The 72,089-nt window shown below is 32.0% G+C and overlaps 3 protein-coding genes across 4 annotated transcripts; all 3 read left to right on the top strand.

The window, feature by feature from the left end:
* Positions 1-33,159: 33,159 nt before the first annotated feature.
* LOC102669719 (uncharacterized) lies at positions 33,160-35,451 on the top strand. The gene is made up of 2 exons (XM_006603488.1): positions 33,160-33,630; positions 34,954-35,451. Exons 1-2 carry the CDS (start codon positions 33,160-33,162, stop codon positions 35,449-35,451), a joined length of 969 nt encoding a protein of 322 aa, XP_006603551.1.
* Positions 35,452-53,505: 18,054 nt separating this feature from the next.
* Positions 53,506-53,859, top strand: LOC102669445 (probable carotenoid cleavage dioxygenase 4, chloroplastic). Its single transcript, XM_006603487.1, has one exon. The coding sequence runs from the start codon at positions 53,506-53,508 to the stop codon at positions 53,857-53,859; it is 354 nt and encodes a 117-aa protein (XP_006603550.1).
* Positions 53,860-55,902: 2,043 nt separating this feature from the next.
* On the top strand, positions 55,903-58,628 carry LOC100790725 (macrophage migration inhibitory factor homolog). 2 transcript variants are annotated; one of them, XM_006602624.4, is made up of 3 exons: positions 56,025-56,252; positions 56,731-56,760; positions 58,236-58,628. In XM_006602624.4, the coding sequence occupies exons 1-3, from the start codon at positions 56,142-56,144 to the stop codon at positions 58,461-58,463; spliced, it is 369 nt and encodes a 122-aa protein (XP_006602687.1). In that variant the 5' UTR covers positions 56,025-56,141; the 3' UTR covers positions 58,464-58,628. The 2 variants fall into 2 exon arrangements, with proteins under 2 accessions (XP_003552282.1, XP_006602687.1); XM_003552234.4 differs by lacking the exon at positions 56,731-56,760 and having other exon boundaries at positions 55,903-56,252.
* The last annotated feature ends 13,461 nt before the right edge of the window (positions 58,629-72,089 follow it).

The raw sequence follows: 72,089 nt of genomic DNA, 5'->3' as shown, positions 1-72,089 counted from the left end.
CCAAAGTTCATAAGGGGTTTTATTAACTACTTTACTTGGCACCCTATTAAGGATGTAAGCTGTGGTCTTTAAGGCTTCTCCCCAAAGTGACTCTGGCAAAGAAGAATGACTAAACATACTTCTCACCATATCCTTAAGAGTTCGATTTCGTTGCTCTGCAACACCATTCATGCTAGGTTTGCCTGGCATAGTATATTGCAGAACAATTCCACACTCTTTGAGAAAAAGCGCAAAAGGTCTTGGACGTTATTCTCTTGATCCATCATATCTACCATAGTACTCACCACCACAGTCAGATTTGACAGCCTTAATTTTCTTTCCAAGTTGAAGTTCAACTTCAACCTTGGAACTCTTAAAAATGTCTAGGGATTGAGACTTCTCGTGTATCTAATAAAGGTAATCATATCTAGAGTAGTCATCTATGAACGAGATAAAGTACTATTGTCCATTCCAAGAAGGTGTCGGAAAAGGACCACAAATGTCCATATGTATCAGTTCTAAGATGTCTTTAGCTCTTTCGGCACCTAATTTCCTTATGTTTGTTCATTTTCCCTTTATGCATTCAACACAAACTTCAAAGTCTGATAAATCTAAAGGTTCAAGAATTTCATCTGACACAAGTCTCTGAATTCTCTGTTTAGAGATATGACCTAAGCGTTTGTGCCAAAAAGTGGTTGAATTCTCTTTTAATTTCCTTTTTGTGCCACGTGAATTTGTTTGCAGTATTTCATTATAGAAACAATTAACATCCAACATATATAGATTATCAATTAAGGAACCAGAACCAATCAAATTCGAATTCTGGTAGAGACTAACTTTATTATTTCCAAATGAACAAGAAAAACCAAATTTGTCCAAACTAGAAATAGAAATTAAATTCTGTCTAAAAGATGGCACAACAAAAGTCTCAAACAAATGCAAATAAGATCGAGTCTTTAATTGCAATCTAAAAGTTCCTATAACCTCCATCGCAACCTTTTTGCCATCGCCAACAAATATGAATCTTTCATTATCACTTGGCAGTCGACTCCACAGGCAATCCTGCATGGTTACACTCAAGGTTATCAATATCGAGAGTCTACGCAGACTCGTGAGAGCTTCTACGAGTCAACTCGTAGAGCCGACTCGTAAGAGTCTACTTCGTAAAAAAAAAATGGATAATAAGTAAATATATTCAAAATGCACCAATTTGCAAACAGATGACAATAAGTTCATAGTTCATAATTCATATTAGTCTATTACAAAACACAACAACTGACCCTACAATGTTGGAGTTGGATCAATCTTGTTACTGAAATTCAATAGAATTATACTTTTCATATGTGAGGAGATGGAAAATGAAAAAGAGAAGATAAAATGAAACTTCAATAACACCAAGAAAAGGTATAATTTCTGAACTTTCTCAGAATTAAAATTTGCTTATGTATTATTTTAAGTTTTAACTATTTCTAATATAGCATATTTAATATCTATTTTAAGCTTTTGATCTAGATAATTTAATTTTTGTGGAACTTAATGATGATGCACAATCTGAGGAAGACCTTGATGATGATGATGGAGATGGAGATGATGATGAAAGTGATGATATTCATGGAGATGATCCTATTAGAGGATTGGACATGCTTCTTTGAAGATATTTACGCTTTTTTTAATTATTTAAATGCTTTAATTTTGAACACTTATGCATGGTTGTCAAACTCTAGAGTCAACTCGTAGACTCTTACGAGTTTACATGAGTCCACTCCGAGTTCACGAGTCTGCTCCGAGTTTGCTCAAAAACGAGTTTGCTTCCGAGTTAACTCGCGAGACTGAAGTAAACTCTTAAACTCGTAAGAGTCTACGAGTTGACTCTAGAGTTTGACAACCATGGTTACACTTATGTGAGTAGTAACACTAGAATCTACCCACCACGTATCTTCAGGTACACTAAATTAACTTTAGAACAAACAAGAGCAAGAGATTTACCTGTCTTTACATGCCATGTGGCGTACTTGGGATATTCTTTCTTCATGTGTCCAGACTTCTTGCAGAAGTAGAAGGTAAATTCCTCATCCTTCTTTGGTTTCTTTTGCTGAGAAGACCCTTCAGCAACACCCTTAGTTTTCTTTCTTTTCTTAATCTGAGAGGTGGAGCTTAAATGAGCACTTTCAGATTTGTCTCTCTGCAGCCTCTCTTTCTCTTGCACATAGTGAAATATAAGCTCATTAAGGGACCATTTGTCTTTCTAAGTGTTATAACTCACTTTGAATTGCCCAAAGTGTGCAGGAAGTGAGATCAAAACTAAATACACGAGCAAGTCTTCACCAAACTCTAACTTAAGTGCTTTCAGTTTAGATGTCAAGTTAGACATTTTCATTATGTACTCCCTTATATTACTTTTGCCCTTATACTTCGTGGAAATGAGTTTAGCCAAAAGGTTACTCATCTCCGCCTTCTCATTTTTGGCAAAGTATTGTTCAATTTTATCAATAAATTTCTTTGCATTTTCACCCTAAAAAATAGAGCCCCGAAACGCTTCTAGAATAGAACGCTTCATGATCATAATGTACATTCGATTGGAACGATCCCATTTCTCAATTTTGACCTCATTGGAGGCTTCCGGAGTGGAAGTGTGTCGTTCCATTCTCAATGCCAAATCCAAATCCATACCGTCAAGAACAATTTTTACGGCTTTCTTCCATACCTTAATTCAACATAATGTTATTGTTCACTTAAGCAAATACATTTGTAGCACTAGCAACAGAAACTGAATAATAATAAAAATAAACATAATTACATGCTCACAAATAAGCCAATAAGTTATATTATATATATATATATATATATATATATATATATATATATATATATATATAAGACATGTGTAAAATAGTTCACATAACAAACTCATCACAAGATACCCAGTACAACATTAATTCATAGTCTGTGGACAAAGAAATTAATTTGTAATTGGTACTTTCAACACAATGATCAAATATTGACAATAAATTCTGTTAAATAATAGTCTTTCTTTGGACACATTATAATTCACATGAAAATACCTTATAATTGTCACACATTTATCATCACAGGTACAAAATTATTTGGCCAAATTGTGTCTTTGGGCTGAGCACAATTCACATAAATAATTTTATACTAATATCTATGCAATTTTAATTAAATTAATTTACGCAATAGAGATTGCTTTGACAGTATATTGTTTCAATCAACTCAATCAAAATTACTAGACATAGAAAAAGGAATAATTTTGAGGTTTTGTAATTTCTGAATTTACACCAAAACATAATGGGAATCACCAATTAATACACATAATTCACAAATAAAAACAAAAAAAAAAATGCAAAAACCAAATTGCATTTAACGATACGCAATAGGGGTTTTCTTATGATGATATAATAAAAGCCAAAGATTATGTATCACATGTATATCATGTCATGGCATGGATTCATGACATGCATAAGGAAACAAAACCAACAACCATAAAAAAAACAAACACGTGAACGAGAAGCAAAAATGGATGACTAGTTTGGAGTGAGAAAAAAAAATAGCTTTTCTCATGGAATCCGAACGCAAAACATGAACGCACATACGATGATTATTATATCGTGATCGAAAAGAAAAAAAATTCCAAACTTACAATCATAATTATAATTGCAAAGATAAAATCCCAAAATAAAATTAGAGTTCATGTAGCAAAATAACACAGGTATAACGCAAACCAAATAACTTTAATTCTCAATAAGCTAACAATAATGGTGGTTCTGATACCACTTGTTTGGTACTCTCAGGGATCTTAATAAAATATCAATAATCACCATAAACACATTATGTATCAATAATCACCATAAACACATTATGTTAGATTATCAAGAGGGATTGTGAAAAATACGTGAATCCACGATAAGTAGCAAAATTAATGAGTCTGAGGAACAATTGGTTTTGTGTTCTTCCTCAACCAAATTACCATTTTCCTTTTGGGACCTTAAATTTCTCGCCAAATAGGAATAAGAGAATACAATTTCTTATTTGGTGTTTGGTGTATTGAGGACCACAACCTTGCTTTAAGTTTTAACCTGTTAGAGTTCATATTATTCTTTAACGGGCCAAACTGGTTTCCGATTATCAAGTCCATATTAATTTCTGATGATAGTCCAATGAACTCACTAAATTAGATCACTTTTATTGAGCCCATAAATGTAAATAATTAATATAAATGATAAATATAATATGTAGCTCACGCTAATTAATTAATTAGGAATTATAAAATTCATAATTCATAACAGTTTTATCTTGCGACTGTGAAGAAAAAAGACTCAAACAATCCTTCAAAACTCTAAAACAGGGATGAAATATTCATAATCTCCAGTGGAGTGGAAATCATGTAAGTGAACTCCATCAAGACCACAAGGCAGCAAGATATTGTGTGAATGTCTCATTCCTAAGATCAAGTGAAACAATCACCTATTCATCAAATGTAATATCATGGTTGTGCTATTTAGATATACTTCACAACCTGGTATTGAAGTGGCCATCAGAGGGGAAACTTTGAATGTTTCTCCAATCCAACAATTATTGTCACTTATGTTGCAAACTTTCACCTCACAGCAACCATCATTATTAAGAGTGCAAACTATTGACACCACCTTGTAATTAAGTACCACTCAAGAACTAATAAGATCATGATGAAATAATAGAATTTATGTGTAATTATTATTCCATATTATTAGTCTGTGATAATGTAAATCAATTTATTTAACCTAGACCTAATCTTATGATTTTTATTTGAAAAATTAATCTATATAACTCAATCTTAACGGATTTTGTTATAACTCTCTTATATTCTTAGCAAAGCATGAAAAACATCATAGCCAAACCCAAACGTGCGAACAGCATCATCTATTCCAGGAAGGGCTAAAATACATTGCAGGTCTTCAAATATTCTTCTAGTAATAGGGTTCCAAACGAGAAACATGGCCACCTCGTAGTTGTTACGTTCACCAAACAAACAGACCAACCCATTGCAGGTTTCGACAACCTCGTGCATGTCATTGATCAGCTCGAATCCGAGGCTATGAATATGATCATCGACAACGAGAGATAGTGATAGTGGGTTGTCTAATATTAAAGAAACGACCGACATGAAAGAATAAAGAGACGACTTTTGAGTGATCTTTGAAGGTGTAGTTTCACGAAATTTGGATCGTAGATCCATGATTGAACCAGCTTACTCACGCACATGGATAGCAGAAGAGATTTAACTGGAAACCATGAAAAAATTTCCATCATCAGTTCCTCTTACAGAATTTCCATGACATGAAACTTTGGCACGTCTACGTTCTTTCCCCATTAACTTGAGAGGCAACAGCATGTGTGTGCCAATCACCGTTTTTCAATCTGAAAGACAAAATACTGTGGAAATAATATCATATAATTATAATTTATAAAATGGAGATATGTTGAAGATTAAAATAGATATAATGGGAACGAATCTTGGAGATTAACATGTCACACCGACCTTTAAGGAGTTTTTCTTAAATATGAATAGATTCAGTTTTAGTAAATTTTTCAAAATTTTTGTTTCGGTTTTATTTATCCTATTTTGTAAATTTTTAGGATAAAATTAAATTTAAATATATTGATAAGTACTCATACTAATAGCATACAAATTTAATTTTCACACACCATTAGCCTAAAATAGTAGTATCTGATTTGTTAAACACTGGATCAAGCTTCAATTATTTAAATGTGTTAAATTCAAATTTTACAAATTAGACATTAATGGCTAGCTAATAAATACCTCATTTATAACACATTTGTATATCGTAGAAATACTAATTTAAATAGACTCCAAAATACCACAGCACATGTGTTTAGCACATATTTCTATTTGTAGAGTATTATCTAGTATTAAAATATTTTTTAAATACTAAATTAATAAATTTAAAAAATAACTTAAAAAAAGTTCACAAATTTAAAAATTAATTAGGTTATAAATCAGCTAAAACAAGTCAATCTCAAGCTTTAGATTTTTTAAACAAGTCAAGTTCAGTCTTTTAACTATGCTCGTTTAAATAATTGAATCAAACATATAAGTCATTGTATTTTTTTTTACAAGTTAAATATTTAAAAAAGAAATTATTATACATAATGATGTTATTTGATTCAAACCTGATTCAAACATGATTATCTTTAATAAAAATAAAAATTAGTAGACATCGGATATGAAACAAAATCCATACCCAAATATTTGCATGTAAAAACCCACTACACAGAAAATTTAGAACATAACGAGAGTACTCGTGAATAAAATAAATCAATTTTTTTTCCTTGGCTACTTAATAATAGGGTGCGGCCAGGTAGTAATGTACCTGTGTTTGCAAAATACGTATGACATTAATTCAATATCTCTAATCTTTATATAAAGTAAGATTCTACACATTTTTAGGTAAATATATATTTTAAAATTATATATATATATATATATATATATATATATATATATATTAATTGTAGGGATGTTAATGTAATTAAGCATTTAATATTAAAAAAGAAACCAACTTATCTCTTCCATGAAATTTTGTAAAAATATTTTGATACTCAAGTTAGAATCGTAAAGATAAATAATAAATATATAAGTGTATGAGTTAGAATAAAAACTTGAACTTTGATCATCTTTTTTATAGAGGAGAAATTAAATATATGGATCTTAATTTTCCTTAATGATAAAGATAAAGATATGATCTTTTATTTTTCATGAATGATATTTAAAAATCATCTGTTACATCTTAACTCAGATATAATTTTCCCCTTTTCTTATTTATAACCTGTTAGATTTTTATTTATTTTTAAGTTATGGACTGATGCCGGATATGATATCCCTCCAAGTCTGAGTTAAGACTTAACGAGTCCGAGTAAGACATGTCAATAATGAAAAACACCATTGCACCAATAATTATGAATAATACAAATGTTTTCTAAAAAAGGAATAACACAAATGTACGTAAAAGCTACCTTAACAATACAGATAAGAAATGCACAAGTGCTGAATGGAAGAAATAAATATTCTGTAAACAAAGTTATGGGGTTTCATCATCATCTTCCCTCCAAAAAAAACGTGACCTCTTGGCAATAACCAGCGATAGGCTTTCCGCGTTGAAGGACAAATTGTGGGTGGAAGTATCATTGCCATCACCGTCGGAGGAAGTGGCGAAGGAGTGTGATCGCGCCTTCACCGTGGATTTGCAGAGAGAGCATTGATTTAGAGAGGAGAGAGGAATGATAAGAGTGGAGAGAAAAATCAGTTTTTTTTTTTATTCTTCTAAATATTAAATACTTAATTACATTAACGCTCGTATAATTAATTTACTATAACAGAAAGGTAAATACATTTTCTGTCCAATTTTTTGGATGTACAATACTAACCTACTCTAAAATAAGACTATGTTAACAATTATATATATATATATATATATATATTTAAATCTATTGATAATATGAATTACATAAATATATATTTTGTGATTCAAATTTAGAACATATTTAGTTTGTGAATTAACTGCACAGGATTGTTTCAATTAATTAATAAGTAATAATATCAAATTTGAAACAATATCAAGTATGCAGTTACATTAACTATTTAAAATGAGAATTTTATCGGTCGTGATAATACTATTTATTACTTCTCCCTCAGAATAATCTCTATTGATAGTACAAATTTGACAACTTTTAATTTCACATTCCCTATATCAAATATGTAATTTGTAATTATACAAAATATCATTTAAGCCCATAAATACCCACATGCTCATATTCATAAGCATATGATTGTTACGCATTTTCATCTTATGATTATTGTGTCCGAATTTTCGCCCTGTTGTGTTTGTGGTATTTTCCTTAATTACTGGGTTGTTCAAGTAGACGGTGAGAGGGGCATACACACTTAAAGACTATAGAGTTTTGTGGATGACGATGGCAATCCTCCATTATATTTGGCGACATATTTAAGTAAATTTTTAATTTTTTATTAACTAAAAAAATTTATTTGATTGTTCGGTAAATAATTTTTTTTTAATAATTTTTAATGTTTTTTGAAACACTACCTTTTAACTTTTAATTTTTTATATTTTTTTTTCATTTTTATCCTCAATATATTTATTCAAATTTTTTATTACCTTTTAAAATAAATCATGATTTTATTATTTTTTTGTCATTTTATATTTTTCTAGTTACCTCGACATCTAGTTTTATCGAGCACTTATAATTTAGTATGCTAGTTATTCAACGACTAATTTTTCTAGTTAACTCGATATCTAATTTTATTGAACACTTATAATTTAGTATTTAGTATTTAGTATGCTAGTTATTCAACTTCCAGTTTTGTTGAACATAATTTATAGTGTTTTTAGGTTATCTTTAGTAAATCTTTTGTTTGGTAAGCCTTTTGAAGAATTTGTAAGCTCCTTTGACTAGCTTATAAGTTTCTTTAACTAGAATAAATTTATTTGATATACAAACTTATTTGAATAGCTTATTTTGATATCAAGTAGCTTATCAAAATAAACTACTCAAATAAGCTCACAAGTGTATCAAATAATTTTATTTTGGTAAAAAAAACTTATAAAGTAGCTTATGAAAAATAAACTTGTTTATAAGCTACTAAACTTTTTGCTTCCCCTTTTTATTCTTATTACTTTATTTGAAATTTCATTTTATCCTTTAATTTAAATTAAAAACCCTCTTATCATTTTTGTTAGTTGTCAAGAAAAATTCATGTATCTAATTTTATGTTTTTATACGCATACGACACACACGATAATCAATTCGTCAATTGTCATTACTACATCATTTCTTAATATTGAAAATTCTTTGAATCATATTAATTTTGAATTATTTAAATAATTTAAGATGATAAATTTAATTTTATTATTTTTTATAATACAAAATTTGAAAAATTATGATCCTACTTATTTAAAAAAATTTGTGTGTTGTTGCATTTAATTTTGTTGAGCCTATTTGAAGTGCCCCTAAAACCCTGTTTGGATCAACTTATGTACTTAACTCTTATAAAAGTTCTCTCATCTAACTTCTCCAAAAGTTGAGGTGCATGAATTGATTTTAACTCATGAGAAAAGTTTAATTCATTTTACTTTCTTATTTTCTTCTCTTACAAGTGCTTAGGAAGAAGGTAGTCTCAACCGGGTGTAAATCACCATTTTTGGCTGATTTTTCCGCTTGATGATGGATAGACATCGCAGAAAGCTTTCTTACAAACTTGCTGATATTGGATGCTTTAGAAGATATTGTTGTTGGTCTGATTTTTATCCGATTCCTTTAGAATCAATTGGGTTTTGATGGTTTTTAATTGTAGGTTTCTTGGTGCTGTTTGGATGAGAAGAAGGCTAAGAAACCAAATACTGATATGAGGATTTTTGTTTGTTGAATCTATAGGTTTTCCTGTTTGCAAACTCAAAATGTAAGAGGTATTTCCACAATCGCCTGAAGCCTTCAAAGCTCACCTGGACTGCAGTGTACAGAAAGCAACACAAAAAGGTGATTATTTTATTGTATTATTTTAAAGATGAAACAATAAACCAATGAGTGAAAATATTGTTGCCTTGTGCTTGGTTATTCTACATATAAACAGGTTATGATGCTAAGTAATTTTGCATTGGTTGCATGATTTTAATTTTGATTGTTTGTGTGCATGTGATATCTAGGACATTGCTCAATAAGTTGTGAAGAAGATGAGATGTACTGCCAAAAAGCCTTACTCTAGGTCCATTGTTGGTGCTTGGAAGTAATCCAAAAAAAAAAGAGAGCTGAGAAGCCAAAAGTTCGAGATGCAGCTAGGGAAGCTGTTCTTCAGTGTGTTTTCATTTTATTTGTTTCTGCCTACTTTTGTATTTGCATTTCTGGATTTATTATAGATGTGTACATAATCACATTCTTAGTCATTTATTTTGTTATCAACTGTTATAGTTGAATTTTATTCTCCAAGTTTATATTTCTCACTTTACAAGAACTAAATTCTGTTTTTTTTTTAAAAAAACTTCTATCATTTCTATCATGTTCGTATATATTTTACCTTGTGTCAAATTTTATTTGTTTCAGCGCTTTATTTTCAACAGCTCTACTTATTATATATTTATCGGAATCTATGATGTGGTGCAGGGAAATTAAGAAGAGGATTAAGAAAACAAAGGATGAGAAGAAGACTAAGAAACCAAATACTGATATGAGGATTTTTGTTTGTTGAATCTACATGTTTTCCTATTTGCAAACTCAAAATGTAAGAGGTATCTCAGCCATTTATTTTCTTATCAACGGTTATAGTTGAATTTTATTCTCCAAGTTTATATTTCTCACTTTAGAAGAGCTAAATTCTATTTTTTTTAAACTACTATCATTTCTATCATGTTCGTATATATTTTACCTTGTGTCAAATTTTATTTGTTTCAGTGCTTTATTTTTAACAGCTCTACTTATTACATATTTATCGGAATCTATGATGTGGTGCGTTGAAATTAAGGAGAGGATCAAGAAAACAAAGGACGAGAAGAAGGCTAAGAAACCAAATACTGATGTGAGGATTTTTGTTTGTTGAGTCTACATGTTTTCCTGTTTGCAAACTCAAAATGTAAGAGGTATCTCAGCCATTTATTTTCTTATCAACTATTATAGTTGAATTTTATTCTCCAAGCTTATATTTCTCACTTTAGAAGAGGTAAATTCTGTTTTTTTTTTAAACTTCTATCATTTCTATCATGTTCATATATATTTGACCTTGTGTCAAATTTTATTTGTTTTAGTGCTTTATTTTTAACAGCTCTACTTATTACATATTTATCGGAATCTATAATGTGGTGCAATAAAATTAAGGAGAGGATAAAGAAAACAAAGAATGAGAAGAAGGCTAAGAAAGCAGAAGTTGCTTCCAAGTCGTAAAAAATAGGACAAACTTGGCGGTGGAGGCGGGAAACGCAGAGCTTTTAGTTTTGTTCCTAATTTTGGCAACAATTTAAATAGTTGTTTTGACAGTGCTGTACGGATATTTCATTTGCAAGATTAATCTCTTATTTTACTGTTTTGCTAAACCTGTGTTTGAATTCATGTTTTTGGTACATTTTAATTTTATAGGAGAAATTAAGAAGCAAAATCTTCTTAATTTAGAACCCATTTCTCCAAGTAGATTCACATGCATTACTTTAATCTTTTCCAATATATTCAGAATTGGCCTCTCATCTTGCTTTTAAGGGTAAATGGTGTTATTAATCTTTTTGGGAGTGATTATTAATTTGTTTGTTTGAGCAGGTTTCTAATGGCAAGCAGTGCTTAATCATTTGCACCATTTCCAATTGGTATGTAAATTTGAAGCTTTGATTCTAAACCACCATTCAAATTACTAATTCTTTTCAGAGTAACTAATAAGTATAAGATAATGGGAAAAAAAATGTGGCATAATAGAAAAAGTAAAATACATTTCAAAGGGTAACTTGTGTGAGGAATTTAACGCTTTAATGGTGTTTTTGTTTGGAATGGTCAATAGATAAAAGCCTGAAACATCCATTCTCTTTTCTTTTGCTTGGTTGATATTATTATTATTATTATTATTATTATTATTATTATTATGGAGGCTCTGTTCTTCCATAGTTTCTTAGTTTGTTTTGAAACAAGTGTTTATCCCTAAATTTCAATTTTTTAAAACAAGTGCAGAAAATAAATTGTTGCTTTGTTGAGTGGATGTGCAACTGGAAGTGCAATATCAGCAAAAGGTAAATCTTTTTTCTTTCATTTTCTGTCATTTTTATCATGTTTTTCTTTCTCTTATATGTTACAAATGATAGACATACATGATATTTCAATAATAAAGGTATGATTACTACATTTTACTTTTTCATCTTTATCTACTTTTCTTGCTCAGTTGTTGGGTTAGAATTGGCACGTTAACATGGCACACGGTTTCTCTCATCCTATTGCATCTATATATCAAAGCATGATCGACTCATTCTTAATTTCATGAAAATTCTTCGATTAAAGTCACACATTCATTATTATAGTTTTGAACTATTTTATTCTCTGCTTTGTAGTTGAGTTCTTCAATGTTAATGACAAATTTTCAATCAGAATTTGTCCTTTTAATTTGTTTTTTGGTTTCTTCTTCATTTTTGTGGTCCGTCTCTTCCATCTTCACTTCCATTTTATGCTTTTGTTTTCTATCGAGTTTTCCAATTTCTGTTCGTCACACGAATAAAGGTTTTACTTTTGTTGTTGTGCATTTTTTTCCAGGGTCAAGGTTTTACTTTTCTTTTCTGTTATGCATGTTTACTTGGTGATTTATAGTTCTTTGTTTCGTGTTTCTGGTTTCTTACTGATTTTTTCACTTTATTTTTGGTTCCTTTTTTATCTTCCCGCTTATCAGGCTACCGATGAAGAAGCATCCTGCAGGCAAGTTTTTTTTTTTTTCCTTTTGTTGTTGTGCATGTTTGTTTTGGTACTATTTGTCTCTATTTGCAAGATTTTAATTTTGTTTATTATTATGCATGTTTTCTTCTTAATAATAGTTATTTTTTCTCACTGATTTTTCAACTCTGTTTTTGGTTCCTTTTTATTTTCCGGGGCTATCGACGAAGAAGCATCCAGCAGGCAAGTCTTTTCCCCTTTTGTTGTTATGCATGTTTGTTTCATTACTATTTGTTTCTATTTGCAAGGTTTTAATTTTGTTTGTTGTTATGCATTTTTTTCTTCTTAATAATAGTTATTTTTTCTTACTGATTTTTCAACTCTATTTTTGGTTCCTTTTTATTTTCCCGGGCTATCGACGGAGAAGCATCCAACAAACAAGTTTTTCCCCCTTTTGCTGTTATGCATGTTTTTTTCATTACTATTTATTTCTATTTGCAAGGTTCTAATTTTGTTTGTTGTTATGCATGTTTTTTTTCTTAACTAATAGTTATTTTTTCCTACAGGCAAGTTTTTTTTTCCTTTTGTTGTTGTGCATGTTTGTTTCGGTACTATTTGTCTCTATTTGCAAGGTTTTAATTTTGTTTATTATTATGCATGTTTTCTTCTTAATAATAGTTATTTTTTCTTACTGATTTTTCAACTCTGTTTTTGGTTCATTTTTATTTTCCGGGGCTATTGACGAAGAAGCATCCAGTAGGCAAGTCTTTTCCCCTTTTGTTGTTATGCATGTTCGTTTCATTACTATTTGTTTCTATTTGCAAGGTTTTAATTTTGTTTGTTGTTATGCATGTTTTTTTTCTTAATAATAGTTATTTTTTCTTACTGATTTTTCAACTCTGTTTTTGGTTCTTTTTTATTTTCCCGGACGATCGACGGAGAAGCATCCAACAAACAAGTTTTTTCCCCTTTTGCTGTTATGCATGTTTGTTTCATTACTATTTGTTTCTATTTGAAAGGTTCTAATTTTGTTTGTTGTTATGCATGTTTTTTTTCTTAACTAATAGTTATTTTTTCCGGTTGTGACATTGATCTTGGCTGTCTGATATGGTATTTAACGATGGAACTATGCATGCTTTACTTTTTCAATAATATGTCTCTTTTCTTTTCTTGGCTGATATATTGCCTGTCTCAGATTTATTATTTTTGGTAAATTTTTAAATCTACACTGATAATGTGTTTTCATTACACAAGTTTCATTTCCCTTATGTATATTTCATAGTCCTTTTCTCTTTATGCCTTTCATTGTATTAGTGCGCTTAAGATTATCAATTTACCATCTGATGAGATCATGTTTTTGTTGGTAGCTTTCTTTGGGAGAATTCTAACCAAGGAAACTATAGATAAACATAGAATAAAGGAGGAAATGTAGGAAGTTATTGTTATACAAAGTGATTCAAATATACTTTATAACTTGCGAGTTTTTCTAACAACATCTCTTCTAATTTTAATTGAAATTTCTCCTTAAGTTGAAATTTTCTGTATATGACCCTTTAGAAGTTATTTTTGAATAGGCCAACTAAGGTTGAGAATGTGGATAAAAGTGGAAATGCTCTATGAACTACTTTGGGCACAAAACCTGACATTAGAGCAGAGAAAGGGAAAGAGGTTGGACTAACTCTTGATGTTTGCCTATTACATTTTAGTGCCTGTAATACGAAGAATATTCATTAGATTATTAGAGTTTAACTGACTAAATTATGCTTTTTTACCTTTTGTTTCTTAATCAGTCTTCAAGAAAATAGAAGAAAAATCTAACGCAAAAGGGGTGGAAAGAACGTGTCTTCAATCAAAATTGAAGGTAAAGGTACTCTTCCATTTTCCAAAATGTTTCTCTAGAAACGACTAGCATTTTCTATATTCCATCCTGATCCTGCCTATGGCTTCGCTCAAGTGTGTCAGCAAATATTTAGTGTATTAGAGATAATTGTTAAAAAATAGCATGTATAATGATATTGAGAAAAATGCCAGCAACACACTCTTTTGAGCACATTCTCTATTATTAACGGAAATTTATTGAACATTGCAAAAAAAATATGGGTCTCACTTCTTATTTAATAAACTTCACTCATGAATTTATAATTTTTTTAAAATTTAACCAATAATAAAGAACGTGTTAGACAATGTGTAGCACTGATGGTACTAATATGTAGAATCAGAAATATTGGATTATTAGATGGACATTGCTATTTTCATCTATATAATAAGCATAAATGGCTTTTTTGAACATTGTATGGCTCAACACAGGAGGAAAAAGAGGCAGAGATGAACAGGCTAAAACATAATGCCAAAGGCACACCCTCACCAACTTTTTACCGTGGTCAAAAAGTAGTAAAAAGTCATTCAGAAAAGGTACATGCTATACATTTCATCTGATATATGTACCCTACATAATATCATTTTGCATAATATCATTGGGTAATTGAAGTTTAAATACATAGGTAGAAGCTCCTAGATTTATGTTTTGTTAAGCTTTCTGGTTGCTTCGTCCAAGTTTAAAGAAAAGCATTCTGCTTCTTTGAATACTTTTTTTATTTTTCAGCTTCTTCAGATTCTTTTTTTTTTTTGCTTGGTCAGGTTCTGAGGCTAATTCCAGGAGCTTCCATTCCCATTTGTTAAAGGACCGAGATGGTTTTCCCTTTGCTGGTGTAAAATCTTTAATGCTTTGATCTACAATGGACAATATTCTTGTCTTTTGCTGATATTATTTTCCTTATTGTTGTTGTTGTAATTATTATTATTATTATTATCATTATCATTATGTCTACTCTGCAGAGTATCATCTCGGGCAACTCAAGGCAAAAATAGCAAAATTGAGGACACAATTATTGGAGCCTTGAAAAGTATGCTGCTATTTATATTGTTTATTATTGGTTTCTACTTCCAGGTTTAGTTTCTCTGTTGAGCTTTTGTATGAATTTTGCAGGAGACCAAGTTTTTGAAGTTTGTAGTATTTAAGTGGAATCATCTTTCATGGGTCATGGAAGCTGCAACAATCATGGCCATTGCTTTGGCCAATGGAGGAGTAAGTTGTTGTATACTTTCAAGTTTTAATTGTATATTCTGTTGAAAATGTTCATTTTGATATTTGTGTGTGAATGCACATAATAGAATAATGACTTTCAGAATAATGACTTTCATCCTCTGATTCAAATTTGTCTTCTTAATCAAGTTTTGTGATAATAATTAGATTCATATGATATTTAAAAAATAGATTGATGTTATTAGTCATATTATTATTATTATTATTATTATTATTATTGTTATTATTATTATTATTATTATTATTATTATTATGTGTTGTTGATTTAACTTTAACAAGTGTGTTTATTTTTTATTTTATTAATTTGTCAACTTATTATATATCCTTTTTAATGTTTTATTCTTTTTTGTCACACATATACAAGCGCCAACGGCCTATTTTCTCAATCTACTTAGTTCACTCACACATCATGATCAAGTCGAAAGGTTTGATTAATTTTGAGTTTTAATGGACATTCTAATTCATTATTTGTAAATTGTTGATTTATGCAAAATCCAGACTAGCTTGTGGTCATGGGTCCATTTTTGTAGAAAATGTCGGTTATAACAATAAATTTAGTCCAGCAGGCGTGGCTTTAGTTTGTTAACGAGGTAAGTTTTGGCCAATAATACAGTAAAAAAGAAAAAGACACTCTGAAATACTTGTCGTTTGCATTCAAGTATATTATTGATTAGTACATGGTTAGTTAATATATATTACGCTTTGCTTTTCATGGAATTGTTAGGCTCCGACTGTTTTGATTTTAATTTTTTTTTTGTAACTTTGGGGTATTTGCCCATTCTTGAGATAATTAAAGGGATTGGAGGATTGGTGACTATTTTAGTTTTTTTAAATTTTTTTTTTTTGAGAATTTGCCATTTCTTGAGGATTTTAGATTATTAAAGTTGATTGGTTAATTGTGAGTTATGTTTTTAAAACAGAGACACTAAAAAATACTTACTCATATTACTGTAAGTAAAGTGTATCGATTTTTACATTGCAGTGATAATATTTTCTTTTCAGTTCTGAGCTTTTGGTTGGTTTTCTTAAGTTAATTTTCTGATGCATCAAATGGTAACAAATAAAGTTTTAAACAAGCATAGGTCTAAAGGTATTATCACTGCAATGTAGAAAGATTCACGGGTGCATGCATTTCGATTTTGATATGATTTTTAAACAGAATGATAACATAATAATAAATATTATCAAATGATAACTATTTCTTATGTAAATATTATGTTGTCTGGGTTGAATGCTTTTAAACAAATTCACGGGTACTTAAATTCAGCATTTTTACCCCTAAATTTCAAATTTTTTAAACAAGGGCAGAAAATAAATTGTTGGTTTGTTGAGTGGGGCAAAAAAAATGAAGTTTTAAACAAACACAGGTCTTCTTTCTACTCTCTCTTAGTTTCTGTTATTTTTTTGTTTTATTTAATTATTATAATTATTATTATTATTATTATTATTATTATTATTATTATTATTATTATTATTATCCAGAGTATCATCTCGGGTAGCTCAAGACAAAAATAGTAAAACTGAGGACACAATTATTGGAGCCTCCAAAAGTATGCTGCTATTTATACTGTTTATATCATACTGCAATTTTACATTTTAAATCATAAAGTGTATTGTTGTTGCAGGAAGCTGGATTAGATTTTTGTGCAAGCATTTCCCTTTCGACATCTTAATCTGAATGTGAATGTTAATTTTCCATCTTGACAATATCGGTATGATATAGTATCATCCAATTGGAGAGGGCCAATTATGACAAATGGTAAGGAGTGTGAACTACCTTGCATATCAAAAGAGTTAAATTAGTCTATGCATTTTCAAATATAATAGTTGTCATTTCTCATGCAGCTACTCCTTTTCTCAATGTTTCGTCACCAGCAAGTTACCCTTTGAAGAAAAAGCATGTGAAGGGAAGAGCTAAACAAGTGAGAAGTCCACTAGTAGAGCATTAATTTTGCATAAAGTTGTGGGATGTGTTCTTTAATTTGAGGCTTAGTGGGATGTTTTAGGTTTAGCTTTCTATCAATATGAATTAAAGACAACAATCTAGCATGGATTTCAATTTATTCAAATAAAAACATCTTCTACTGTTGCTATCATGACACTGGGCTTGAATATACCAAGCCACATCTATTAATATTACTAGTTTCGATTTTTCATTCTTCTTTCTATCTTTTTTTTTTCTTTATTGCCCCGCCAAATCACATCAATAATCCACAATAATTTAGTTCAATCTGATAATATATCCTTAAAATATCATGTCATTTTATAAAAATAATCATGCATGAGTTCAAGTTGCAATTACATTTCTTCCTGCACAAAATTTATCAACAAGTTGATATAATGATCTTATCCTCTATTCTGCATTTTTAAAAAAAACAATACTCAATATAAGACCAATTTCATCAAATTAGAAATCACATTCCTGGCCTAATTGTCAAATGCAATTGATAAACAACAACTCCAGCATTAAAAGCATTCCTAATATAATAATTCAATTTTTTTTAAAGTTAGTTTTATATTCTGCCATACAACTTATTAAAAAGGTTGAAACATTCTAAGTGCACAAATAACCCTTCGGTTCCTTACACAACTATGTACCTTGGCAATCATTCAAAACCCCCTGCAACGCTAACTCTTCAGAACCAACAATTAAGATTGCTCAGTTGCCAAGCAAAATCCAATTTGCCGCCAGTTACAACTTCGGGAAAATGCAACAATTTAATGCCTGCAGTATACTACTTAACCTCCTGCAACACATCAAAGCCAAGCTTATCTTCCAAATTTTGTTTAAGCTTTTTTGCGAAATAACATCAGCTTCACGCCATCCCCAAAATGAGCACAACATCAAGCAGGGTAAGTGACTTAAATATTTTCCAATTGCTTAGCTTTTGTTTGACGACAATCCGATATCATCATAATAACTATTTAAGAATATTTACTTTCCACGTATTATTAAAACTACAAGTAATTAATAATCACACGAACTATTTTTGAGATTTGATCCAATAATTTTGAAATTAATCATTCACAAATTAAAAGTTGTTTGATAAAATGTTTGAAAAATTAAATTCGTTTAAAACTAATTGTCTCACTTGATAAGAGATTACATGTATAAAAATAATAAATTAATTTAATCAACCTAAATTTATTTCAAAGATAACGAAAACCATATTTAAAAGTATTTAAAACATGTACATTCAAAAGCAATTAGTTTTAAAATGTTTCAATTATTTTAATTAATAAAAATCAAATGCATGTTTTATTATTATTATTATTATTATTATTATTATTATTATTATTATTATTATTATTATTATTATTATTATTATTATGTAGGCTCTATTCTTCTATAATTTCTTAGTTTATTTTCTAATCAGAAAATAAATAAAAAGGATTAGGAAAGAAAATAAATTGTTGTTTTGTTGAGTGGATGTGCAACTGGAGGTGCAATATCAACAAAAGGTATTATTATTATTTAGTTATAGTTGTTTGTTTCATGTTTTTCCTTCCTTATTGATTTTTCCCGCTTTGTTTTTTTTCCTTTCTGATTTTTCCGCTTGTAAGGTGATCCATGAAAAAATATTCAGCCGGCAAGTTTCTTTCTTTGTGCTTTGTTTTATGCATGTTTATTATTATTATTATTATTATTGATAACTATTTATTTCCATGAAATTGATTTTTATCATTTGATTTAAACTGCAAATCCATCAATCATCATTGAAACAAATACACAAAATGAATATAAATTAAAATACGATCTCTCAAAATCCAGAAATTGCAATAAATTAAAATAGAAAAATAACAAAATGTGATAAACAAAAAGGTTCTATTATTATTATTATTATTATTATTATTATTATTATTATTATTGTAGGCTCTAGCTGAAGGTCATTTTTTATGTTGTTGTTATTATTATTATTATTATTATTATTATTATTATGTGTACGTATCATCTCGGGTAACTCAAGGCAAAAATAGCAAAGACGAGTTAAATGAGATAAGTTGAATTTTGATGTTCCAATTGTGGAATTCTTCTTCTTTTTTCCAACCTGATACTACTGAGTGCATTGTGCATGGTTGATGAATATAACTGTTTTTTCTTCAAATTATGTGTTTCACATATTAAGAGTAGTTTTAGTGTTTTTCTTAATTGATAAGCATATTCTACTAGGACACCTTTGTGTTCTTGGTGGTTTATGTAAATGTTATGTTGTCTAGATTGAATGCTTTTAAATAGATTCACGAGTACTTAGATTCAACATTTTTATCCCTAAATTTCAAAATTTTTAAACAAGTGCAGAAAATAAATTGTTGGTTTGTTGAGTGGGGGAAAAAAATGAAGTTTTAAACAAGCACACGTCTTCTTTCTACTCTCTCTTAGTTTGTGTTATTTTTTTGTTTTGTTTTATTATTATTATTATTATTATTATTATTATTATTATTATTATTATTATTATTATTATATAGGCTTTGTTCTTCTATAGTTTCTTTGTTTGTTTTCTAATCAGAAGCCGAGAAAATATTTCAAGATTTCACTTTGGTATTGTATGTTTGGTTTCTTTGGGTTCCTTAAAAAAATAATGCACTTTGGGAAGTGGTTAATCTTTGAGTTTAAAAGCTAATTTGGATCAGAGTTTACACTTTGATTTAATTGCATATTGTCAAATCATTAAAAGATTTAACTGGTTATGATTTTCAAAGTTTTAACTTTTTTGGTGGCTTGCAAATACTTATCTAGATAATATAGTCAGAAAACTGTGAGAGTGAATCAAAAGTATACTCTTTGATAATTATTGGACCCTTTTTTCTGCTGAGACATGCATAATGTATTCATGAAGTTAAGAATAAGAATACAAAGCTCCGTATTCGATTAGGACACCTATCTGTTCTTGGTGGTTTATGTAAATAGTATGTTGTCTAGATTGAATTCTTTTAAACAGATTCACGGGTACTTTAGATTCAGCATTTTTAACCCTAAATTTTAATTTTTTTTAACAAGTGCAGAAAATAAATTACGCTGGCATTGGTGATAGGAGCGTTCTTCAACCATGGTATGACTTTCTTATCGAGAGCGACTTCGATCATGGAGATGAAGTTTCATTCTATTATCAGTGCCATGAAAAAATTTGGGAAATTGTCATTAGAAGACAAAAGAATTGGGATGATAGCGATACCGATTAAACTTTGTTTTGTATTTTGTGAATTTTGCCCCAGATGTTTTGTTAATTTTGTTGTCTGAACAATTGTTTGGTTAAATTTATATGCATATTAACCTTTTCAATAACGCTTACCAAACGACCTGTGTGTAGGCACAGGTTGCTTTGTTAATTTTGTTATCTGGACAATTGTTTTCCTATGAATATTATTCATCTATGTATTTAATCTTCAATCTTTGCTTAAATTTGGATGAATATCAAGCTTTGAAATTACACTAACCAAGCGACCCGTGCACATGCATAATTGTAGACTAGTTATACATAAAGGAATATTCTAATATAATTTCCATTAATTGAAGCAATAATAAAACTGAAATTTTCCTATTATGTTGCACTGCACTTTATCCAAGAAATCAATATTCTGCAAGTTAATATTCTCACTTTTGTAAATTTTAAACTCGATACTCTTAAGTTCTTCAACTAGCTTAGAACATGCAGCAATAAAAATATTAGTCTATAAAGATTTAGTTTTTTAATTAGGTTCTTTTGGAGCCAATTGAAACAAAATAAAAAATTTAGAGTTAATAAAAAAATGATAAAAGTTCATAGATCCACAGAATACTTAAACCTAAATATAAAACTGGGTTGAATTCCAATCCTGCGGGCATTTTAATTTGTGAAGCTGGTTCGTGATAATATCTCGCAATGATAGACACATTTTTACCAAGGTCAACTTAATAATGAGATTTGAATTATTTTTTTCAAATGATATAGGTATAAAATACTTCATTTGTCCCAGTATAATTATTGCACAAGAGAACAAATTATTTTAAAATAATTATTATTTTAATTTTTTAATATAACATTAATTACTTGTTTTTACTTTTATCCTTAATAATATTAATAGTAGATAAATTTTTTTATAAATAAACTAATAATTATATAAGATTAATTTTGTAAAATTATTATTATTTTTTTATCTATTTTTTTTGTCTTGTATAAAATAAGTTAGGAAAACAATTATTGAGGGAAGAAGAAAATATTTAATAACTTTACTGATAATTAATTCTAACTGAAAAACTTTATTTGATTATTTTTAATAAAATTTTATCTTTCAATCATTTTTTTTTTCATTTATAAGGTTTAAATTCAAAATTTTATTTGATAAAACTAAGTTTAATTTCTCTTCAACGACGTGTTAGTAGGAAATGTGGATAGTATTTAGAATGTATTAGATTTAAATTGTATTATTATTAGTATAAAAAACAAGTTAAATTATTTTTTTCGGTACTAGGACACACATTTGAAAGTAAACTCTTTAGCACAAGCAGCAACATGATTTGACTTTGAATTATCGATAGACTATATGCTTTTTTAATTTGTTCATGTTGGTAATTTACATTAATTTTGAAACAAAGAGAATCTTATCTTAATTTTTTTTCTGATTATCATTTCTTAAGAAGAAGAATATAAAAGTTTGTATGACCCACAAAGAGGTCGTTGCTGTTCATATTGCAATTCCAACATCCACCACCATGCTTACAACAGGAATTGGCAGAGCACCATCCCTTTTTTCTATCACTCGTGTACACGACTTTAGAATTCTGATGGTCAACGTAATACAGTTTTAATCAAAATAATATCTAATACGTCATTGCAAATTAATTTGATTGTTATATTTTTTATCACCATAATATTAATGTGGAATATTTATCTAACCTATTTTACTGATAATTAATTTCTATTAAAAAATCTGTTTAATGAGTCTTTTTTTAATCATGTTTTTTTATTTATTTATAAAACTCAAACCTAAAATTTTATGTAAGGGAATGGACTACTTGAATCAATGACTTGTTGATATTTGATTGGTATGTATGATTATTTAAACGGAAAAATATGTTTTGTCAAAAGAAAAATAATAACAGGTTTGAATCAGCCTGCAGGAGTCCATACTCTAACTGAAAAAGCTAAGATGGCCTTTTATTTCAAGTATGATTGGCAAGAGCATGCAGCTTGTTTAAAGGATTAACCGATTAATGATGGTTTAAGTGCTATATTTTTTTAATTTTAGTTCTGTCTCCAACTTTTAAAATTAATAATTTTCGACTCTATATTTTAAAAAAGTTCAAACATTAGTCTCTAAAGCTAACACTTTTTTTTTCTTACCATAAGAAAATCAAAGAGAGAATATTTAAAAAAAAAATTGTCCTTGTATTTTGAAAAAACTCAAACTTCAGTCTTTAAAAAGCTGACATCTTTCTTCTACACAAGGGCAAAAAATTGAATATTCCAAAAATAGAGGAAGTAAAACTAATATTTTAATAGTTGGGATTAAATCAATGTTTTGAAAATTGAGGATTAAAACCAAAATATTATTTCAAGAAAATCTAGGGACGAAAAAATATCACTCACTTCAATCAATAGTTTAGATTTATATCATGAGATAAACGTTTTCTTTTTATAAATTTTATGAACGAAACGCATCATAGTGATCCACATTCACCATACACAACGATGACTATTGACTAGTTTGTTGTTTTATGCATTAATTAATAGTCTTGGTGAGTCATATAGCCATGCATGTACAGGGGAAACCTACCAGACAAAACCTATACCGGCGGCAACGTTTGCAATTTGCAATGTCTGCCAAGAACCATAAGAAATGGAGCATTATAGATGGAATCACACCCACGCGGCAACGTTTGCAATTTGCAATGTCTGCCAAGAACCATAAGAAATGGAGCATTATAGATGGAATCACACCCACATAGCACACATAGCAACTTGTTGAGTTGCAATTCTTTATATATATATATATATATATATATATATATATATATATATATATATATATATATATATATATATATATATAAAACAAAATATTTATAGTCTTAATCAATTAGAAGTTTAAATAATCAAATGATTGAATACAAATGATTAGTGTAATAAAATTAAGGTTGAATCATTTAGATGTTATTTGTGTTAGTATAGAGCAATAAGAAGAAGAAAAGGGAATAAGGAGAAAGGAGAGAAGATACAAAGTTTTAACGTGGCTCAACACATAATTTATGTACCTATGTCTCTATATATAACACTAATGAGACACAAGTTTTTACAAACCAAGCGATGTGGGACAAAGGAACTAAGACCACAAAACTTTAACAATTCTCTCACTTGAGGTCTAAGTTCCAAACTCTAGCAATGAGTTCATCGACTCTTTACCTAGTGTAGCGCCTTCATCTTTAATTATCCTTGAAGACTAATTGAGGCAATGCAAAGCCTCAGCTTGTCAGTTGTAACAGCTTTAGTCAACATATCTGTTGGATCCTCTGATCCTAAGATCTTCAGCAAAGATAAGTCTCCATCATTTATCAACTCCCTGGTCTTAGAATCTTCAAGGTAAAACCTGTCAAGTAGCTTGTGTATATATTTCTCCCGGGATAGCTTCAAAATTCCTTCTGATCTATTTCTAAGAATTCTCATACCAAGGATTTGTTTAGCTGGACCAAGATCCTTCATTTCAAAGTTTTCTACCAACTGTTGTTTCAACCTATTGATTTTTGCCATACTAGATCCTGCAATCAACATGTCATCAACATACATGGCAAGTATAACATAACTATTAGTATATTTCTTAACGTAGCAGCAATGGTCCATGTCACATCTGTTGAATCCCGAGTTGCTCATAAACTCATTAAACTTCTTGTACCACTGTCTCGGTCCTTGTTTCAAGCCATATAAACTTTTATGAAGCTTGCACACAAAATTTTCCTTGTCTGGCACTTCAAAACCTTCTGGTTGGGTCATATAAATGTCTTCCTCTAAATCCCCATGCAAGAATGTAGTTTTAACATCTAATTGCTCCAAGTGAAGATTCTCTGCAGCTACAATACTCAGAATAACTCTGATGGTAGTAATCTTTACAACTGGACAGAAGATCTCCGTGAAATCAATTCCTTGTTTCTGTTGAAACCCTTTCACCACAAGTCTCGTCTTGTATCTTCTTCTACCGTCAAATTCTTCCTTTAGCCTATCGACCCACTTATTTTGTAACGCTTTCTTTCCTTAAAGACCACGTCTTATTCTTCTGAAGGGATGTCATCTCATCTTTCATTGCTAGCTCCCACTCAATAGAGTCATTCCCTTGCGTAGCCTCACTGAAACATTCTGGCTCACCAGCATCAATTAACAACAAATAATGCAATGAAGGAGAATACTTATCTGGTGGTACTGAAATTCTGCTAGATTTTCTTGGAGGAGTTGATGGTTCTGGTTCAGACTCAACCTCTACACCTGTACTCTAGTTTCTATTGACTACATCACTTTCTGAAATTTCTTCAAGTGTTGCTTTCTTAGAAATTTCTGACAGTTTAACTGCACATGTAAATTCTGCAGAAAATTTGTCCTTCTAAAATAAGTTCTCATTAAAAGTGACATTCATGCTTCTGATAACTTTCTTGTTTTGGTTATCCCAAAACCTGTAGCCATACATGTTAGATCCATAACCAATAAAATAACACTTTCTAGCCTTTGGATCCAATTTATCTCTACTATTAGAGTCTGTCAGTATATATAAAACACAACAAAAAATTCTCAAATGTGAAAGTTTTACCTCCTTTCTAGACCATACTTCTTCGGGCAGCTGATAATTCAAAGGAACTGATGGTCCTCTATTGATGAGATATGCTGTTGTGTTTATTGCTTCTGCCCAGAATGCTTTAGGCAAGCCAGATTGGATCCGCATACACCTCATTCTCTCGTTCAAGATTCTATTCATCCTTTCTATAACATCGTTTTGCTCAGGTGTTCCTAGTTTTGTCTTAATCATTATGATCTCATGTTTTGAACAGAAGTCCTTAAACTCCTAACTATCATACTCCCCGCCATATTCAGATTTCAGACTTTTAACCTTTAGACCTGTATGATTTTCAACTTCTGTTTTCCACCTTTTAAACACAAAAAACACATTAGATTTATTTTTAAGAAAATAAACCCATACCTTTCTGGCAGAGTCGTCGATAAAGTGACATAATAGCGTGAGTTTCCAACAGATTTCATTGGGGCTGGCCCCCAAACATCTGTGTGCACCAATTCTAGTTTTTCAACTTTAGGAGTCTTCCCTGCCCTTGAGAAGCTAACCTTTTTCTGCTTTCTAAAGATATAGTGTTCACAAACACCAACATCGACATGCTTCAGACTTGATAACTTACCCTTTGCCGCCATAAGCTTCATTCCTTTTTCACTCATTTGTCCAAGTCTTTGTTGCCATAGGGTTGAATTATTGACAGCCTCAGTAACTACAACCATATCCTCATCTGCAATCATGTAAAGAGTTCCTCATTTCTTTCCACAAGCCACAACGGGATTTCCTTTTGTTACCTTCCAAACTCCATCTCCAAAAGTGGTGTAATGCCCCTCATCATCCAACTACCCTATAGATATTAAATTTCTCTTTAAGGCAGGAATATGTCTGACATTGTGCAATGTCTATAGGGATCCACTGGAGGTCTTGATGTCAATATCACCTCTTCCGACAATGTCAAGAGATTTTCCATCTGCAAGGTAAACTTTCCCAAACCTTCTAAAAATATAGTTAGATAATAAATCTTTAGAAGGAGTGGTGTGGAATGACGCACCTGAGTCCATAACCCATGAATCAACAGGACTATCCAAACTGCAAATTAATGCATCATCAAATTCATCAGTTGCTGCATTTGCGGATTCATCATCATCACGCTTCTTATTTTTGTGAGTCTTGTTCTTCTTTGGTGCCTTGCACTGATTGGTAAAGTGACCTCTCTTGTCACAATTCCAGCAGATAATGTCACTTCAAAATTTTGTCTGACCTTTCCCTCTTGACTTTGATATGTCTCGACCATTCTGACCCTTCTGGGTAGTCCTTCCTCTGCCTTCAGTATTCAATGCTGAATTGGAAACATGACTAGAAGATTCTCCTGAATCTCTCTTGCGAACATCTTCGCTTAAGATCAAGTCACGGATGTCACTAAGCTTTAATGTGTTCTCCCTTGTAGAACTACTAACTGCAGTAATAGTTGCAGCCCAACTATCCGGAAGTGATGACAATAGGATCAATGCCTTCACCTCATCCTCAAATTTAATCTGCACTGACTCCAACTGGGCAAGAATAGTTTTAAATTCATTAATATGATCAATTACATAGATACCTTCTCCCATCTTGAGTTTGAACAACCAGCGCATCAAGTATACTTTGTTGGCTGCTGACAGCTTCTCGTACATATTTGATAACGCATTCATTAAGCCTGCAGTAGTCTTCTCGTTTACGATGTTGAACGTGACGTTCTTGGCTAATGTCAATCTGATCATGCCAAGAGCCTGTCGATCTAGCAAGTTCTATTCTTCTTGCTTTATGTCGTCTGGCTTATCCCCTGATAAGGGTTGATACAACTTCTTCTGATATAGATAATCCTCTATCTGCATCTTCCAAAAGCTGAAATCTCTTCCATCGAACTTCTCGATCTTCACCTTCCCCTCTTCTAATGCCATTGCTCCCACTACCTCCTCTAAACTGAGAAGACTCCCACTAATTCCTCTAAACTAAGAAAATCTCGTAGAGTACCCAAAAGCTTTGATGCCAATTGTTAGTATAGAGCAATAAGAAGAAGAGAAAGGAATAAGGAGAAAGGAGAGAATACACAAAGTTTTAACGTGGTTCAACACACAATGTATGTACCTACGTCCACGACTACACTAAGAGAACACAAATGAGACACAAATTTTTACAAACCAAACGATGTGGGACAAAAGAACTAAAATCACAAAACTCTAACAATTTGAGTTCAATCCTTGGAGTCAAGCTACAAATTTGATAGTTATTTTAAAGCTAATTAACTATGTATTAGTTATTAATACGAATTTAGTAGTTAACTCACTTTTTTATATGTTTAAATTGATATAAAAAAAATAGTTCTTATAATAATATAGTTGTTTATTGTTCTACTTTAAAATTAAAAAAAAAAGTTCCTTGTTTTGCTCTTTATAATTTTTTGTTTTATTTTAATCTCGTCATCTATATTATTGGATAATATAATTAACAAACATTGAAATATAAGGGTGACGTTTCCTAAATATATATAATTAAGTTAGTAAATGAAAATGTTTCAATATGAGAGGAATTAACTTATGTAAAAAGTTTATCATTTTATAGGGACTTTTAACATAAGTGAATGATGTCCCACTTTAAGATAGGAAATACTTTTGAGTTCAAAATATACTTTAAAAATTAAATCTATATACATATTCACCTCACTTTAACACAAAGTCATGTATGGTTCAAATTTGCGACAAACTGATATTTAAATAATGTTAGGAAGAACTCAAATATGTATTTTATCATTTTAATATATTCTTTTTAAAAAAAATTATGACAGTGAAAATTAACAAAAATAAAATTGAATGACAGGAATTAAAATCTATCATATTTTCATGGTCTAAGAACATTCAGTAAAAAAAAAATAACATGTATAATACCTCAAAAAAAGAAAGAAGCATATATATAAGAAGAAATTATATTAAAGACACTATTACTCTTTCGATAGGGATTCTATTTTAAATTGGTGCAAATCAAAATCGTGCTACTCATCATTCATATTTTATAAATTTAAATCGTTATTTTTGTTTGTTCACGACTCTTATAAATTTTACTTTCTAAAATATCTTTATTTCCACCATATTTAAGAGTTAACAAGATATTACCCCAATCTCTCTTCAATGATCTAAATAAATAACTTAAATGTAAATTTATATTTTATCTTCAGCTGATTATATTTTCGTAAAAGGAAGTGTGTTTATTTCTACTATATATATATATATATATATATATATATATATATATATATATATATATATATATATTTATACATAAAAAGAAAAAGGAAACATAAATGGTGTTGAATGCTATGAAAGAATAATGGTTGTTATACTTTTCTTTTTCCTCAAAAAAGAATTTGATTTTTTTTTTTTGTTAATTGATGTGAGTGTTGCATATCTCGTATTTCCTAGTTTCTCAATCTCTCGTCAATATGAAATTCCATTTTTAATTTTCCCCCTTTAGGCGTAAGTTTTAGTTCTTCACATATTCCTCAAACGAGGCTATAACAGGAAAGCGATACTGACACTTGTCAATATTGTTTGGGTTCCATTGAGGATATATGATAAGAACAGAAGCACCATGTGAGTGTTTTCTTAGTAGACATAGCAACAAGATGGGACATGTACGAATATGTGATTCTCTTGTTTTATTTTTCCTTCTTCAAAATCATTTCCTTATTCATCTTTATTCTTGGCGTGAATGGAACCTTTTTCTTATAATTAAAAAATATACATAAAAATAAGTTTAAAAAATTAAATAATGCTAAATATATTATTTATTTAAGAAGTCAAATTTAAAAAATTAAATAAAGCTAAAATTATTTTTTTAAATGAAGAAAATTTAAAAATAGAATAAAGTAAGAATATTTTAATAATTATATGTCGGATGTGAAGACGAATACAGATACAAGACAGGTAGATACATACACATTCCTATTCTTATTTTAAAAGATTAAATATTACTCATATTTATACTCATGTCTGATCAAATTAATAATTATCCATCAGGATGAAGAGAAAATAATCACCACATGTATGAGTTTGTATGAGATGTATATTTCTTAGGCCTACCTTCTCATTAGGAAGGAGGCATAACTACCCAAGTCATATATAGTCCATAAAGATGAAGTGCATTTTCTAGAAGATTGACATAGCTTTGCATCAAGTAAAAATTTTATTAAGAAAATAAAATTATTAATGTCCTTTTCAAGCCCTTTATTTCTTTCGGATATTCATTCATCTTAAGATATTTGGAAATATGGTGGGGTAGGTGCAGTACACCCACCAAAGTATATTGACTGACAATTCAATTTTTAAATAATATATTAAATATCGAAAACTTGTTTGATTGTTTAAAGTTGCTTGGTTTTTATGTAAAAGATCATATTTTTACTTTTGGCAACCCTATTATTGAGAAAAACATCCTCAACATATAGAATATGTATCAATTTTCTAACCACTAGACATTTTTCGGAACAACAACTGAGGAAATGTTCCCTAAACACAAGTAACAATTTAACTGTAGACAATTCTCTTATCAATGATTGCAAAATCATTCTTAAAATAGAGAATAAGCAACAGAACACTCACTAGTCGCTAGTCCATAATTTCAAAAGAAAAAAGGTCACTCTGGTAACTATTGTTAAATGTTAACTTTTATTAAACTATGGGCATTATTTAAAAACACCTATAGAGTATATGGGTCTAATGAATCATATATTCGACACCTCTGATTTGCATTTTAGTTTTTAAATATATTTTTATAATTTAATATAAGTTAATGAAGACCTTTTTTTATGGATAAGTTAATGAAGACCTGAATCATTGTTAATAAGTAAAGATATATTTAAATTTTTTAAAAGAAGACTTTTCATTAAAAACATTAAATTATAAGAATTCTTTTAATAGTTTAACTAAATTATGAGAACTAACGCATTAATTTAATTACACCGTTGATATATGTTAATTCTATGATTTATAATATTTTAATAAATATGATAACTTTAATATATTTAATAATCAATTAGTTATCTTTAATTATTAAATTAGATCATTTAATTGATTTTATTTTTCAAATTATTTATTTATCAAAACTACTAACAATAATATATTTTTACAATTTTTTCGTGTAATAAAATATAAATTTATTTGTCTTTATTTATTATTTTCATAACAATAGTTTATTTCTTACTCGTTAAAAACTACGCTTATTAGAAAATAAAAAATAAATGTATAATGTAATTATGATTTAAACTTATTTATAAATTTTATTGTCCTATATTCCTTATTTTATGCATTTATTGTAAAAGTATTATGTAGTATTTTTTTTAACCTACATTAATTATGAAAAATGTATATCATAAGTAGAAAAAAATGAGTTTAATTTCTATACAATGTAAAACAGTTTTACATTATCATCTAATCATAAATCATTGATAACTATGAAATTTGAGCAAAATTGAAAGTCATTTTTGGCTAATAATGATAATAGTTTTTTCATTTTAGTAGTGTTTTTAATGAAATTACGAAAAAATTAACATCTGTGTAATTTTTTATTAGCAGAAGTAAAAAAAAAAAAAGAAGAATTAAAAAAGTGTTTTAGAGGGAACTTGACGATAAAATGTGGAAGAAAAAGAATTGAAGAAGAGTGGAAGAATTACACAACTTGCTCAGCGTGCAACCCAGGCTCAGCGAATAACGCTCGATTAGCGGGAGGTTTTAGGCTTAGCGTGATGTCTCGCTTAGTGTGCAATTCTCGCTCAGTGCGCAGAACCAGCTTAGCGCAAGAAGGCCCATGAGGAGAAGCCTAGTGTGTGCTTAGTGCACAGATGCGCGCTCAGTACGAGGTCAGCGTGAAAAGTAAGCTACCTTAGGCCTATAAAAGGAGAAGGAAGCAGAAAGAAAAGACACACTGAATCTCAGAACTCTCCAGTGTAGAAATTCAAAGCCTGAGTCTATCCCTAAGGGGAAACCCTCTTTCCTTAGTCATTCCCCCTTTTCTTGTTATTAGTCATTTATCACCTTCTCTCATTAACCCCTGAAGTTTAAAGCCTCTCATGGCTATGTGAGGTTAAATCCTCATTGTTGGGCGCCTGGAGGCCAAAAATGCTTGTAATGTAATTCTCTGTCTATTATCTAATTAATGTTATTCTATTTCCATTATTCTTCTATGTGCTCATCTATTATTATGGTCTCATCATCCATATAATGTTTAGAGGGTAATGCATTGAAAAATGGTTATTTTCTAAAGATCTAGGGAAGAGTAACTTAATAAATTCATTGCTAGAAATAGATTAACATTTATTTTGCCCACAAAATTTTGCATCTCTTATCTTAATGCAGTTTGTTATTTTACCTTTGCAAATAAATTTGGGGGAAAAAGATAAATAAACTAGGCCATTCGTGCGGAAAACTAAAGATAGGGTAATTTAGTAGATGCGGGTGGAAACAGGGAACTCATTAATTAGAGAAAATCTTTTACATTATATTATAAGTAGTTTTGGAATACTAGGCCCCCAACATCATTGCATTCAGATTCTATCTTTTCACATTTAAATTGTTATTTGTTTTTTCTGTTAATTTTTGCTTTGCTTTGCCTTATTCCAAATTTCACATTTACAATTCATTCTCTCTGTCTTCTTCTCCTTCTTTCCATTGCTTAATAATTGGGTTTGAATCACTTAAGTACAACCAAAATCCCTATGGATTCAACACTTGGACTTCCATTTTAACTTGTGATAAAATTGGTACACTTGTTAATTTGTTAACAAGTTTTTGGCGTCATTGTCGAGGACTTTGATTTTCTTACTTGGTTGTTACAAATCCCAATTTGAGAGCCGTCATTCTTTATTTTTTATTTAAATTTATTTATTTATTTGATTTTTTTAAAAAAAAAAACTATTTTTAATTTTTCTTTATCCACTCTTATTTTATTCTTTATATATATATATATATATATATATATATATATATATATATATATATATATATATATATATATATATATAAGTTTTAATTTTTATTGTGATAACCTGCACGGTAATGTTCTCTTTTGTGTATGCAAGAAAACAGCCTTGTTCCCTTGGACCTAGAGATTGAAGCAACTTGCAGAAAGAACAACGCCGCAAGAAAAAAGAGGGAATAACTAGAAGTGCAAAGTGATCAGGAAGAGGGAGGACTTTCATCATCCAAACTATCCTCTCCCTCTTTTGCTACAAGTCCACATCCTTTCTTTGAAGAACACATCATGGCAGAAGATCGTCTACAGAGGATGACGCTAAAGGACTACTCTAGCTCCACCACACCTCAATACTTCACTAGCATTGCTAGACCAGATGTGCAGGCAGCCAACATCTCATACCCACATTCCCTCATCCAACTAATTCAGGGGAATTTGTTCCATGGCCTGCCCAATGAAGATCCATACGTACATCTGGCCACATACATCAAAATCTGCAACACGGTGAAGATAGCAGGAGTGCCAAAAGACGCTATCCGCCTCAATTTATTCTCCTTCTCCTTGGCCGGTGAAGCAAAAAGATAGCTTCACTCGTTCAAGGGGAATAGCCTGCAGACATGGGACGAGGTGGTGGAGAAGTTCCTGAATAAATACTTTCTGGAATCTAAGACCGTAGAGGGTAAGGTGAAAATCTCATCCTTCCACCAATACCCTAATGAATTACTGAGTAAAGCACTTGACCGCTTTCATGGATCACTCCGGAAGACTCCTACACATAGGTTTAGTGAGCCAGTTCAGCTCAACATCTTCATTAATGGCTTGCGACCCCAGTCCAAGCAGATCCTTGATGCCTCAACCGGTGGAAGATCAAGCTAAAAATCCCAGAAGAAGACATGAAGCTAATAGAGAATATGGAAGCTAGTGATCACGCCATCCTCCGTGATCGAGACTACATACCTACAAAGAAAAGCCTTCTTGAGCTCACTTCTCAAGATGCTATGTTGGCTCAAAATAAGCTTTTGGCCAAGACCTTGGCGACCCTCACGACAACTATGAGTAATCTTCCTCAACAACTACATGCAGTGCAACCTTCATCAGTCATACACAATGGAGGATGCAACATTTGTGGAGGTGCTCATAAGTCAGGCTCATGCATGGTTCAAAACGATACAACTAACAAGGTTAACTACATGGGAAATCAGAATCGTCAGGGATTCTATCAAGGCGGACCACCGGACTTTTATCAGAGAGTTAATTTTTCGCAGGGCCAAGGTTGGAGATCTTATCTAGGGAATAATTTCAACCAAGGAGGACCATCTCCTCAGCCTCCTAGCCAAGAGCTAAGTTGTCAGGAGAAACCCACTAAGCTGGAAGAATTGCTGGTATAGTAATCACATCAGAAAAGCATTAATGTAGCAATCAGAAATATGGAGGTTCAAATGGGCCAATTAGCTCAAAAAAAAGCTGAAAGGCCCACTAGAATCTTTGGGGCCAACATTGAGAAAAATCCAAAGGAAGAATGCTGTTAAACAAGTAGCCTCAATAACTTAAGAGGGGGGGTAAATTAAGTTTAAAAAATTCCCCTAATCAAATTTTAATTCTCTCTTGAATCAGAATATGCACACTCAATATAAATTAAGTAAAAGAATGATTCAAATAAAACTTCTTCAAAGCAAAAATAAAATGCAATAAATTAAAGAAGTTTGAGGGAAGAGAGAATGCAAACTCAGTTTTTGTACTGGTTCAGCCATGCCCTGTGCCTATGTCCAGTCCCCAAGCAACCCGCTTGAGATTTCCACTATCTTGTAAAATCCTTTTACAAAGTCTGAACCACACAGGGACACCCTTCCCTTGTGTTCAGAAACCTTTACAACTTAAGAGACTCTCAGTTTCTTGAACAACAATCGTTTGCTTTTGAGTAAGAAGATTATTTCTCTCTTGAAGAGAAGAATATTACAAGATGAAGATTGTATAAGAATCCTTATAGATTTTGCAAGTGTTTGGCCAAGGCTTTCTTTTGAGAGGATAGGACAATTATTGTTCTGAAAACTCTAAGGAAATTTGAACCCAAATCACCTATTTATAGGCCTTTGGTGGCCTTTCAAAATCTTGTGAACAGTTGTGACTCTTAGGAGTTATTTTTAAAATTTTCTCATTGGTAATCGATTACATAAATGTGGTAATCAATCACAGTTACTTATGAAGAGTTATGACTCTTCAGACTTGACATTCAAAATTTCGTATTTGGTAATCGATTATAAAACTGTTGTAATCGATTACAGGTTTTGAAATTTAAATTCAAAATTTCTAAAAGCTGTTTAAAACAATTTTTATCTTCAGGTAATCGATTACATCTTTTGTGTAATCGATTACACAGTTTAAAATTCAAATTCAAATATATGTAAATTGTTTTAAAACTCATTTAGCTTTTGGTAATCGATTACATCCTCTGGTAATCAATTATCAAAGAGAAAAACATTTATTTCAAAATAGAGTTTCACTTTAATCCTTTGTAAAATGTTTTGAGGAGTTAATCTAAGGCCAAACCTGTGCAACCTCATTTAAGGAATTCTTTTAACACACTATGGACTAATTGTTCATCATTTCTCTTGAATTCTTGTGATCTTGACTTTGACCAAACTTGAATAGCTTTCATCTTTGGCATCATCAAAACTTCATATAACATATGCTTCTACAAATGCAAGGCAGTCGTCACCAGAAACCAAAAGCAGGAGGGTGAAGAAACTGACGAAGTGTTACAGGATGCGAGCATAGAGAAAGAAGAGGATGCTGAGGAGGAAGAAAAGAATGAAAAGGTTTCAACACAGAAGACCAAGAGTCAACTAGCCCGGGAAGCCAAGAGAGAGATACCACCAGTTTCGCTAAAGGAGGCACCGTACCCTCTGGTGCCATCAAAGAAGGACAAGGAATGCTACTTCAAGCGGTTCCTTGACATATTCAAAAGGCTAGAGATTACTATCCCTTTTGGAGAGGCCCTACAACAGATGCCGCTATACTCAAAATTTTTAAAGGACCTCCTCACTAAAAAGGGAAATTACATCAATAGTGAGACCATTTTGGTGGGAGGCAATTGCAGTGCGGTGATTCAAAAGTTGCCTCCTAATTTCAAAGATCCAGGAAGCGTCACAATCCCCTATTCTATTGGGGATATATCTGTAGGTAAAGATCTTACTGATTTATGAGCAAATATCAATTTAATGTCATTTTTCATGTGTAGGAGAATAGGGAACCTAAAAGTTGACCCCATTAGGATGACACTCCAGCTGGCAGACCACTCCATCACCAGACCATTTGGAGTAGTAGAAGATGTCTTGGTCAAGGTCTGCCACTTTACCTTTCTGGTGGACTTTGTGATTATGGACATTGAGGAGGATGAAGAAATTTTGCTGATTCTGGGGAGACCATTCATGCTGACCGGCAAATGTGTGGTAGACATGGGGAACGGAAACTTGGAGCTAAGCATGGATGATCAGAAGGTCACCTTCAACCTTTTTGAAGCAGTTAAACATCCCAACAATAACAAGCCATGCTTCAAGGTGGAGGCAGTCGAGCAAGAGGTAGACCACGCTATGCAATACCTAACTATTCACTCATCATTGGAAAAGGCTCTAATAAAGGAATTTGTGATGCAATCCTACCCCCAAGGGAATTGGATAGAAGACTCTAAGGTGATTGGGCCAGAGATGCAAGAAAAGGCCCTAAGGTTCTCATGAGCCTTAGGGTAGATTTTGGGCCCATGGGCTAAGTATGAGCCCACTTATCTTTGTACATATTAGATTAGGATTTCATTATTTTTGGGTCTTGTATTTAGGGCTCCATAATGTAGGTAGGGTATCCTAGAAATGTAGGATTTTTCAACCCTTGTATTTTAGGGCACCTATACTAGTTTTTGTATTAGGGGTAGTTTTGTAATTTCACATGCATTAAGTGAATATTTGATGTGTGTGTTGAGAAATAAATTTAATTGAATTGGGAGAAGGCCAGTCCAATTTAATTTTAGAGGGGGAGGTAAGCATTTGCTTGCTACACCCCATTGCCACATCATATAGTCACACTTTGTGCATGTCCTTCATGCTTTACATGCCTCAACCTAAGCACACTTAGTGGAGAATCTTGGACTTGATCTTGGATTAGTGGGCTGAACCATAGCTAAAATTCACTAATCATAATTAGTGAAATTTTGGCTACACAAACTCAATTTCAAATTCAAGTGAAATTTGAATAGAAATTCAAATTTCCCTCCAATTTTGTTTGACACTTAGGCTATAAATAGAGGTGATGTGTGTGTATTTTTTCAACTTTGATCATTTGAGAATTAAACTTCAAAGTTAAGACCTCTTTTGTGGCACAAAATTTCGTGCTCCCTCTCCTTCTCCCTCCATTCTTCTTCTCCTACCTCCAAGCTCTTATCCATGGCTTCCTATGGTGGTGAGCTTCTTCTTGACTCATCTTCTCCTTGAAGTGGCGTCTCCTCTCAACTCTTCTTCTCCATTCTCCTGCCATTAAAATTCATGAAGCAAAGGACTCCATTGATGAAGAAGATCCAAGGCCTACAAGCTCCAATGGAGCTACATCAAGTTGATTGCCTGACCAATGACGAGGAAAAGGATCTGGAAGCCTGCCTAGAATACTTGGAGCGACTCAAAGAGACTTATGAAGGGGAAGATATTATTGAAGCCCTAAAGGAGGACATCCCTCCAGAAAAGCCAAAATTGGAGTTGAAGACCCTACGAACCTAAAGTATGCCTTTCTAGAGGAGAACGAAGTCAAGCCAGTTGTAATCAGCAACAACCTCTCAGCAGAAGAATAAGCACGATTAATGGAAGTTCTCAAGAAGCACAAGGAGGATATTGGGTGGCACATCTCAAATCTCAAGGGAATCAATCCGGCCTATTGTATGCATAGGATCATGATGGAGGAGGAGTAGTGAGACAACCATAGAGAAGACTCAATCCATGCATGAAGGAGGAAGTAAGGAAGGAAGTACTCAAGCTACTAGAGGCTGGACTCATCTACCCTATCTCTGACAGTGCTTGGGTGAGTCCAGTTTAGGTGGTGCCAAAGAAAGGAGGTATGAATGTCATCTGCAATGAGAAGAATGACCTGATTCATACATGGACTGTCATCGGATGGAGGATGTGCATCGACTATCGAAAGCTTAATGAGGCAACCAGGAAAGATCATTTCCCCTTGGCTTTCATGGATCAGATGCTGGAGCGGTTAGCAGGACAGTCTTTTTACTGTTTTTTAGGCGGGTACTCAGGATATAACCAGATTGCAGTGGATCCTAAGGACCAGGAAAAGACGGCTTTTACATGCCCTTTTGGTGTCTTTGCCTATAGAAGGATGCCATTTGGGTTATGTAACGCATCTGCCACTTTCCAAAGGTGCATGCTAACCATCTTTGCTTACATGGTGGAGAAGTGCATAGAAGTCTTCATGGACAATTTTTTAGTCTTTGGGCCTTCCTTTGATTGCTGCTTGACAAATCTAGAGATGGTGCTGCGAAGATGTGTCGAGACCAACCTGGTACTGAACTGGGAGAAGTGTCACTTCATGATTCGAGAAGGGATAGTTTTGGGCCATAAAATTTTAGCCCAAGGCATTGAGGTGGATAAAGCAAAAATTGATGTCATCGAAAAGTTACCACCACCAGTAAATGCCAAGGATATTAGAAGCTTTCTTGGACATGTAGGTTTCTACAAAAGATTCATCAAGGACTTCTCCAAGATAGCCATGCCATTAAGCAATTTTCTAAATAAGGATGTCGTCTTCAAGTTTGATGAAGAATGTCGTGAAGCCTTTCAGACTTTGAAGGAAAAATTGGTATCTGCCCCAATAATGGTTGCACCTGACTAGAGCAAGGAGTTTGAGTTGATGTGTGATGTCAGTGACTATGCTGTGGGTGCAATGTTAGGACAACGGCAAGACAAAGTCTTCCATGCTATATATTATGCCAACAAAGTCTTGAATGACGCACAAATGAATTATGCAACTACTGAGAAGGAAATGTTGACCATCGTCTATGTTTTAGAAAAATTCTGATCCTATCTGGTGGGGTCCAAGGTTATAATCTTCGCAGATCATGCAGCCATCAGACATCTTCTCGCTAAGGCAGACTCAAAGCCAAGATTGATAAGATGGGTTTTGCTGCTCCAGGAGTTTGATATCGTCATTAAGGACTAGAAAGGATCCGAGAATGAGGTAGTTGACCACCTTTCTCAGTTGGTAAATGAAGAAGTGAGGAAAAATGAGAGGGAAGTAAAGGAGGAATTTCCAGACGAACGTATGTTGGCGGTAGCTAAAAGACCCTGGTTCGCAGACATTTCTAATTATAAGGTTACGGGGGTCATTCCACAGGATCTCAATTGGCATCAACAACAGAAGTTCCTTCATGATGTCTGCCTTTATGTCTGGGATGATCCGCATCTATTCAAGAGAGGGGAAGATAATTTACTGAGGAGGTGTGTAACCGGAGAAGAAGCCCAAAGCATTCTATGGCATTGCCACAGTTCATCATATGGAGGCCATTATAGTAGAGATGGGACAACTGCCAAAATATTGCAGGCCGGATTTTTCTGGCCCTCTCTTTTCAAGGATGTCCATAATTATGTGCTTCATTGTGACCAATGCTAGCGAACAGGAGGAATTTCCATGAAGAACGAGATGCCATTGCAGAATATCATCAAGGTAGAGGTTTTCGCTTGATGGGGAATTGATTTTGTAGGGCCTCTACAATCCTCATACGGGAATATATACATCCTAGTAGTTGCATATTATGTGTCCAAATGGGTGGAAGTCATATCCACTCCGAAGAATGATGTCGGGGTCGTGATTAAGTTTCTAAAGAAGAATATCTTCTCCCGCTTTGGAGTTCCCAAAGTACTAATCAGCGATGGAGGGACCCACTTTTGCAATGCACAACTACAGAAGGTTATGGGCCACTATAATGTCAGACATAACGTGGCTTCACGTTATCATCCTCAGACCAATGACCAGGCATAAGTGTCCAATAGAGAATTAAAGAGAATCCTAGAGACCGTCGCGTCCTCAAGGAAAGATTGGGCAGCAAAGCTGGACGACGCCTTATGGGCATACAAGACCGCATTCAAGACTCCCCTAGGCCTAGCACCATTTCAGATGGTCTATGGGAAAGCGTGTCACTTGTCGGTGGAGCTGGAGCATAGGGCCTACTAGGCCCTCAAATTCCTGAATTTTGACGGCTCATAGTCCAAAGAGAAGAGAAGATTGTAGCTACTGGAGTTGGAAGAAATGAGGCTTAATGCATATGAATCCTCCAGGTTTTATAAACAGAAGATGAGGATGTATCATGACCAAAAGCTGCAAAAAAGGACCTTTTAGCCAGGACAATAGGTATTATTGTATAATTCAAGGTTGCGGCTTTTTCCTGGAAAGATCAAGTCCAAGTGGTTCGGGCCATTCGTGGTCAAAGAAGTAAAGCAATCTGGAATAGTGGAGCTGATAAACCCTGCCACATCTAATCCTGAGAAGACATGGATCGTCAATGGTCAGAGGCTGAAAGTCTATCATGGGGGTGATATTGAGAGGCTAACCACCATCATCCCTCTTCAAGACCCGTAAAAAAAGGGGTTCCCGAGTCAAGCTAGTGACATTAAAGAAGCGCTTACTGGGAGGCAACCTAGCAATTCTTGCCCCTCTTCTCTTTTCTCTTCTCTATTTTTATTTTATTTTCTTTTCCTTTAATTTCCTTCATGCATAGTTATTTTTCCTTTCAGGAATATATGGAAAAAACACGTCACTCAGGCGCTAAGCACCCTCACAGCGAGATTCATGCTTAGCAGGCACTCTCCTGCTAAGCGCAAAGGAATTTCAAATCTGGGAGGGAAGGCCAAAGGACATCGCCCTTGGTGTGCTAAGCGGGCTGGGCTCGCTAAGCACGAGCATCATTAATGCACAGTAATTGTAATATTGCCTGCTAGGCGAGTACCACTTGCTAAGCTACAAAACTTTAACTATAGGCAGTATGGAGATTGCCCAAAAGCCTTTCCCTTCCTTCATCTCTCTTAAGTGCAAACTAAATCTCCCTCGTGCTCTCCCATTCTCTCTAGTTCTCACCCAATACTTTACTATTCAAGCGAACCACCCCTGCATTCCTGTTATTACTCACTGACCATCATTGCATCACAAAACTTCATCCTTTGGAGATCCTTTTATTGTTAGAACCCACACACAAAGCATACAAGGTAGTTGGACATCTATTGAGTTGTTGAAAATCTTATGTGTGTTTGATCTTTTGTAGGATCACTCACGCTAAGCCCGTGCCTATGGCTTAGCTAGAAAAGACGTTCTGGGCAAAGTGTTCTGGATAATTTTTTGGTGAGAACTCGCTAAGCTGCCATCGCACGCTTAGCGAGTTCCTGAAGTCTGGAGAACAGCTAACAATGTGCTAAGCGAGCAAGCCCCGCTTAGCGAGCTCATCCATGGGAAGGTAGGCAGATGGGTTTAGTGGAACTCCTGGCGCTAAGCCCCACAGGCTCAATGCCCACTCATGCTAAGCCTCCATTCCAGTGCTTCTGGGCTTAGCGAGCCACTCGCGCTAAGCCCACAGACTTTATGCACTGGTGCTAAGCGCACTCTGGCGGCTTAGCACCCACGCTATAATTCACCTTTGCTTTCTGCACCCCAATTTTTTACTAACAATACTCCTTGTTTCCGGTATTTAGCATATGGCTGCTAGGAAAAGGTGTGTTGTGCCCGCTCAGCCTCAGGAGGGGGAGCTTGCATGGGAATCCTCCTGATTATCCTCAGAGATTGCATGGCACATGTACCAAGACAATGTTCACCTCTGGAACATCCTTCCAGAGAGGAACGTACAACTCACCCCCACTATGTTCGACGAATTTTATGGGGAGCTCCAACACTGACAGTGGCATTGCAGGCTCACACGCCTCCTAGAGAAGAGGATCAACGTTGCTTTAGTACGTGAATTCTACGCATATGTGTACGATCCAGAGGATGGCTCGCCTATATACTACAGGGTCAGGGGACAGGTCATTCAATTCGACGTTGAGACATTGAACGACTTTTTAGAGACCCTCATTGTCATTCTGGAAGGGGAGGAGTACCCCACATGCTCCTAGTACCTACACAACTACCCTGACCACCAGGCCATTGAGGCAAAGCTATGCACTCCAGGCGGTCAGTTCATTCTTAACACTGACGGAGCCTCATGGAAGCTACTTAGGAAGGACCTTACTACATTGGCTCAGACATGGAGGGTTCTAAGCTACTTCAATTTGGCTCCCACCTCTCTCACACCTCAGATCTGAATGTGGATCGGGCATGTCTCATCTATATTTTGGTGTCGCAAATGGACATCGACTTGGGCAACATGATATCTGGCTAGATCACACAGATTGCCCAGTCTAGCACCTCCCGGCTTGGCATTCCTGCATTGATCATGACATTATGCGATATTCAGGGGGTCACCTCAGACACCTTGACCTTTTAGTCGCTCAGTCATGTGATCAACTTAGCACACATCAGGAAGAACTACTGGAATCCAGCAGATCCTTCCATTACCTTTCCAAGATCGAGGAGGGTTCAAGCCAGAGCAGCACCAAACGCACCTCCAGTCCCTTCACCAGCCAACCCACCACCCGCAGTTCCACCAGCCTTCGCCATCCTCCTCCCAGTCAGAGCCGCTAGCCTAGATGATACGAAGCATTCACCTAGGCCAGCGCTTCATTGTTGAGAGTGTTCATCATCTCTCCGCTCACTTGGCCATGGACCCTCCGCTCATGACGCCAGAGGACTTCCTTCAGCGAGTCACCTGGCCAGGAGACCTGCCCTCACATGATTGGGGGGTGAGACCTCTAGCGTCAAAGATGTTGTAGATACCAGAGCTGATACTAATTATGTTGCAAATGTTACAGAAGCTCAGGACACGTGGGACCCATGGTCCACACAAGACTGAGGAGTTTCTTTTGTTTTGCTTTCTTTATTTTAGTTGGCTTTATGGCTTTCTTTAGTTTTTATGTTTCTTTCTGTAGTTTTTCTTTTATTTTGCTTTAGTTTAAAATTTGGTGTACCTTTCTTTTCAGTAATGATAATTTAATTCCAACAATTATTTATTTTAGTTATTAAATAAATAAAATTGCATGATAGACAAAGGGAATCGATAAGTAGTTGTTACTTGTTCTCAATGAATTGATGCATGAGATGCACTAATGAGATGATGGTGAAAGTTCTGATTTTTGTGAGCAGGTGTCATTGTGAGTGAGGAAGTAGGAATCGAAAGAGCAAAAGTAAAGAGGTTAGCATGCCTGAACGAAAATCATAGTAGGGTAAGCCAAGCACTTCAATAAATGTTCGGTGAGATGTGTGAACATATAACTATGAGAGAACGACTGTTCTTAATTTCTTGACTTTGTGTGATTCTCAGACTGTTTGAATACATACATAGGGTGGAAATGATCAAGGCCTTGTTTGATTGTCTTAGTCACTTAGCCAAATAGCCAAACCTATTATTTGAATGAATCCCTTGCACCCAGTTGAGCCTAATGCAATTAATTGTTTTTTTTCTCCCGAGCCTAAGGAAATTAATGACCACCTTATCCTAGGTTGTAGGAGAGCACGAGTCAAGGAAAATTTACCCTTAATTTGGGGGAGTTGGAATTTTGGTTAGGTGAAAAATTTTGTTTCAAGAACATCACCAACAACACACACTCAAATGTAAAGTGTGATAAGTTGCTACAGTACTAGTTTAATTTCTAAAGAAAAAAAAATTGTGTTTCAAATAAAGAGCTGATAGCAACTAAGTGCTAAATAAAATTTATGTGCTATTAGGAATAAAAGAAAGGCAGTTGGCTCTTTGAATATAGTCATGGGTTATCAGGTAGGTGCTCTTTTGGAACCTAATTTTGAATCCAAAGAAAGATCATGAGTTCCTTGTTAGCCCAACCATGTTACAAGCCTAAAAAGCCCTTAGTGATCCACAGTATGTGTGTATGATTACATTAACTAAGATGAAATGCAAAGTTGGGAACATCATTTTTAGTTGTTGAAATTAAAAACACCCTTAGCCGAGACATTTGTGCATTGAGAGAAACACTAGCCTTGTGAGGAATGAAGTGTGGTAAGTTTGCCTTGATGAAGTTCTTACTTGCTAACCTTTTTCATCTCCATGTGTAATTCTTCATGCTTCCATCACAAAATCAAGACTAATACAAGCTCTGAATCAGGAAACGAAAGGTTTGAAAGGATTCACAGTTATCTCATGTGTTGAGACACTTAGAACTTGTCTTTTGCTTGAGGACAAGCAAATGTTTTAAGTTGGGGGAGTTGATAACTGCAAAATCTGAGCTAAATTGATAGTCATTTTTGGCTAATAATGATAATAGTTTCTTCATTTTAGTAGTGTTTTTAATGAAATTACGAAGAAATTAACATTTGTGTAATTTTTTATTAGCAAAAGTAAAAAAAAAAGAATTAAAGTGTTTTAAATGGAACTTGACGATAAAATGTGGAAGAAAAAGAATTGAAGAGTGGAAGAATTGCACAGCTCGCTCAGCGTGCAACCCAGGCTCAGCGCATAACGCTCGCTTAGCGGGAGGTTTCAGGCTTAGCGCGATGACTCGCTCAGCGCGGGCCCTCGCTCAACGCGCATGACCGACTTAGCACAAGAAGGCCCACAAGGAGAAGCCTAGTGCACGCTCAACGCGAGGTCAACGTGAAAAGTAAGCTACCTTATGCCTATAAAAGGAGAAGGAAACAAAAGAAAAAGACACATCGAGTCTCAGAGCTCTCTAGTGCAGAAATCCAAAGCCTGAGTCTATCCCTTAGGGGAAAACCTCTTTCCTTAGTCATTCCCCATTTTTTTGTTATTAGTCATCTATCACCTTCTTCCATTAACCACTGAAGTGTAAAGCCTCTCATGGCTATGAGAGGCTAAATCCCCATTATTGGGCGCCTGAAGGCCAAAAAGGCTTGTAATGTAATTCCCTGTCTATTATCTAATTGATGTTATTCTGTTTCCATTATTCTTCTATGTGCTCATTTATTATTATGGTCTGATCATCCATATAATGTTTAGAGGGTAAAGCATTGAAAAATGGTTATTTTCTAAAGAACTGGGGAAGGGTAACTTAATAAATTCATTACTAGAAATAGATTCACATTTATTTTGCCCACGAAATTTTGCATCTCTTATCTTAATGCAATTTATTATTTTATCTCTGCAAAGAAATTTGGGGGAAAAAGATAAATAAACTAAGCCCTTCGTGCGGGAAACCAAAGATAGGATAATTCAGTAGATGCGGGTGAAAACATGAAACTCATTAATTAGAGAAAATCCTTTACATTATATTATAAGTAGCCCAACATTATTGCATTCTGATTCTATATTTTCACATTTAAATTTTTATTTGTTTTTTCTATTAATTTTTGCTTTGCTTTATTCCAAATTTTACATTTACAATTCATTGTCTCTGTCTTCTTCTCTTTCTTTCCATTGCTTAGTAATTGAGTTTACATCACTTAAGTACAATCAAAGTTCATCTGGATTCGACATTTGGACTTCCATTTCAATCTTTATTACTTGTGATAAAATTAGTATACTTGTCAATTTGTTAACAATCATAGTTTGAATTATTTTAAAAAGTCAACAAATTTATCAAACGTGATAATTTGTGATTTGATGACTTTATAAAACTTTTTATACTATTAGTACATGACACTTCTTCTAAAAAAAGAATATAGACTTTATTACATGAAACATTTGTAGAAAATATTATTTGTTAATAATTTTTATAAGTTTGTAAAAAAAAATTATCAATATTTTTTTTAAATCTATCAAATAATCTAATTGATTATAATTAATTGATAATCATAAAATATCTTAAAGTTACCATATTTATTAAGATATTATAAACGTATAATTAACATATATTAATGGTGTAGATTTTGCTTATGTCTTTTAGACTTATATTTGATGTGAACGGATTCTATTCCTACCTTATTAATTCTAGAAAATAATTAAATTTCATCATAAATATAAGAATTCGTATGAAAAATATTTTGTAGTTCTTTTAACATATATATATATATATATATATATATATATATATATATATATATATATATATATTGTGTTAGAAACCTTTTTAATGGAAACTGTTAAACGATTTTGACTAAAGAATTCAAAACAATATTTTTTTAGAGAAAAAAAATATAATATTTAATAATATGAGGAATTGGTGACTTAGTTGATTACGTGAACAAATAAACCTTTTACACTTTCAGACATAAAGCATAGCACTAATTTGACTTATTAACAAAACTAATTAATAAATAAACAACTTTAACTCAGGACACTTGGAAAGTAAGCAGGTGTGAAAATGTTAGAATGTTGGTAATCGGTACTTATGCTCGGATCGTGATTCATGAGATAAATTTGTTTTTCATCAAACAACTAATTTTAATATGAAATGGAAAAAATTGTTTAGGAATTATACACCAAAAAAACATGATTGCGGTTGTATATGTTATTGATTAAATAAGAATTAAAGAAAAAGAATAAAAATATTCATGCCAATGCAAGTATTTAAAATTATAGTTAAAAAAATAAGAATTAGACTAATATTGAGTTGCACACTTTACAAATTATGTTTGTGTTATTTTTCATCTTTAAAATAGTTTAAATAATATGTTTTATTATTCAAAGTGTTAATTAAATTATTAAGGATAAAAAATAAAATAAACATAATAAAATATAAAAAAATTACAAAGATGAAAATAAAATAAAATATTAAATGATAAGAACTAAAATAGTATTTAAACTTAAATTCAATTTAAAACCAAATAATATTTGGATTGAGATGAGTTTTCTTTGCATGAATACTGGCATAAGTTAGATAGCCCCACATAATATTTTAATTTTTTTAACTCTAAAATTAAAAACGAAACATCAATTTACAGGTTTTTAACATTCAAAATTATATATCATAGTACTTAAACCTATGTTGTAATAATACACAATAATGTCTATTAACAATAATAAGCACACTTATAGAATTAAAAAAAATGGAAAATTCTTAAATTGATTTTTCATTTAAAAAATGGCATTATATTAAGTGTTTTTCATTGATCTGTTGTGATCATTTTTAAATGATTTTGACTAGGTTTACCAATTTTGACCACCAGTTCTCTCTATTTTTTTGACTAATTATTCTCAAGATGATTTAGATAATTTACTTAAATCGAATATTAAACTAATATATCGACTTTCCAACTAGACCTTTTGTTGAATCCGGAACATGACACCGGCTAACGTGGGAGGAAACTAAAAATTCACCAATAATGGATCTAGTTAGTTTTCTAAATCAACGGTTAAACCTCTTTTTTCTTCTTTGTTTTCTTTGTGTTTCCCTACTTGCCCCTGTCCCTTTCTCTCTCAGCGGTGAAATTGTCCGTCGCCACCGTCGTCCGTTACCGCGGCCCTCCTTCTATGTTACAGACAATCTTGCTCCTTCATTTCAACCTCGCCTACAACCACCGAATTCCACCACCCCATACTCCCAAACCGCAAGCACTGGCGAAACCCCATCTCTCTCAGATTTTTCCGTTTAAGGTCCTTTTAGTTTGATGATGGCGATGGAGAGGTGGAGTGCGGTGGTCCTTGGTGGTTGGGTGAGACGTGTGTGGTGGCGTCACACTCCGTGGTTGTCGGGGAAGGGTTAGGGTGAATTGTCGCAAATAGAGGGGTGAGGGGGTAAATTAGGAAAGACAAAGAAAATTAAATAATAGAAAAAGGAAAAAGGCAAAAGGCAAAAGAAAATCTTAACTGTTTGTTTAAAAGTTGAATAGATGCAAATCCGACTGTAAAAATATAGGCAAAAGGCAAAGGAAAATCTTAACTGTTTGTTTAAAAGTTGAATAGATGCAAATCCGACTGTAAAAATATATTTTCCCACGGTGAGAGACATTTAGGGTAGTGGAAAGCAAAAAGCGATTGAGGCGATTTTCTTTGGCCCTAATAATTGAACACTTTTCATTTTTTTTATAACTATGTCATAAATTTATCATGATATAATGTATTATTTATTATATTATTTTCATACATAAGACTATCCAGTTTTAAGATGCCAATAATTTAATTGTAATCTTATTGTTTAGGGTTTAGTATCTTTTGATTTCCAATCTTTTTAGGATTTTTGCTTCTAGTCCCTAAACTATTTTAAAATAGTTTTTAATCCCCTTAATTATTTTGTAAGGAAGGAAAAATGGACTAAAAATAAAAACAGAAAAATATAAAAGTTAAGAGATTAAAAAAGTTTTAGTTTCTTAATTAACTATTAGACCTTGACCAATAAAAAAAGTTTAGGGATTAAAAACATAAATCCTAAAAAGATTAGGAACTAAAAATATTTAACCTATCATTTATTTAAAAGAAGTTAAGAAAAATAATTTTGCATCTATTTTAGACTTTATCTCTCTTGTCTCACCCCCTAAAAATATTATTAAAATTAGTATATAACTCAAATTTTTTGTAAGAATGTATGATCTATAAAAAGATATTTTGGTAAAAATGATCATGATAATGATGATAGGAAATAAAACAAAAGAAATTCAAATTTCACTAAAAATGTTAAATTCTAGCAAAAGATAACATCATTTTTCAAATACATATATTGTTTCTATAATTATTTTATTTTAAATAACATATTATTGCTAAATTATTTTAAATAACATATTATTAGTTTGAGTGAAACTTAATTTATTCAATTTCCTTAAGCAATGAGCATTCTAGGTTTTAGTCTTTGTAGATGAAAAACATGGTTAAGAGGAGGAACTCACTATAGGTGGTCAATCAGGTTCCTGATGATATTAATTATCGACAAAATTAATGGATATTTCAATATAATATTTTCTCCAGTTGTCAGATTGACAACAATTAGAGTTGTTCTAAGAATGTATGTTGCATTTGATTTACATCTTGAACAACTTGATGTAAAGACTGTTTTTCTCCATGGAGAACTTGAAGAGGAAATATATATGCTGCAACCAAAAGGCTTTAAAGAACAAGGAAAAGAAAACTTGGTTTGTAGGTTGACCAAATCTTTGTATATACGATCTGAAGTAGGTGCCAAGATGCTGGTACAAGAGATTAGATTCCTTCATTGTTAGCCTTGGATGCAACAAAGTAAGTTCATGCCATTGTACGTGCTACAATAGGTTTGATGATAATGATTTCATCATTTTGTTGAATGTGGATGACATGTTGGTGGTAGACCCCAACAAAGATATGAAGAACTTGAGACCTACAAACAAGATTTTAGGGATGCAAATTCATCGAGATAGAAAAGACAGGAAGATTTGGCTTTCTCAGAAGAATTAGTTACTGAAAGTCTAGTGACGATTCGACATGCAAGATTGTAAGTTGATTTCTACCTCACTTTCTATGAATTATAAGTTATCCTCAAGTATGAGTCCTAGTAATAAAGTAGAGAGGATGGAAATGTCTTGTGTATCGTATGGATCAATGGTGGGAAACATTCACTATTACAGAAATGGGTTTTTAAGTCGGTTTTTAAAGACATTTTATGACGGTTTTTAACCGTCGTAGAACGCAGTGTCGTAAAATCAACGTATATTTACAACGACGGTTTTATAACCGTCTTTGTATAGTCAATTTTTTAAGACGGTTATTCGAATAACCGTTTTAGTATGTGTTATTTATCAAAGACGGTTTTTGACATAACCTGTCTTAATATAATAGACTTTTTATGACGGTTGTACGCATAACCGTCTTAGAAAGTCTTACATACACAAACTATACTAAGACGGTTAAAGAAAAACTGTCTTAGTATAATGGACTTTTTACGACGGTTATATATACAACCGTCTTAAAAAGTTATAAATATACAGACTATACTAAGACGGTTATGGAAAAAATGTCTTAATATAGTCATCTTTCTAAGACGGTTGAACGTATAACCGTCGTAGAAGGTCCATTATACTAAGACGGTTTTCCCATAACCGTCTTAGTATGTCTAGTCTAATTTATTTATTTTTGTACCTTTTTCTGCTTGATTTTTATATAGTCTACATTTTTCCAACAATTTACATTATCATATAATAGAAGTTTCAACTAATTGACATTAGAATATGTAACATTGTTAGCATGGTAGAATATATATGTAATAATGGTTCTTAGAATATTGACAATTAATTTGAAACTAACATACAAGTTTGTGATCTACAGGGCATCCTTAAATAAACTTAACTTTCCAGATGGAACATAATGCGTTTCAAGGCCAACATATATTGCACCTGAGGGAGTAGAAATCCTCTTTCCAATCAGTCCAAGATAAATACCTGAATTAAAAACAATATTTAAAGTAACATGAATCAGAATCCTTTTTCTCTAATTCTTATAAGAGTGAGAATGCATTTATGTTTTTAATAATTCATAGTATTTGTTGTAAAATAATTAAAGATATTCTGATAAAAAAATAATTAATATATCAGAAACTTCAAAAAAGAGTCTTAAATTTAGGTTAGGGAAGTAGGTAGTATTTTCTTTCCCCAAATCCATCTTTGAGAAATTTAAAATACATGACTAAATGACTAACTCTCATGCTGTGAATCTAATTCAAATTTGAGAAATGCCTAGCATCACACTTCCAAATACATTATTTCCAACAAACTATTTACTATTAGTTGAAATTTATTGAAATTCACAAAATAATAAATTTCAATAATAAGTGTAAAGTGTATTGCTAACACAATTGCATGTACTCTGACAATTACTTAATATTATTGTGCCAAAAGGAGTCGAGTGTAGTCTATAAACTCTATTGAGAACAGGGAAAAGCAAAGAACAGAGCATGCAAGATGTGATAGATGGATGTGCTCACCATAGTCACCGTGGGAAAAAACTTTCAGACAAGACTTGCTAGACAAATGCCACAGTCGCACTATTTTGTCCATTGAAGATGAGCAAGCGCTGACCAAACAAAAAAACAAATGCATTGAAGATAAGCATATATATGGTTTAGTTTATATTTTTAAAACACACCGTATCATCATTACAAATGTTTCAATTTTAGATAGTCTCTAAATAACCATATAACCAATTCAATGACATCTTCGTAGCTTACAATAATATTTGTCAAAAATTTATTTTTCGCATTTAAATCACCCTGCACGATGCTTAGATCCAAATCCCAATACTAGAATATGAGGAGAACTTAGCAAATTAGAAACGGGTTAAAAAATATTTAAATTCAAAATAGTAAAAATTAATATAAATTAGAACAAGTATCTATTTTTTTATAATTTGTCTAATAATATATTTAGACCTACTACAATAAACTTGAGAAGAAATTGAAATTTTAACATCAATTTTCTAGGAATTTTTTTATAATTTGTCTAATAATATATTTAGACCTACTACAATAAACTTGAGAAGAAATTGAAATTTTAACATCAATTTTCTAGGAATTAGAGAAAATCAATTCAGAAATCTTCTCACAGAACTTTATCTAGTTCTTAAAATTCATATGTTTATTACCTACTTACATTCATTTGTTGGGCAAAATGAAAGATTCACCGAGCAAATAAAGCTTTTGAAAAGTGGTGCTTCTAACTTCTATTTTCTAGGCTCCAAAACCTTGACCTTGAGCTACTCCAAATTCCTTTATATTAAAAAGACTTCAAACGTTAATAATTTAGCTTAAACTTTAAAAGACTAGTTAATTAAATTCCTAAATAGTTACATTCTAACTAAAAATGGGCCAAACATAGTTTTAAATTAAGGTTAAATGAAATAATTGATCTCATACATACCTAAAAAGGTAGACATAAAATGCAATAATCATACATCATGTTTTTTATACAACACATGTTCACCATTTTTTAAACAAAGCCTTAAAAATAAGAAATAAAAATAGAAATTTTTGTAATTATTTGTAAACAACAGAAACTGGAAAATAAACTAGCTTTGTTGGTGTCAATGGTAAACTCTCATTTTGATAAACTACATATGTTCACCAATTTCTATACAAGTCTTTAAAATAGGAGATAAAATAAAAATAATGTCATCTTTGTAATTATTTATAAAAACAAAAAATGCAAACAAAAATATTTTAAAAAATCAAATATGCTTGTAGCTACTAGATAAAGGCTCAATGGTTTTGTACAGTGTATACGAATTTCTAAGCAAATTTCATTCTACTATAACAATTTCAGTATTTCCTTCCGTTTACATAAGTATAATGCACCCTTGGGTCATTGCTTTGCCTTTTGGCATTTAATGGCCTCAATATTACCCGTGCCATATATATTATTTATTATATTTATTTTATTATTTATGTTAATATTATATTTAATTTTTATTACTATTAATATTATTTACTATTATATATAGATACAAAAAAATAAAATAGAAATGAAAGATATTTGATGAAGAGATAGATAAATGAGTGAAAATAAATTAAAAAATATTATAATTTATTTCACAAGTCACACAAAGGTTCTGCAACGGCAATGGGACAATATGAAGTCTACAAAACTCAAGAAACTTAACTAATATATATATTTAACTAACTCACCCATACTAAACATGTGAGTATATGATCAAAAATGGTGAATGGAAGTTTATAATTAGAACAAGATTTATATAAAACTAATTTTAATGGTTCATAATCAAACACACGGTGAGAGAAAAAAAAAGAGCTAAGAAATAATAAAATAATGGGATAGGTAAGAGAGATAAAAGAAAGAACCTGCGGTTTTTTTCTTTCTGCTTTGCTTTGGAAATACCACGCACTCGAGGGAAGTAGTAGCAGCAGCATAGCATATAGGGCTTGTAAGTGGAAAAACCAAAGCTTTTTAGATTTTACAATATTATCATAACTACTAGGAGTCTATAACAGTAGAGTGACATAGAATAATAGTATTATTATAGTCATTTGCTTTTTTTGAGTTGGTTTTGGACGAATGTGGTGTCTGAAACAATGCAATGCAAAGGACATAGGGATAGTGAGATTTTGATTCGACAGTGCAGCTCCATTGCAGCAGCTGCTTGAGAGGATTTTCTTGAGCCTGGGGTTGGGGACTGATTGACTAGATGAACTAAAAATCAAGGTTTATTGTAAACTCAGCATATTTAAGGAGCTAAAAAGAAAATGAAGTAAAGGTGAAATGAAAGAAAATGTGAGTATATGTTGATTAATATACATTATGAAATAAGCATACATGTGAAGGTCTTCAATCAATCTAATAACATGAGATTTGATAGTGTAATTAGGAATGACATTTGCATGAGTAAGTCTCTGATGAGTTTTCGGACAAACATTCAGCCCATGATCAAGCCACTTTTGGATGGATTGCCTCTCATATGTTTGACCTGAAGCCACAATAACAGGATCCAACATGAGTTCCAATGATAAATGACAACGAAAGTATGGAGGGATTGTCAGACCCAAGTACCCAACGCAAAATCAATCATATAGGAAGCAACAAGGCAAAATCAATCATATAGGAAGCTCACCTTATATGTGGAGCAAATAAGATAGATATCAGGCTAGCTGTCATAAGCCAATGTCTGGAAATTCATATATACAAAAGAAAATAAAATAAATCTAAGCAAATCTCCTAACTAAATTTGTACAAGAAAAAAAAAGAGGAAATAAGACATATGCGTTACCTGCCGTAGGGTCCTGGCAACTAGAGCTTTATCATCATTGAGTAGATGGACTTCATCAATAATTAAGAGCTTTACCACCATGGACAATGACATGTCACTGCTCTTGCGTGTAATGGCATCCCATTTCTCAGGCGTGGTCACTATCATCGGAATAGCAGACTGCAAATTAGGCACAAGCTCTGGCCAAAAATTCTGCTTAACAAAATCAGCAGCATTACCACAAAAATGGTCCCAAAACTTCTCCTGAACCCTCTCTCCCTCATGTTCGCACTCACCACAAAAATGATCCCAAAACCAATCTTAGTCACAACACCACCACCGGCAACTTATGGACCCTCTCCACCGCTCAACGTAGTTTCACCCCTCAGAACAGAAGAAAAACCCCAAACACAAACCCTAAACCTCCACCACCACCACTCAAAAAGCTAAAACCAAACAAAGCCCATCATCCACCACCAAAACGACACCGCAACAGCACGTGGAGCTAAAACCTGCAAATAAACCCACGCTCTGCAGCCGCTACGTTAAAACCTGCAAATACACAATGGAAAACGACACTGGTTTCCCTCTCATCCCCAACGTGTTCTCCGGCTTCAACTCCCTCGTGGCCTCCGCGGCATGTGGCTCCCTCTCCGTGGCACGTGTCTTAACGGGGCAGTTTAACCCCGCTAACGGCATTGGCTTGGCCAACACTAGCTTAGTCTTCTTCGGGAATCGTCTCTTCGCGCTTGCCGAATCTGACCTCCCTTACGCCGTTAACGTAACCCCTGACGGCGACATCGACAGGCTCGGCCGTCACGACTTTGACGAAAAACTCACGTTCAGCATGACGGCGCACCCTAAGATAGACCTCGACACAGTGGAGTGCTTCGCCTTCTGTTACGGCCCCGTGCCATGAGTGGTGCTTGAGCGGCGCTGAGTTGGTGGCTGACTCGAAGAGTCAAAGGGAAAGCGCAACAAAGTAGAGGGAGAAATGGAAGAGATTTCAAAGGACACAAGCAGATTTGTGATTAGGGTAAAATTTGTGTCGCGACGACCTAGACTGGGAATCATGAGAAAGCTGTTGGTGCCAGCTGTGTAAAACACATTAAAATGAAGGCGGTTTTTTTAAAACCCGTCGTTGTTATTATGTTGATAATTACAAATTTGCCACTAAAGCACATTCTAAGGCGGTTAATAACAACCGTCTTAGAATGAACGTTGTAAAAAATAATTTTCAAGTAACTTAATTACAAGTTTGCCACCGCGTCACATTCTAAGACGGTTCCAAATAACCGTCTTAGAATGTGCGTCGTAAAATGCACCATTTGTAGTAGTGATTATGTATGCTATGATATGCACAAGGCCAGACTTTGCACAAACCGTGGGAATGGAAAGTAGGTTAATGGTAGACCCTAGTAGAGAGTATTAGAGTGCTATGAAGAGGGTCCTTAGATACATCAAAGGAACCTCAAATGTTGCATTATGTTTTGGAGGACCAAACTTTGTTGTTGGAAGCTATGTCAATTCAAATTATGCAGGTAACCTTGATAAAAGGAAAAAGTCTACGTATTGATGAGTTTGTGTTTACACTTGTAGGAGGGATGGTGAGTTGGTAATCCAAATTATAGATTATTGTAGCTTTGTCTACTACAGAAGTTGAGTACATGACAGCTACTGAGGCCTACAAGGAAACTATTTGGATTCAAAGGCTATTGGAAGAACTTGGGAACAAGCAACAGAAGACTATTGTGTATTATGACAGCAAAAGTGCCTTGCACATTGCAAGGAATCTAGCCTTTCATTCCAAGACAAAGCATATATGTGTTCAATACCACTTTGTTCGAGAAGTAGTAGAGGAAGGAAGTGTAGACATGCAAAAGATTCACACCAATGGAAACCTAGCAGATGTTATGACAAAGCCAATTAGCATTGACATATTTATATGGTGTTGATCCTCTTATGGCCTATCGAAAATGTAAGCAACATGAAATGACAAGGAAGAGAGAATGGTGTGAAGATATGATTTAATCAATCATAATCTTCAAGTGGGAGAATTGTTGGAAGCAGAACTCCCACATTGGTGGGTTCTTCCTTTGGATTTTCACTTCGTTACTATAAAAGGAGCCTTGGTGGTCCCTTGTTTAACATCCCAAACTTTTTCTTCTATCTTTTCTTATTTACCAAGTTACTGAGAGATAAATTAATAGAGAAATTAGTTTCTCCTTTTAGGTTCTCTTGGTAATTGTTGAAATTTTTTTCACTTAATTAGTAAAATTCCTTTTCTTGCCCATTGTGATTTTAGCTACTTTTTTCTCATCTCTTATTTTAATTGTGAGCTATTATTTTGTTAATCTGGTACCCAACATGATCTATAAAAAGGATATTTTGGTAAAAATGATCATGATAATGATGATAGGAAATAAAACAAAAAAAATTCAAATTTCACTAAAAATGTTAAATTCTAGCAAAAGATAACATTATTTTTCAAATACATATATTGTTTCTAAAATATTACTGACAATATATGTAACTTTGTCATTGCTTAAAGTATTTTATTTTAAATAATATATTATAGTTTGAGTGAAACTTAATTTATTTGATTTTCTTAAGTAACGAAAGTTCCGTGTTTGAGTATTTGTAGATGAAAGAACGTGATAGAAAAAAAAAGATTCAGTGTAAGTGGTTAACTAAAATTTCAACGATATTATTTCCAAATAAAATTAATAGATATTTCACACTAATATCATATATAATATTTTTTAAATAAAAATAATTAGTAGATTAAATGAGTTTGTCATTTGATATATTGTATTGAGAGTGAACACGGGCTGAACATACCCCACGCCTCCTTATAATAACACTAATATATATGCAAGTTGCAACTAGGAAAAAAAATAGGAATTTCACAATCTTCATTAATACTATATTACTGTGGCATGTAAAACGAGATGAATGGGAAAAGGAAAAAAGAATTACGAAATGAAAATGGAGTGTAAGCTGGCGTCTCCACACTACTGTCAGTTGCGGTCATGACAGTGAAAAGCTACAGCTCTCAGCTTCCCCTTGCATATATATGTACGCACACATCCAAAGTGAGATTGTGCCATGAATTGGAACTTGGCAATATAATAACCAACAAACTTGGTCAGGTTCCAACTCTTCGAACAAACTAACTAGCTAGGTGAGAAAAAGAGAAACATGCCTTGCCTTTACATCACCACCAACCTTAACCTAGATGGAGTTGACACCAACCCCGTCTTTTCTGAAGCCACCACTGCTGTCTCTACAATCATTGGCAAACCTGAGAAGGTACTCATAAACCTTAATTTGCCTCCCTTTCTTTGCCATGTAAACTTATAATCACATGATCTGTCTTTAGGAACAATTTTTTTTTTTGAGTTTTTTTAGAAGCGATCATAATTTTCTAAATAATATTGAATTACACACTCATCCCGTACCTGTGTAAGAATATCCTTGTTGGGGTTGACACGAATTTAATTTGCACTCGGCTTGTTTTTTATTTTATTTTTGGTTGGTAGAGCATGATATATACTTCTCAATACAAATGTTGATTGTTTTTTGTCTTCTGGTAATTAAGTTTAGATGCAATAATTGAGTTAATCATCGGTTAAATAAGGAGTAGCTTTCTCCAGCTAGATAATTTTACTCAACAAATTCATTTATAGCTAAGCTAAGCGAATCTGAATCTGAATCTGAATTACATATAAAATTGGAATTTGGAATCACCTTTAAATTCGACAGAATTTGAGGCTATGATGTTCATCAGGTTTCAGACGTGTACAAGCTTTTCATGTCGGTAAGCAACTGACGCCTTCTCTTTCATACAATGGTGCAGTTTTTCATCTGCTATCACGAAAACTTTTCACACAATGATGCTATTTGTAATCAAAATTTCTAGAGCTCTTTTTATAATTTTTCTTTTCTATCACATCATTCTTCTTTCTTTACTTATATATCTTGTTCTAAAAATTATTAGGAGAATTTTAAGTGAAAATTCATATACAAGTTTATGAATATTGATTTTGTTACTCATTAATTATCATGCAATTTGGGACCAAACTTGGCTAGTTGGGAAGCTTTGATACGGGGAAGATTACATTGACAAATTGTTCGATCTTAATTTTTCATTGTCATACAAAATCAGTACTAGTTCATAGTTATACAAAAAATAACTGAGATGGGAAATTAAAATATATTATGGCCTGAAGAACAAATTAAAATCATACAGCTCTATGAATTCTGAATTAATAAATTTCAGTAACAAGTTTTTTTTTTAACAATGAGTTAAATTCATTTTAATATAATTATTTAAAACCGTTAAATATGATTGAATATACACTCAAATTTATTTAAATAATTTTTATATCAAAATGTATATGTCATCACTAGAGAAAATAATTTTAGGGATATAACGCACTCTAAGATTCTTCCAATTTATTCCTTTGTCTGTATATCACGTGTGAACAATGGATAGTGGAAGAAGTGGTATGTTACAAATTGCACTTCGAAGGAAGTAGGCTCATATCCTTTAAATCCTGTGGGACACCAGCACCAACGCCACTATTATTTGTTTATCAAAATTGCGCAACAGAACGAATTCGTGTTTAATGAAAAATTGAAAACTGCAATCCTTATAACTTCTTCTATTTATTCATTTATTATTTAGTCAATAATATTAACCCAATTAATTCTTGCATAACAATTTGTTACAAATATAGTATTCATTTATTTACTTAAAGCTGATATTTTCTTTTTATACGCTACTTTTATACTTTTCTTTTTTACCATAAAAGGAAAACTGTGAAAATAATATAAAAACTTAGTGTCATAGAAACATGTTTCTTACAGTAAAACTAAACTCTATCTCTTCCAAAATAACATTTGAACACAATTTTTTTTTACATGTTTTTGCACTTCCCACATGTTTTAAAAATAAAATTGAAATGAGCACCTATTAAAATTTATATTTACTAACATTATATTTATATTATTTAAGTAATATCGAACTCAAGTCTCTTAAATAAGATCTTGAGATCATGACCTAAGGATATGATAAAAAAATATAATTAAAATAAAATATATACCACACTAAAAAAAATAATCAGTTATATTACTCGATAAAGATTAATCATATTTTCATATTTATAACATGGTTACATGAGAAATCTCATATTCATAACATGATTAGCTAAGAATTTTTTTTTTCATATTTTATGATGTGGTCTTTATTGTGACTTCTTTTGTCTCTATTTTGCGAACATAATTGTGCAGTTTGTAATGGTCATATTGAAGTCATCAGTACCAATATCATTTGAGGGTAACAAGGAACCAGCAGCATATGCTGAGATAGTTTCAATGGGTGGCATAAATACAGAAGTGAAGAGGAAGCTGATTGCTACCATTGGAACCATTTTGCAGTCCAACCTGTCTATCCCAAGAACACGATTTTTCCTCAAAGTCTTTGATGTGAGTGCGTTTCGTACCAACTCCAAAATGTAATGCCTTCAAATTCTGAGACAATACTCGCCATTGTGCTTTAATAATCATCAACGTTCGTTTTAAACGTGTGTGTACTTAATTATTGGCTTGTTGCTATTAATATTTATTCTCATATGTTCTACTTCATTTGAATATCTATGCAATAATGCAAAGTTATTCCTGCAATTGATTCTCCTATGTTATACTCTTCTGAGGATCTGTTGAAAAATTAAACAAAGATTATAGTTTTATTCAAAGAATAAATTATACAATCCCCGCACTGCTTTAAAGTTTGTCAAAATGAAATGACAACAAATTTTAAATTTGACAAAAAAGGATATCGATATCCCTTATTGCCTTACCTTTGGCTAATTAATTAATAATTAAATGATGTTACATATTTTTTTAGGAGGACGTTTATTGGTATGCAATAGGAATCCCATCAGTGCGAGTTCAGTGAGTTAGTGCATGATACCAAAAGAAAAACACAATTGACCCCAGAAATTTTTTTAAAAAAAAATTCAAGAACACACAGCTCCAACAAACCAAATTTAGTTTTAACTCAAATGGAATTTAATTAACAATAATTAATGAAATTAATAAGACAATTAACCTAGTTTCTTGTTGAATCATTTCACTAAGGATACACTACTAGAAAATAGATTTTTTATGACAATGCAATAACATTAGTTCATAAAAAACCATTGTTGAAGTAAATGCAGTAGCATTTTTGCAAATAAGTAAAAAGTCTCCAATTTGGTTCTTTGAAAACCATCTTTGAAGGTAACTTTTCAACATCGATCTTACAAAAACCGCCTTTGATTGTAACTTTTCGACATCATTTTTGTGAATATCGTAGTTGACATATTTTCAGCCTCACGCTCTCACTCACATTTGTCCTCCCTCTCACGAACCCTACCCTCTTGTAGCTACTGGGAGATAACTACATGATTTTGTTGTGAAGTCTCTTTGTGTCTGCATTTGCCCACTGTGGCTTGGTAGGGGCTCAGGCCAAGGTGCCACCCACTGTGGATGGTCGTTCTTTTGGAGGATTTCTTGGGCTGCGGCGGGGATAAAGGCTATTGCTACATTGACTCAACCCAAGCCATATTTGTGTCATTCAAATCCTCACCCAACACCACCATCAACAATAACAACCATTTCACAGTATTTATTTCTCTCTTGCGTTTCCCAAAAATAATTTTCCTGGAAAATTTCTTCTCTCCCACCTAAGATCTAAAACTTCCACAAGCTCTTATCTTTTCCCTTCCCTTAGAAACTTCTGGGTTCTTAAAATTATCATTTGGGTATAAAAGATAACAACATATTAAATCCCCTAAGTGGAGTTTCAACGCGAAAACCCTAGAATTTTATTGAATGGCTTTAGGGGCAATTTTCTCGTCGCTCCAGTGGAGAAGGTCTCCAACGTTGGAATCGTTTTTAGCCCCTGTTGACTTAAGCGATTTTGCTTTGGTTCATACCCTCATCTCCGTTGCCAACGAGATTGTGTCGTGTTTTTTGAAGTGTGTTGATGAATTGGCAAGTGCACCAATGCGTCCCAAGTAGTAAAGCTAAAACAAAAGTCCGAGTATCGTATCCACATGGACTTTGTTTGTACTTATGTAGATGAATATTTGATTTAGAAAAGGATTTGGGAAGGTTGTAGAAAAACAATAATTTAAATTGACAGAAAATTAAATCAAACAAAAGGAGAAATTAAACAAAAATTAAAATTAATTAATTAAAGACAAAAATAATGAGAAAATTCAATATTATTGTACAAGGAAATTCAGAAGATGAGAATGTTATGAACTTACCCTATCAGAGCTACTCTTTGATGTAATGTTAATGATTTTTCTCTATTTATAATTATTTCAATTTACACATGCATCTACTAGTATACTCTAACTTTGGTCCCCCGCATGAAAGAGTCTAATTTATCTATTTTCTCTCCTAAATCCCTTTGCAGAGCTAAAACAATAAATTGCATTAAGAATAGATATGCATAACAGGCTAAACAAATATCAACCTATCCCTAGTGATGACTTTATTTACATACCCTTTCCTAGTTCTATTAAAAAATAATGTTTTCCAACGCTACCCTTAAAACTTATCATGCAAATGGGTGATCAAGCCACAAGCAATAATATTAAGCACAGGAAAAGATCATGCATATGTAATATTCATAAATAGATAGAAAGAAAAATTACATCAAAAGTAGTTGGCTGTCAAGTTCCCAACAAAAGAGGTTTAGCCTCTTATTGTCATGGAGGCTTTACAATTGCAAGAGAAAAATATTTAGTAAAGGAAGAAAAGATAAGAAAGAGAATGGAGGGAAGGAATGACACTCATTGCTTGTTTCTCCTTCTTCTAGCTTTTGCCTTTTATAAGAAATTGTATTATGCTAGAATTTATGTGTGTCTTTTCCTTCTTCTCTCTTCTTCTTTTATAGGTGCAAATCAGCAGGTTTCTTACACTAAGCTCAGCTTTACTTTACTTAATTAGTCATGTTTTCCTTAATTATTTTTCTTTTCTTAATTAGTCATGCTTTGCTCAATTAGTCTTATTTCTTTAATTAGCCCTGATTTTCTCAATTAGCTTTCTTTCCTTAATTAGTCATGCTTTCCTCAATTAGCTTCCTTTCCTTAATTAGCTTGTTTTCTTGGGCTTTATTTTACTCACTATGCATCATAAATTCATCACTTTTAATATTCTCTACACAGAAACTTAAATGATGTTAATTTAACAATTATTTGCTCAAAAAGGAAAAATTAGGAGAGAAAAATTACAAATTCCTATATAATTAACTCCAAAATATACTCATAAGTAGTAGTTATTAAAGCGTAGTTTCTTCTTCCATTGCAAGAACTCACGGTCTCCAATCCAAAAAATGGAAGTTTTTTAGTTGCTTTTGGAGTTTTAGCGTGATTCCGAATCAGGTTCTTCGTGCCTTCCACCCATGATAATGCTTTGTCTTAAGGAGCTCTACCTCTTGCTCTCCCGCTCCAAGATACTCCTTGATAATTGCACATAATCTAGTAAGTTATGGCTCTTGCTTCAAAACCATTCCATCTCTGTTCACTTCCATGATTTGAACCAAGAGATTTCTACCCTTATAGATGTTTTTCCTGTTAAGGATGTTTTATTGAGTAAGGATGTTAAGGAATAGGTTGAGCTCTTGCAAAAACAGTTGAGCTAAGCTTTTTATAGATATGAAGGATGATGCTCTCAGGCTTCAATTTTTCCCTTTTCTTAATGATTTTGAGAATGGAAGGATTCCTGATTCTGTTGAATTGAGGTCTTTCCATGTTGAGAAGTTGCAAATTGTTGACGCGACTAGTTGTAGGACTAAAATTGAGGGCTTGAAGGAGCAGATTGTTAATCATGAAGGTGACATTAAGCCTACAATTTATGTGCTTAATGGATTGGTGGCTATGACTAGATATTATAGGTTTTTTCTTTTTGGCTTTAAGGAGGATGAGCTTGGTTTTGAGAGTGGAAGTCAGAAGAAGCCTAAAACACGTGACTCTTTTTATTTATATATTTCATTCAAAGCAAACCGAATATGAATATTTTTTTATATACACAGGTGAGTAAGTAACAATGGCGGAGAAGGCCAAGGGCAGAAAAAAAAAAAGTTGTCACTTAATAGTACACCATCAACCTCCACAAATGCTTGCTTCCATGGTTGGTAATCCTCCACAACCATTCTTACAAACATATTTAGGGTTTTTGGAATTATTCTCACTCTTAACTCCTAATTCATATTTATATATGTAATTTTATGATTGTGAGATGCCTAACTGGATTTTGTTTCTAATATGCATAAACAAACAACACATTCAAGAAGAAGACTCCTGAAGCAATTAAGGAGATAAGGAAGTTTGCTTAGAAAGCGATGGGGACGAATAATGTGAGAGGGGGTTTGAAGCTGAACAAGGCTGTGTGGAGCCAAGGGATCTGGAGTGTCTCGAGGAAGATTAAGGTTCACATTGGAGTATTGCTTATATATCTATTTTATTTTATAGTTGATGCGGGTTTTTGAATATCTTTTATTTTGTTGAGGCATTAGAGATATTTTAGTTTGATAATATTGATTGTCTTCCTCTATTTTGATTCTTAGAAAAATTAAACAACATCAATGCATTTGAGTTTAGACACTTTTTTCCATTGTGTGTTTTTTTTTTTTTTTTGCTAGGGGTGATGAGGAAAATAATTTCTTCTTAAAAGAACAAGATATAACTAAATTTGGAAAGTGAATAACTTGAGTGTTTGAGGTTATGCTACCTAAAACCGCTTAAATGAATCTATATTGAACAAAATTTTATTGTAGGATACCAAACATTTGTCCATTGTTATAGGCCTGAGATACTGGATAGTTATGAATGTTATTATTTGATTTTAAAGTAGTGAAGTTATGCTTTTAGGTGTTGAACTTTGCTTTGTTGGTAGTGGCAACAATACTTTTAATCCAATGATTAGTGGGTGTTAAACCAAGGCAAGCTAACTTGTTTTGTATCATTTTTTGGGGGATTGAGTTTTAAAAGCTAAAATTGATGATGATGAGATGTGGATCATGGATTTTGAACTTTGAGAGTTTCCCAAATCCTTGATTTGAATTCAAAGATGACACTATTCTACTTTGTTTTATCTTGGTAATTTTCACTTTGTACTTTTTTGTTTGTCATATTCCTAATAGACTATGTTGGTGAGACCAATTAAATGGTTGTCCTAATATGGTGGAACTTAAAAACTGGTATCACCTTGTGGATTAACTGGTATTATCATTCTTCTAAAGAGGAATTGACTTTACACAAAGCAGACCTAAATCTACAGGCAACAAAGATGGATTTAGATAATTCATTTATAAGGTAGTATAGTTAAAGTAAGTTGTGGAGTATATGCCATTGATGCTTAGACATTTGTGATCTATATATGCACATGAGGAACAAAATAACATGTGTTCTAATATATGTAAATTAATGAATTATGAGGTACATGATAATAACAATTATTCTCTAAATATATATACTTGTACCTTTGGTTGTAGAAACATAATAGTGTTCCTGTTATTATTTTATTCTTTCAGTTAAAATCTGAAATATATACTAATGGTATTTGTCATAATTCTTGTCTTGCTTGTAAACAATGTATTTTTATTTTATTTTATTTAGTAAATATCTAGTTCATGAACACAAATGGAATCTTTGTTGAAACAAGCATCTGGTTTCTGAAATGGCAATATACATGCCGAAAAAAATGCTTGAATCCAAGCATATATTTTGTTTTATTTATGCTAGTTTTTAGATTTAAAAAATGACCTAATATTTTTAGTATATGACATATTGATAGATCTCAATTAATTTGGTAATGCAAGAAATGTTGAACTTAATTATCAAATATAACAAGGTTGTTCAAGAGGAGGATGATTTTAATTAATTTCCAACTTCAAGTTTGTAAAACTAATTACTTGTTTTTCCAAGAGTGTTGTGATTTGATGTGTAATTCACATTGATTTAATCATAGAAAAATAAAAATTTATGTCCATTGACTATAATTATTGCATCCTTTTCTTGTTGTATCATTAATTATTAATATAGAAGCATCATTATTCATATTCATTTATTTTAATTTTATTATTGGTAGGTTTGTCTAAATAAGTTATATAAATAAATTTTAAAAAATGTACAAATAATAACATTTTTAAATAATCTACTATAATTTAAAAAAAATGTATAGATAAACATTAAAAAAAATCAATTTCTAGAAAACCGTCTTAGAAATGATACATTCTAAGACGGTTTTTTCGATATTTTAAAAAATTGTTTTATAATGTAAACTTTCTAAAAATTCATCTTAGAAAAATTACATTTTAAGACGGTTTTCACAAAATCGTCTTAGAAAGGGTAAATTCTAAGACGGTTTTTGAAACATCGTTGTGAAACACATTTTAATTTTTTTAAACTTTTTTAAAACAATAGAAACACATTCTAAAATGGTTTATGATAGAACCGATTAGAATTCGATATTCTAAGATGGTTTAAAAATCGTCGTGAATTTCTATGACGGTAGATTCAAAAATGATTAAAAATTGTTGTGGAAAGTTATAAAGAACCGTCTTTGAAAGCATTTTTTGTAGTAGTAATGTGCTCAGTTGAAGCGTGAGATACATTTTGATATCTTGTTTAAAATGAAGCTTTAGTGATTTTATCCAAAGTGGTCCTTTGAAAATGAAGCCACGAAAAGGGATACCCATAATCAGATGGTCCTTTAAGATGTATAGAGTGTGGTATAACATACAAAGTATTAATTATTAGTGTAACTTTCCAAAGGACAAGTACTTAAATTAGAGTTTAATAGTCATATATATACATATAGGACCTTAGTTCTAGTCTTTGAGGCCTAATAGTGAATGACACACTCCTTTATCATTATATTCACTTGACCATTTGAATATTTGGTACAAAATATAGTATTAATATAAGTTTTATGCGAAAATAGTTTAAAATTCAAACTTTATTTTTTTTTAATTTATGATATTTTTATAATCTTATATATCATCTTTTAAAATATAATATATAAAATAAATTTATATTTTCACATAAATTAGAATATATATATTTATATAAACTTTAATTTTAGTTTATATGTTATATTAAAAATACAATAAATTAAAAAAGAATAAAATTTGAATTTTGAACTACTTTCGCTTAAAATTTATATTAATACTATATTTTATACAAAATATTCAAATGAGCATTAAAATATAGTGATAAAGGAGTATTCTTCTTACTTCAAGGACTATGGTTCTAGATCTTCCTTAAACAATTTTTTAAAATTTAACGATAGTGAAATATATAAAATAGGAGGACAAATTTTACAATTAAATCTTTTTTAAAAATATTATTATAAAAATAAAAACAAATGTATCATGTATAATATTTTATGATTGAATAATAATAATAATAATAATAATAATAATAATAATAATAATATTATTATTATTATTATTATTATTATTATTATTATTATTATTATTATTATTATTATTAGTGCATATTTTTTTCTCTCTTTGAAATTATTCAACTTACATGTAGGAGCATCAATGTCACTATTCATTAAATTGTATAAGATGCACCGAATTATTAAATTGGTTAGGGAAACGTTATTCAAAAGACACCATTAATTATTATAGTTATATAAAAAAAATAAATATGGTGTTTATTTTATACATTTTCTTATCACAAAAATTTAGGATGGAAGAATGAAATCCCAAATCTAAAATAGGAAAAACCTCTCAAATTAAATTAAAGAACATATTTATAGAGGATTTATATTTACTTTACTTTTAAAAAGTTGAGTAGAATTCAAACTTACAATTTATCAAAAGTTGCATGAGTAAATAATTTTTCATATACTTAGGCAGTCAATGATCATATGACTAATAATTGCGCAATATATAAAGCAATTACTTTGTATCATTCTTTCTGTTTACACAGATGGTCTATTTAGTTTTATGTCAATTCAGATAATACGCACTTTCTGTTTTTACATTCAAGGTATATAAGGTAGTCTATATAGGTCTGATATTCACATTTCTAGCTCGCAAATTGGCTTTTGACTGAGAACCAAAATCATGGGGAATGTTTAATTACTCTCCAATACTAAAGAAATTCTACCAAAGAAACTTCAATGAGCTCGTGTGAGCAAACATGTTACGTTTTCTTGGATCCAAATCTTAAAAAAGTGGAATACATATTATAGATATATCGAAAAAATGTGAAAAAAATTGTCACTTTGCGTTGTCAACATATGCAACTAATAATGTCTATTAGTCTATTATTAGAGTAGGATTTGCAAGAAAATAAAAACAACAAAATATGACTAGTACTTTGTCACCTTATTAGTCATAACAAATAAAAAATGACTATTATATATTATTTGTATTAATCCATAGTCATTTCGCATATCAAGTGGAATCATGTTCCTGTTAGAAAAATATCTGTCAAATGTTTATTTGTTTAAATTTTTTATCTCTTAATATGCAGGACAAACATGTTACGTTTTCTTGGCTCCAAATCTTAAAAACGTGAAGAAAAAGAGTCACTTTGCGTCGTCAACATATGCAATTAACTAATGACTAATTGACTATAATTAAAGTAGGATTTTTCGCGAAAATAGAAACAAAAAAATAACTAGTACTTTGTACTAATCCATAGTCATTTCCCATATATGTAAAAAAAAAAAAGTCATTTCCCATATCTGGAGGAATACTGTTCCTGTTAGAAAAATCTGTGAAATGTTATATATATTTTTATCTTTAGGTTTAAATTTTGAATCTTACAAAATTAATTTTAATCTTTCTCTAAAAATTTCAGTAATTTTCAAGTCAGTTCATATTATAGAAAATAATCTTTGAACCAAAAAGTACTAGAAAATAATTAATATAGAGTCTAATTAATTTTGATACACTATTATAAAACTTTTACATAATGATTCAATTAGCAATCGTTTTATAATGACTTTTAAAGTAATAATAATAAGTATTATCATTATATATATATATATATATATATATATATATATATATATATATATATATATATATATATATAAGTTAGTAATCAAATTATAGATAATAATTCCTAATTAGATGATTTTATATATATGAAAAATACTAATAGTGTATTCTTACTAATTTCATAAGTTTAATAAAAAAATATTAAAGAGAGAAATTCCTGATTTTTTTTAAAGAAACCGTTACAAAAAGATATTGGCTTGTAAAAAAAAAGTCGTGTTCAAGCAGTAGCCTTTCAAATTATTAAAGGGAAATCCTAGAAAAATCTGCTGAATTTTATGTATAAACAATTCCAACATAATTCTCCCATAATTCATTCGTAGCACGTTAAATTAAAGGAAGTGGAACTTTAGTACACATCTTAATTGAAATATTAAATAGGTCAAATGACTTATTTTATCATTTATTTTAATTTTTATTATTCAATTTCATCTTTTATCTACTAAAAAATTCAACTTGATTATTTATCTATTAAAATGATTCAAATCGATCCTTAAGAATAACCCCGTTAAAAATATTTAGATACTAACAATTAAAAGTTGCTACAAAATGAAAATCATTTCATCATCCACAATTTCTAACCCTTTTTCCCAAATTTGAAATCACAAACCCTAATCACATTCTCTTTCAAATCATCTTCGGATTATCCAATTACTTCCTCTGAATCGTAGGTTATAGTTCCTGCAAGCCTGTTTCATGCGCCAACATCTTTGGCTTCGATGGCCTTTAGTCCGATTTAAGATCCCTCAATATAGGGGTGTTCACGGGTATGGGTCACCAGTGAACCTAAATTGATCCAAACTGATCCGAGCAGCTTGAGTTGAGTCATTTACGTATTTGGATCAAAACCAAACCAAACCAATCAAAACCGTTCATATACAGGTTGAGCCACAGGTTTAGATTTATAAATCTGATGAAAACCGAATCGAGCCAATCAAATTTTTTAGAGTGGTTTAGTTTGGCTTTAAATACTGTTAATATTGGAACTCTAAGTGTTGGAACGACAAATGTTAAGACTACTAGCGCTGGAACTTCTTAAGGTATTACTTTTAGGTACATTATTATTTGTTTATTCTTTTTTTCATATTTTTTTGTCATGTTTATAATACTAATTGATCATATTTTGTTTATTTGTTTGAACAAATCTAGTTACAACAAATTTAGTTGTAGCAAAGCTTATTGCAATAAATTTGTTTGTAGGAAATAGTTGTAATTCAGACTATTATAGTAAATCTTGTTGAATAATATTTTGTTTAAATTTATATTAGTCTATTTTAGAATATTATGTTGATGTTATTAAATGAATCAGTTTTACTACTTTTAGACATTTGATAATATTGTGTTAATTATATGGAATATTTGGATGAATCATGATATAAAATAGTAGTTCTAAGAAGAAAAAAATATCAAATTTAAATGGGTAACCCGTTGGTCTAAATCAAACCAAACCATTCATGAATGAGTTGGGTTGGGCTGGGTTTCAAAAAAAAATGTGAAAATCGAACCGAACCAAACCTATCAAATTTGATTGGATTAGATCCTGAATTTGTCCAAAACTAATCTGAATCGGCCCACAAACACCTCTACCTTAGTGTGCCTTGCGTTGATCTATTCTCTCTTTCTTTTGTGATTTTGGGTGACGAAAAGTATAGTTCTGCGATGCAGAGATAAGATATGTGGTTACAGTCAACAGCGACACAAGACACACAAAACCACCGTACCCAGATCTACAAAACCTTTTGATCTTTATATAATTGAGGATTTTATTTTTTTTAGCTCTTTAAAGATTTTTTAAAGATTTTTTATTTTAATTCTTGCTATTAAATAACAATGTTAAATGATGAAATAATAACAATGTTGATATCTCATTGGTTTGTCACATAATCCAAAAGTTTGACAAGTTACTTATGTGTAATTTTTTTGATAAATTATATTTTTAATTTCTCTCATATTTCAAAACAATTCATAACATCAAACTAATTAATAAAAGATTTAAAAAGATAGTTTATAAAAAAAAGATATACATAACGACATTTTTTGACTTTTTAATAATGTAATAAATCAATGGACTATCAATATCGCTATCACTTCATTGGTTAACGTTGAAATTTCTTATAAGACTTCCTAAATTGGTTGTATTAAAAAACTAATCTAACATGTAACAATGTACGTTGATTCTTTGTACAATTGATCTAGAAAATCAATTAAAGTCTTTTCGATTTCAACAACACACTTATATTTTTAATCTTGCTATAATTTTAAAATCTTGTTCTTTGGTTCTAAGATGCCTCAAGGAAAGGATGATCAAACCCACATATCCTTGGTCAAATTCAATATTGCACTCTTAGGGAAATGGAGGTGGAGGGTTGGTAGGGCAATAAGACTTTGTGAGGGCGTATATTGTCATCTAAATACAGTGAGTTGGATGGGGTGCATGTAAGGAGAGTGTCTAGTTTAGACACTCAAATCCCCACTCAAATGCAAAAAAAAAAAAAAAGCAGCTTCAAATTACATAAAAAGATAAACAAAAATTAGAGCTTCTCGCACACAACCCACAATGTATCTTACCTTATGGAACCAGCTTTGTCCATAAACCAAATAATGGTTTGCTTTAGAGGGATAAAAGGAAAAAGGACAATAACAAAACTAGCAAGCACAATAGTACAAGACAACCACACCAACCTTTGAATTGTGCACAGAAACAGTAAAAACTACAATGTTATAAACCTTACCTTTAATGGGACGCAGCTTCACATCAATGTGTGGCCGACACGTAGTAGACCACCAACAAAAACTAACAGCCTGAGACGAGAACAAAGCATAATCAATGAATGAAGGAATATAAGCAATGCAAATGAAAGGATACACAAACATTACCTAAATGAGGCCTGAGCTTTGTCGGCGGCAAGTGCAAACGGAAGAAGAAGCAACGACGGACCTCTTTGTTGGAGACGATGCTCTCTGTAGCTAGCTAGGGCACATAGTTGTGAGTACGCGCCAAAGTTAGAGAAAGGAAAAAGCATGTGCCCGCCACGTGATACCATTTAGGATACAAAGACGGGTCTTAGTGAAGACCGTCTTTGTATGGCAATAAAGTGGAACATGAGGTGTCCGCCATGTGTGCGCACCAAACATTCAAAGACGGGTCTATGGATAAGACCGTCTTTGTGTTTTAAAGCCTCAAATCACGTGGCCTCCACGTGAAACTACCAACAATACAAAGACGGGTCTTCCGACAAGACCATCTTTGTATCCTAATGATGAAAATGATGACATATTTGCACCTTAATGATACAAAGACGGGCTTGATGATAAGACCATCTTTGTATTTTAAAGCCTCAAATCATGTGGCCTCCACGTGAAACCACCAACAATACAAAGATGGGTCTTCCCACAAGACCGTCTTTATATCCTAATGACGAAAATGATGACGTGTCTGCACCTTAATGATACAAAGATGGGCCTGTCGATAAGATCGTCTTTGTATCTTAAAGCCTCAAATCATGTGGCCACCACGTGAAACTACTAACGATACAAAGACGGTCTCACCACACCACCGTCTTTGTATAGTTGTCGGGCCACTCACGTGTTAGCCACGTGTAAGCATTAACGATACAAAGACGGTTCTCGCCACAAGATCATCTTTGTATGTTAGTCATGTAATTACAAATTGCCACGCCGACTGCATGTCTACGACGAGTCTTGGCAAACGACGTCATTCTTATGCTCTTAATTACGAGCATGCCACCGCCTCACCTTCTAAGACGGTTGTCTACAACCGTCGTGGAATCTGCGACGTAGAATGCTGCTTTTGTAGTAGTGTTCCAATGGGAATTGGAGGGCGTAGAGAATTTCATGAGGGAGTTGGATGGGGTGGCTTTCATACATGGTGAGAATGACAAAGTGCTTTGGAAAAGTGTTTCAACAGGCTCCTTCTTTGTCAAATCGGCATATATATATATATATATATATATATATATATATATATATATAGAAAATTAAAATAAAATAAATAAATGAAAAGAAAATGCAAAGTCTTAAACTAAATAACAAAACAACAATAGCAAAATAACTTCGGTTGATAGAACATGAATCAACAATGCAATCTATCATACAATAAGCACAAAGGAATATAATTTAAGGGAGAAATTTTTAATTAGTCTGGGTTGAAGCATGCAAATGCTATCCTTAGAGAGAAAATGTCCCCACTACACTAGTAGGAAAATCTGATTGCGCTCCTCTCCCAAGATACGACAACTCGTTGCTTCTGATCGTGTGCAACGAAAAGATCCCCAAACCTTTTGAATACCAATGTTCTTGCTCTCAAAAATAATTTTTTATATGAAAGGAAAAGACAAAATTTAGAGAGAAAGGAAACAAATTGTTTAGTTTGTTTGTGTACATTTTCTAGAGAGGAGGAAAGAGGTATATATAGGTATAGACTCCCTTATGCAACAACAAAAATCTCAAAGTAAAACTAAGTGACCATTGGAAACCAAAGTGCAGATCAAAACAAACGTAACAAATATGTAACAAACTGCATGAACCCACTAAAAGCAAAATCTTAGAAAAGATAGGAAATCTAATTTTACGTAACAGATTATAAAACAAATAGTTTATTTTATAAAAACAGAATTAATATGAGTCACATATTTTTATAAAATTTAAATTATAAAAAAAATATTTACTAACATTTCCCCACATAATTTAAAATTTTAAAATGTTTTTGAAAAATAATTTGTATAGAAACGTAAAAGAAAGAGCATGTGATATTGTATTTCAGTATAAGGAACCTTCCAGTTTTAGCCTTATACCTAGTGTTTATGAACTTCCACCCGAGAAAAATGTAATGACTTAATTGTCTTGAGCTACACTTTATTTAACCGGACTTTAGTACACAACCCCTACAATATTGGCGTTCATTTAGGTTCTAATAAATGGTAGTGTGTTACACGACCTTGCGCATGTATCTTGTTTTGTGAGTGCCACTTAGAGATTAGCCCATATCTCGCAGTGGCGGCCCCACCACCACACTCACTAGGTGAATCCTCAAAGAGTGGTTTAATTTG

Source organism: Glycine max, chromosome 18, assembly GCF_000004515.6.
Source record: "Glycine max cultivar Williams 82 chromosome 18, Glycine_max_v4.0, whole genome shotgun sequence".
NCBI lineage: Eukaryota > Viridiplantae > Streptophyta > Magnoliopsida > Fabales > Fabaceae > Glycine > Glycine max.
Note: the sequence above shows the minus strand (reverse complement) of the source record. Positions and strands in the feature narration are given on the sequence as shown.

Excerpts from the sequence above, each read along its gene's own strand:
- LOC102669719 (XM_006603488.1), top strand. The coding sequence starts at position 33,160 with ATGGAAGCTAGTGATCACGCCATCCTCCGTGATCGAGACTACATACCT. Across the intron at positions 33,631-34,953 it reads CTAAGCTGGAAGAATTGCTG|GCAGTCGTCACCAGAAACCA; the intron begins GTATAGTAATCA and ends TACAAATGCAAG.
- LOC102669445 (XM_006603487.1), top strand. The coding sequence starts at position 53,506 with ATGGAAAACGACACTGGTTTCCCTCTCATCCCCAACGTGTTCTCCGGC.
- LOC100790725 (XM_006602624.4), top strand. The coding sequence starts at position 56,142 with ATGCCTTGCCTTTACATCACCACCAACCTTAACCTAGATGGAGTTGAC. Across the intron at positions 56,253-56,730 it reads TCATTGGCAAACCTGAGAAG|GTTTCAGACGTGTACAAGCT; the intron begins GTACTCATAAAC and ends GATGTTCATCAG. Across the intron at positions 56,761-58,235 it reads TGTACAAGCTTTTCATGTCG|TTTGTAATGGTCATATTGAA; the intron begins GTAAGCAACTGA and ends ATAATTGTGCAG.